Source organism: Cyanistes caeruleus, chromosome Z, assembly GCF_971803275.1.
Source record: "Cyanistes caeruleus chromosome Z, bCyaCae1.hap1.1, whole genome shotgun sequence".
In the NCBI taxonomy this organism is placed as follows: Eukaryota; Metazoa; Chordata; class Aves; order Passeriformes; family Paridae; genus Cyanistes; species Cyanistes caeruleus.
Window position 1 is genome coordinate 77,553,174 of NC_141732.1, and position 72,089 is coordinate 77,625,262.

Consider the following 72,089-nt stretch of genomic DNA (forward strand, 5'->3'; position numbering starts at 1 on the left):
TATTTCAAATAATAAAATCTTTTCAGTTTAATTTTTGAGAATAATTTCTCTAGCCAAAATATACTTTAGCTACATCTCCTTTCATCTCCTCCACAACAAAGGATGTGAATCATTATGCATCACTTCCCATCAAGACATCTGGGTTCTTCTGTTGCCTTTAATTTTATTACAACTAAATATGAAGTGCAAGTGGGAAGCTCAATGACTGCTCAAAGCAGGGAACTCTAATATAATTTTGCGTTATAGGTAAATATAGGTTATCACCTTTACACATCTTACTTTTTCTATTGTAATCCTGATTACCTGTCAGACACCTGGAGAGGGGTGTCACATGAGACAACTTTTATTGCTACTGAGTTTCTGAACGCCTCTCCTTATAAATTTGAAAACCTTCAAGCTCTGCTCTCGCTGCTATTTCATCCAACTTGTGCAACATGGAAGGCTAGAGGTAGACACAGGCCCTGTCCAGGGGAAAAAAAATGTCAGTTATATGAGGGGAACACCTGAACTACATCTTTTCCTTTGTCATCCCAGTTATACTCACACAGAGTATTTATTCATCCCCAGGAGAATGCAGACTGTTCTGTGCCAACATGCTTTTTTAGTTAACAAAAGGCAGACAGATTCACACCTCTCAAATGTTGCTACTACAGTACTCTTTTTTTCCTTTCCAACAAAACCAGAGTTCATAAAAAAGAGATTTTTAACATTTCTTCTCCCAGTCCATGAAGCAATGCCATGAAATTTGGACACAACTGACCTGAAAACTGAAACTGAACTGAAATTGACCTGAAAACTGACCTGGAATCTTGTTTTTTGGCTAGTTCACAGGAAGACATACAAATAGTGATATACATGCCTCTCTGATTACAAGATTAGTTAGCAGTATTTTCATATAGACTTTCTTTATCAGGTGATCCTCAATTTTTTTGTCTTCTAGCATCAGATACCTGATTGTTCCACAATCACACTGCAAGGAAAATCCAGAGGAAATCCAAGCTTCTACTTCATTAATGTCTGTAATGTCTCCTCCCTGCTAAGAGGAAACTGGTTAAGCATGACCTTGTAAAATTTCTCATGATTATTCTATAAAAAACTGAATCTTGATAAAGGTAATCCTTAAAGGGTATCCAGAGCACACACTCATTGAAAGGAAAACAAAAACCTCTAAGGCCCTTCCCTTTATTACACAACATCTTTGATCAAAATATAATTCTATTTGAATATAGGTTTCCAATTAAATTTTAACTCTTTTAATATCAATAATCTATTATATTAATTTTAAGAAGGAAATTATCATTCTATAATATTGTATAATGTTCTTATATTCCATAATACTCCTATATTTGTATCACAAAATATGCTTTGGTTCCTATATTTTCCCTGAATTAACAGTTATTTAGTTTGGGCATCTTTATAGAGAGTTCACTTGACCATGATGATGATAATAACACTTCTGTTCTTTCAGCCATTTCTTCAGTCAGAATACCACTCCAAACAGACTTTGTACTCTACATTACTTATTTATATGGTAGAATTAATTAAACCATTCTTAAAAAACAGTGATGACTTATATCACACAGTTTTATTGCTTTCTTAGTTGTTACTGTTTGTTATTTCCTGATTCTTATTGCTGTCCTTAACTTTCTTTTCAATATATTATACTGGAAATTTAATGTAATATTGGTTTTAGATATTATCAATAGTTATTTTTTTAAAGTCAGGAAGAAGTTGTTTTCTATTTAATTAGGACCATCAAGTGTTATTTTTTCATACTGAAGAACAACCATTGCATATTATCTGTATAGCAAATGAGAAAGAAGTTTAACCCATGGTGTAAAAGTGACCAGATTTTATCTTTTCCAATTCATTAAATGAATAAATAAGTACCTTGACTATTCTATCTGATGCTGGAGACAGGGTTTTAGCCAAATTCCTTCTCTGAGATGGGGGGGAAAGAATGAATGAGTCTGTAAAGAGAACTTTGTTTGTACATAGGTACTGGCTTAGTCCTTCATGGCTACTGGGAGCACTCAGAAAGTAGATAGTCCAATAAATTCAGGAAGAAAACCAGGAGAAGAAGTTGAGAAGTTTGAAAGTTCATTTTAATAGTGTATTTGTACTTTAGTAATAATGAGCTAAGAGACTAAGTATTATGAACTTTTTTTTGAAGTTCATAAAAATAAGAGGTTTCCTACACTATTTCTCTCTAATATACAATAGCTTTCAGGTTAATGAATTATTATTTCTGAGGATCTGTTGTGATCACAGTAAGGGAGAACAGTGTCCATTTATTTATGGTAAACTTCACTGATGTTGCCTTTTAATAAATAAAGCCTTATAAAGTTTAAAATTTTCAGGAAGAATGCTCAGGAATGAACATTGATTACATTGCTTAGCTTGTTCTGCAGAGCATTTCCTTTCTTCTATTCATCTCACATTATTAAATCATTGAGCATGGCCATCAAGAGTCCTTATATTTTCCCATTGTATAAAGTTTGGAATATTGTATCAAAATGAAAAACATTGATGCAGCAATCAGGGAATCCAGTTTTATCAGAAATAGCAGCTTAACCCCGTGTACACAGTGTTTCTCCCTGGCAACTGGTGATAATGCACACTACATTGTTAAAGCACAATTCTGAGAAAATGAACCACAGACCTTCATTTTGGACTCAGAAATGTAGAACACTCCTGAAAATCCAAAAGCATCAACTGGAAAGTTTGCAGTTATTTTTTTGGATACCCATCTGGTATAGCTCTGCTAGCTTCTAATCATCTCTTTCATGTTACATTATTGGAAATGGAGATGTATCATAGCTCTATTATATTGAGGAAAGTTGTGTAACAATTTCATGTTAATTCTTGTCTTGAAACCCCTGAGGCTCAGAGTCCTATTTCATCACTGGGCTGAACAGGAGAACAGAGTAAATCACTGTTAAACCATTGGACTTCAAACAGAGAAGAGCTTGTGTTCAGGCAACCCTGAACAGGAATGCATCATGTCTCAATCCCTTTTCTGTTTAAATAGACGCACAGTTAAGTTCCTTAACCAAGTGGCAAAGCTCGACTTCAAGGACACAACTAAATAGCAGAAGTTCATCTCTGAACCCAGCAAGACTTCTCTGTGTGCCCCTAGGAAACACACCCATTACAAGAGTGGTCTGTGAAGGATAGGGCTGCAACTACCTTAAATAACTTGAATTTACTCACAAATTCTCTACTCCTGTTTCCACTACATACAGTACATCAGAAAAAAGGCTTCAGTTTGGATGGTGTTTTGTTCTCCCCTACAACGCAGTAGAATGCATTAACATGAGAAAAAATGTTCCTGGAAAAGCCCTGGAAACTAAAAGGTTCCTTCAGGCTTGTTCATTCCTGCAGTTTGCAGTTAATCTGTCTCACTTTAAGTGTGTTAAATTTGCAGAACGAAATTCCTGGCAACAAAGTTATTCAGAAAACATAACTTCAGTTTTAGAGGAAAAACACTATTTCAAAACTGTTAAAATTTGAAACTAGAAAACCATCCAGATTTTCAAATCTTTGCATTTTGTATCATTGTCAAGAAAAATACATAGGGATTTTATTCAGAATCTCTGAACCAATGTTGTTATAATGACAATGTGTAAAGCTTTATTTCCTGCTTACTCTAGTATGCAAATGCAAAATTGAAAACGGTGTAAAACTTTAATAAATTAATCAAAGCAACAAAGCTGTAGTCAACCACCAATACTGCCTCAGACAATCCTCATTTTTGACAAGTAAAATAGTTTCAATGACAAAAAAAAAAAATCCACTTTTGAAAATGTCTTCAAAGTAGAATGAATTGTCCCTTAAAAACTATTTATTTTTCCTTGTCACCTGTCAGAATCTCACTACTATTTGTTTTGACTAGCTCCATAGATGGATTCTGGCGTAATTCAGCTTTTCAAGCAGAACCCATGTAGGGTGTTCCAGCTCCCACTCTCTCATACAGCACAATACTGACATTGTTCAGAGCTGCTCAGCACTCTGAGAAGAAATCCCCTCCATCTCACTGCAGGCAGCTGTCTTGGAGGTGCATGCAAACACCTGCATGCAGGAAACAAACAAACTAATTTGCAAGAAAAACCAATGGCCAAAACTAGTGAACAACAGAGATGAGCACTCCACAATCATATTCCAGTGACACGTAACAGGATATGGGTTTCCTGCACTGGTCAGAGATGTTGCTGATACACAGAGAGGAGTGATGGCCCAAAGATGCACACACACACTGTTAAATAGAATCAATTGTGTTGGAAAAGGCTTCCAAGATCATCAAGTCCAACCTTTGACTGATCATCACCACCCTGTCAACTAAACCATAGCACTTAAGTACAGCATTCAGTCCTCTCTTAAACTCTTCCCAGGATGGTGATTCCACCAGCTCCCCGGATAGACTGTTCCAATGCTTGACCACCCTCCAGTAGAGAAATTATTCCTTGTGTACAACATGAGCCTCCCTTGGCCCAGCCTGAGGCTGTTCCCTCTCCTCCTGCCCCTGTTCCCTGGCAGCACAGCCCGACCCCCCTGGCTGTCCCCTCCTGCCAGGGACTTGTGCAGAGCCACAAGGGCCCCCTGAGCCTCCTTTTCTCCAGGCTGAGCCCCTTCCCCTGCTCCCTCAGCCACTCCTCATCAGACCTGTGCTCCAGTGCTTTCACCAGCTGACCGTGTGGTCTGGCTGAGCTTGACTCTTTTTACATTTGTTCAGGAAATGACCAGCACCACCTGTCCTGGACGCTGGTTGTAACGGAAAAATTTAACTTCCTCATTCACAGACTGACATCTACATGGCTGCTTTAGAGGGAGTTGCCTTTCCCCAAATTTTCTTGGGTTCAGAGCAATTCCTGTACCCTGAAGCCATCAGGAATTAGGAAAACAGGCTGATTAATGTAGTTCCAGAAGAGGTTGTGAAAGATAATTTTTTTAGATGTTTTTAATCAGAAGTGAGGAAAAAAAATTACAAGTGTGAGGCACAATTGGGGTAATATAACTTGAAGATTGCTGGAGAACATGTCTGTTTTCAGCTCAGATAGAGAACACCACTTCAGATAATGTATATTTCATTTAAATTTATTGCAGAGAATAAAAGTGAGATGATTGCTGTATACCGTATCATAACTCTCTCTCATTCATTCACCATTACAGGACAGTTCTGGCATTTAACACAAAAGTATGAGGGGAAAAAAATAGGAAATTAATATTATAGACCTAAATAACTTACTGTAAATATTTTAGTTGCATTGACTTTGTTCCTGTTTTGTATCAGTTTTATGCACCATATTTCAGAGAGGATTCATATCAAACATTGCCTGCTTTATATAGGTACTATATATCGTAGATTTATGCAAAGGGCAAATTCAGTTAAGTGTCTGTGTGAATGCTATTTTGCAGTGCCATGTATATATAACAAAGTTATTGTCAAGGGGATTCTAGGACAGGCATTATTATTGCATCAGATTTTAATCATAATAATTGGTGTTGGTTGACAGTATAATCTTTTTGCAGATATTTCTTAGCTCTGGGTATCATAACTCTCTTATATTTCTGAGTTGCAAATTATCATTGAGAGGGCGAAAAACGCCAGGCAAGCACAAGCTCCAACTTGATCACTTTCACAACAATTCTTAGCGATACTCATCTACATAAGGTTTGCAAATGTACTTTCACAGAGATTTAAAATCACCCTGATAAAATATAAAGCATTAACACTTCCTTCCTATTGAGAGCAGATTGACCCATCATCCCTCAGGAAAACAGCCAGTTATGGTCAGAATAAAATAAAAATCATCAGATGCATGCACTCTCCCCACATGTGAGTGCTGTGGATAAGTCCCCACCATTTATTTGTGCTCTTTTCCCCAAGGATGAAGCATACTCCCAAAGGTAACCAAGCATAAAATACTACATATTTTCGGTGAGTAGAATTCTTGACCCAGGAGATGTGTCATCTGTTAATTTACACGTTACATAGCACATTTATAACAGCCCCTTTATGCTATCTCTTCCTTCAAAAGATCAGATATTCAACTTTCTAAAGAAGCTCCAAAGCGCAGTGATGCTTTTGTTGCTCTGATTTCTAAAGAGTGTAGTGACAATCTTGAACATAACCTGATTTTACTCTCCATTCTGAACTAAGAAAGTTGCTTGAGTGTTTTGTGTTGTGGGGCTATTTCTTTTTTCTGTGTTTTGGTTTTTTTTTGATTTTGTTTTTTTTTGGGATTTTTTCATAGGTTCTGTAGGACTTACTTGTTTAGGGGGGGTTGTTTGTTTGTTTATTTGTTTATAGCAGTTTTCTGGTTTGATTTGGTTTGGTTTGGTTTGGTTTGGTTTGGTTTGGTTTGGTTGGGTTGGATTGGGTTTGGTTTGGCTTGGCTTGGCTTGGCTTGGCTTGGCTTGGCTTGGTTTGGTTTGGTTTGGTTTGGTTTGGTTTGGGTTTTTTTGTTACTTGCTGTGAATTAACTATTTTCTTAACTCGCAGATACAATTTCTTTCCTTCAGCAGAACATTCATTTCAGAATCATAGAACCATTTAGCTTGGAAAAGGCCTTTAAGATCACCAGGTCCAACCATTACCCCAGGACTGCCAAGTCCATAACTAAAAATTCTCACTAAGAGTAATATCTATGCCTGCTTCTAATTCTTATTAATTATTATTAGGCTTTAAAAGGGAGTGATGGAAAGAGATGCCTGTCTATGCACCCAGAGATCTCAGAGGTAGAATATTTACCTGGCAAGGTATTTACCAAGGTAAAGTAAGCCTTTCTGGGCAAAATAATAACTCAAAGCCATCATTCTTCAAGTCATAAATGCATTAATAATTCAATTAATGTAATAGACACTGAAATACTAACTTTCCAGCTTCAATTTATATCTAAATAACTATCTGTTACATGTCATGAAAGGTCTGTGAAAACTCTTTCTTTTCCAAAATCTTTACTGACCTTCTAAACATGAAGAAAAGACCAAACACAGTAAAATTTCTGTAGCTAAGATATATTTTCTGAGCTACATATAGTTTTGGTAATAATTTCCACTCAGCAGATATTTTCTGAGCTCCATGTGGTTTTGGTAACAATTTCCATTCAGAAGGTTGCCTCCAGTATAATGCTGTGTGAAGCTTGCCCTCATGGACAAAGTACACAACCTCTCAGGAGAGAGACAGGTCCAGCAGGAAGGCATAATGTGAGACAAGATCCTTCCATCCTGTGTCAACTTGAATAATGAAAATATATCAATTGAAACATTAAGTTCATAACAAAACTGATGGGCAAGCTATGCCACTCCATGGAGAACAGTCTTATGTTATTATTCAGGGGTCACTTCAAGCTGCCTTACACTGACATTTGGCACAAATTTACTTTCAACTTAGCTGTATGTTTTTACTTTTTATCAGAGATGGATAAACTTTCAGTTTATGAAACCTCAGAGATGACCCAGCTGTATGCATCAGGAATTTCCACTGAGTATTGAAGCATCATTTCTATCTTGATCTCTGGCTTTGTAATGTTGGCTGTAGGGGGAGAGGGAGAAAATAGAATTTTTCTGTTGACTGTATTACAGTAAGGAATGTCATTTTTTCAGCATCTGTGCATTAACTGTGGGAAAGCAGAGTTCATCCAAATTAGCAATAAAGGAACACACATGATTCAACAAGGAAAGGCTTAAGAAAAATTAGAAACAGGCATCATTTGACCAGCCTAAATGAATTGCTAAGACGTATCATAGTGTTCCACACTTTAATGATTAAAGCCAGAGCTAAAATATCATCCAATGGTAAAAAGGCAAAAAAAAAATAAAATTAACTACTTTTTAAACAAATATAGACTAGACATCGACAATCCAAGCCTAGTTCTTGAAGCTTAATTTCTATTCCATGAAAGCACAGGAACACATGAGAACATGTGGCAGTTAATATTAGACCACAAACAAATAACTAGGGACTAGGCATCAGCCTGAGGTTTAGCCAGCTTAACAAGAAAACTACTAAACCTGATGTAAGAAATTGCTCAGTGTGACCAATTGTAATGTAAGGAGATGCAAAAAAGTCCCAGAAAGCATTATGGGGAGGGCTGGATATCACAAATGATTAAGGAACAGTCAAATCCAGAAAAGGCATACTTTCACAGAGAAGCACTGGAGACTTTTGTGGGAGTGAAGTTTGGAAGAGCCAGCCATGTCCAAGAAAAGGTCTCAGTGAAAGGTTGTGAGGATGTGGTTACCTAGGTAACTGTATCAGAAATTCAGAATTTGGCTATGGATGTAGCAGAACCATTACAGGCAGAAATGGGTGCAGGGGGAGTAACACACGTAGGCTGTCTGTTTGGGTGAATAGCAGGATATGTGGGTTGGAAGAGACTTGAACATTTCCAGGGATGGGGCAGCCACATCTTCTCTGGGCAACCTGTGCAAGTGCATCTCCACCCTCACAGTAAAGAGTGTTTTCCTAATATCTAATCTAAACCTGCTCTGTTTCAGTTTAAAAACATTCTCTTCTTCTTTCACTACATTACTCTAAATTGTCTCCAACTTTCTTTTAGGCTCCCTTCTGGTACTGAAAGGCTGCAATTAGGTCACCCCAAAGCCTTTTTTCTTCTTGTGTGAACAAGCCCATTTTTCTCAGCCTTTCTTCATAGTAAAAATGCTCAATTTCTCTTCTCATCCTGATGGTTTTTCTCTGGACTCAATCCAACAGGTCTTTTTTGTGCTGAGAGCCCTGTGGCTGGAGGCAGCATTCAAGGTGGGGTCTCATGGAAGCAGAGAGACAAAATCATCTCAGTTTACCTCTTGCCCAGGATGCTCTGGACACAATGTGGGATATGATTTTCTGTGATGTGAGTGCACATGGCCAGGGCAGGTCCAGCCTCTCATCCACCAGCACCCCAAGTCCTTCTTGGCAGGGCTGCTCTTGATCATCACACACCTATGAAAAGGACATATAAGGGCAGCATAACTAAGGTAGTTTTAGTAGCTACTGAAAAAAGTATAAAGTAATGCAGTGATTAAAAAAGCCTGGAGCAGAGCAGTAAACCAAATCTTTTGTTCTGAACATACATTTCCCTCTTTGGGTCTCCTAATGAGGAATGAAAGCAAAAGGCTTTTCCTGGGATACTAGAGGAACACCTGGGACAAGAGCTTCCTGATCACTGTATTAGCTCAGACCTGACAGCATCAGCCTCGGCCCAGCACTTTCCAACAGTGAAACCTTGACAGTCCCTTAGGCAATTTTTGTACAAATAAAGACGTGCAATACTCATACCTTGCAGCCTTTGTTCAAAGGAAAGGCAACACCATCGCACACAGTGTGCATCAAAGCAGGCTAAAATAAGAGTATGCCGCTTTTACTGTGTGAATAAGTGAAAAACAACACAAATCACAGAATCACAGAATCACAGAATCACAGAATCACAGAATCACTAAGGTTGGAAAAGATCTCCAAGACCATCGTGTCCAACCTGTGACTGATCCCCACCTTGTCACCCTGACCAGAGCACTGAGTGCCACTTCCAGTTAGTTCTTGAAGACCTCCAAGGGTCTGCCTGGGCAGCCCCTTCCAATGCCTAACAAACTCTTCTGTGAGGAAATTCCTCCTGAAGTCCAGCCTGGACTTCTCCTGGTACAGTTTGAGGTCATTTTCTCTCCTCCTGTCCCTGTTCCCTGGCAGCATAGCTCGACCCCCCCAGCTGTCCCCTCCTGGCAGGGACTTGTGCAGAGCCACAAGGTCCCCCTGAGCCTCCTTTTCTCCAGGCTGAGCCCCTTTCCCAGCTCCCTCAGCCGCTCCTCACAGGACTTAGAAATGTGTATCTGGGCCAACTGCACCTTGGTTTTGCTTGTTCTGTGAAAGTATCAGACTTCTACCTCCTTTTCTCTGCTGACAGCATTTTATTCATATGCATTTCAAGCTGATTTATTTATCTATCTTTTATTTTTGTTTAATATAACTTCTGATTTTAGCCTGGGATAATTCTCTATTGTTCATTTAAATTTACTGCACAGAATAAAAGTGGCGTGATTGCTGTATACCATATCATAACTCTCATTCATTCACGATTACAGGACAGTTTTGGCATTTAACACAGAAGTATGAGGAAAAAAATAGGAAATTAATATTATAGACCTAAATAACTTACTGTAAATATTTTAGTTCCATTGACTTTGTTCCTGTTTTGTATCAGTTTTATCCACCTTTTTGTGATTCACATCTACTTTCTTCTCCATATCTATTGCAGCATACAGCTCTGAGTGATTTATCTCAATAAATAGAAAATGCAGTCCCTAGACCTGCATTACAACCCTGAAGAGCAACAAAAATAATAATTCATAACAAAATTCATGAAGTTAGTATCTGCTATTGATGTTATTAAGCTTTATCCCATGATATTGAAAGGAAAATTGAGGCTAGAATACTGTTTATTTGCCCCACAAATCAGTGTACAGAGGCACTTCAGACACAGGCATGCAGAGGTTTCCCTCTTCAAGCAGAAACTTTCACTCACACAATCCTAAAGGCTATTTCATTAAGAGGGTATTATGGAGATGGAATCAATATGGCAAGTGATACTGTGAAATGCTTCTTACTTGTTTCCATAAAAACAGTTGTGTTTTCTGAGCCATGTAGAATATTTACAGCATCTGTCAGAGAAAATTCATGGTTATCCCTGGGGTTGTCTTCAAGACTAAATTAAATATCACAGTCACCATACAGCACCCTTATCTGTAACAGCCATGATGCTATTTCACAATGATATTTTTTCACCTGCAATTTCTAAAGAAAACAGTCTTAATGTGCATTTTGCATCTTGGATTTTGTGCTTCTTTGGGTTTTTGGGTTTTTTTTTTCCTTTTTGGGGTTTTTTGGGGTTTTTTTTTGGAACTAAGAGCCTTTCATAACACAGTATATCTTACGTGGAAAAAAGACTTTTTGCAACATTAACTTATATTGCGAACAATCTATTCTGGTTTAAGTCACAACCCAAAAAGCTGTGACTCAGAACTCCTGCACGTGACTGCTACCTCAGCCCTGTGTGTGAGCACGGCCCCAGCAAAGCTGTTTTCAGTGCACAGCACTTACCTGTCACCCAGTGGGACCCGATTTTCCTGCATGTTTCACTTAAACCCAAATCCCATGCTTTACAAAAATGCAAAACCTCATGCCCTCTTACAGCTGAGTCACCTATAAAAGCCTGCAGTCCAAAGAGCAAGAACGAGATTCAGTAATGAGTGAAATTTCCTTCACTAGGATGAGAGGAGGCTGAGCACTTTCCAGTCAGACCCAGCCTGTTCTTTACTGACCTAAGAGCAGGTTTCTGCCAGAAAGATTCACAGCGAGAAATCCTGCAGGATATGCAGGGCGAGTGACATGCTGTTTTTTTAAAGAGAAGCAGTTACACTATTACAGAAACTTTAAAATATGTGGGAGTTACATGGCTGGGGCTGCTGAAGCTTCAGGAGGAGTGAAGAGTGAGGGTGGGCTGTGGCACATGCCAGAAGCTGGTGAGATTTCCAGTGTCCAGGGATGGAACACAGGAGCAAGCCTCATCCTGGAGCCACAGGTTGTGTGTGTTCACAGAGGAGAAAAGGAGGGTGAGAGATACTGGAACAGCATCCACATGGGGAGGCATTCCCAATCTGCCAACCTGCCCTGGTGATATCTTGGTGTTTGCAGGACCCAGGTTGTTGCCGATGGTTTTCCAGCCTTTTGAAATTGCAGCTCTTCCATCTGGACATGAACAGTACTGCCAGAGTTTATTCAGAGCATGTCAGGGGTGACTGCAGAGCATTGGGAGTAGGGTAAGGTGTGGAGGCATAAGTGGTGTCTCCTGATGCAGCTGAGACTGAAGGGCTCAAACACAAGTTGACAGACCTCTCAGGACAACACCTGGTTTTGCTGCTGGTGGTGAAATCAGAGCATTCACACTTGTGACTGCAGGATGTTCTCTGTTTGTGTAAAGAAACTCACAATGACAAAACTGGCGTAAAAATGAAGGCATAGCAAAAACATAGTAAAGCATTTAACTTCTTTCATTTCCCTTCTTATTGAGTTTTATCCTTTTATTCTACCTAACTATGAAATTCTTCCATGCTGCAACTGTACTACAGTGCTGCTTCCAGACTGAAGTTGTGTTGCAACAGTTGTTCAGTTGGGGAGGGTTAAAAATATGGAGAAAGCCTGTGAGAACTGGGTAGGATGTTTTGAGTTAATGGCTCAGGAGTCACCATCAGCAAAGAAAATAAGTGTCAGTGCCAGATATAGCAGCCACAAGAGTGCTGTGAGCTGCTCAGCACCTCCATGAGACATCATGAAGTAGGGAGCAGATGAAAAGGTAGCAGTTTACATAGACTATATTTGAATCTTGTTTTAGGAAAAAAAAAGTGTTGTGTATGACCATCTGTGGTTGCATATTTTTACCACATGTTAAGCATGTTTTTATCCATGATGCCATAAAATACAACAGACTTAGAGAACAGTGTTAGACCTTGGGGATTTGTCCTATAAAGAGAAGGATATCTACAAGGCCTCTCTCTCTCAGTGGTCTGTTGTAGCAATTTGAGGTATAAATAGAAATCAGAACACTAGCTTTGAGGCTCACCTGCATTGTATGTGGAAAACACAAAGACATTCTGGATCAGAACATAAAGATTTTCTTGATCTCCATCCTGGACAAGTGGGTCTGAAATGTGAACCATGTGAATCACCATTTTTTGAGGAGAACTGTACAATGCAATGTACCTGGGTGTGATGGAGAAGAGCAGTCTAACACTTGTTATCTGTCTCCTGGGAACAGGAGATTTGTCAGAGAGAATATATCAGCTTATAACTGTGGAAGATGCTCTATTTTATACATCTGGCTAGTGAATCCCGTAATTGATTTCTGTGACAAGGATCAGGGATCCCTTTTGGGTGTTGGAGCTCACAACGGAAGTCATTAAATGACAGAGTATACCCCAGCTGCAGCTGCCTTCTTCCTTCTCTGGCTTCTGTTTCTGTGCTAGTAAATACTCCAATAATCTTAGAGAGCACCGCAGCAAAGTTTGTATTTGTGTATAGCACTTGAATGAATGTTTTCTCTGCATCAGCTTCCAAACTCACCTGACAAGCTGGAGCCTGACACGACTTGCTTGTCTACAAGGAAGTGGTACAGCACTACTGGCCAGGGTAAATATTTTGCTTCTGGAAAACAACTAGAATGACAGTAGGATAATTTGACTTTAATTTTGCTTTTTCTACCTAATATATTAGAAAACATTCTTGTTTGCATCTGTATATCTGTCCTTATAAGACCCATGTCTTCTGTCTTGGGCCGTGTTCCAGCCTGAGTGCAGGCTGGAATTCAGGACTCATATTCAGCAAGCAGCTGGGAATAAAGAACATGTGATGTGCCTGGGTAGTATTTGGCAGAACAAATTTAATCCACCTCTATGGGAAGAGGAAGATTTTGCAAGTCAAATGCCTTCTATTAGAGGCATGAGAGAGCAGACTATGAACACAAACAATAGCAGAAATCTTTGGGGGAAAAAAAAGATACATAGGTGGGATAATTATTTTGGGATGGAATGAACAAAAGCAGCAGTTTATTCTTGTCTTACACACATGGCACAACATACAGAACCAGCACAAATAACTTACAAAATCTCATACACCATGCTTCCTCTTGAATAGCTTCTATTAAGTTACAACACCATAACGAATCAGGTATTTAGTTACGACAGATCTCCAGACATGGATAGTCTCCCATTCAAGGAGTTATTATTTTTGTAAGCTACTTAGACAAACATCTTTTTTTTTTTACATGTTGAATACAGTACAGTATCCTTAACAGAGTTCAAGATATTCACAATGAGAATTGAATACTTTATAAAACAGCAGAATTTCTCACCTCAGTACAGGCCAACATTCGCTCTCCTGCCTCTTTCTGGTTTAAAATGTGTTACAAGTCGTCTTTACTCAACTTTCCCAACTAAGAATTGCTTTAAATGAAAAAAACAAAAAACAACCAACAACATCTATTTACAGAGTTTTTTTAGATTTAATAAAAATGTCTTTGCTTCCCTTTCCCATTCAACCCCCATACCCCCAACAAAAACTGACATTTAGCTAGTAGAAATATTGACCCTCAAGCTGCTATAAAAATTAAACAAAAATAAATAAATTGGTGACGACTTGCTGGATACAAAATGAAAGATGATCATCACAGCCCAGCATTAATTCAAAAAGATGAGTTGTTATCCCCTAATGTCATATTTTATGTTCATTGGAGACAGATGATGCCTGTCATCTGAATTCTAGAGATAATGAACTACTTACGGGCCAGCATACAAAAACCTCCATATTTTTTAACTGCAAGATGCCCCACTCTCTTTGATGCAATCATTTCCAGCTTAGTTATTTTCTTTTCAGAGGTTGTAACAGTTCTGATTGTGTTGTACTGACCTAAACTCTCCCAGTCTCCATTGGATAAAACAAAGTTTCCCCATATCCATGGTCCCAGTGACATTTCTGGGTTGACTCAGAAGAGTTTTGCTCTGTGATTGCGCCTCAAACCCCACTGAAGCCTGTGGGCATCTTTCCTTTCATTTGGTGGCTTTGGATTAGCTCTGCTTGAATGTGGCTGGCAAACTCTAGCCCTTAAGCAGTTAATCAGCTTTCTAAAGAAATAATCAAAAAAGATTCCTCTCCTTTATACATACAATACGCAATATTTTTACATTTAGCATTATCATAAAAAGCATGTTTATGTTATTTTGAAAATGTATTTTTACAGAAATCTATAAACACTGTTGTATCAAACACATTCTCAAAAACTGGAGAAAATACTGACACAAAACCTGGAAGAGCCTCAATGGAATTCTTCCAGTACTATTTGTCTACTTGCATATTTCATATTTCAGTGTCCTTTCCTGCAAACATAATTTGGCCATATGAGAACAGGTAAAGTAGACAACAAATCCCCAACAGTTTTAAGTAGGACCTAGGTCTGTTGTTTAATGAAAGTAGATTGACATTCAATGTATGTTTGGTTTGTTCTAACCTGGCATGCCCATTTTGCTACCTTTACTCACAATGAGCAGTACCTTAGTTCCCAAGTAGTCTCATTTGCTTCAATGGGATTACATGTGACAAATGATGTATGCAAAAATACTGAAATCGTTTTCCACTTTTTTAACCCTTCTTATGTCAACAACTAACATCACTATCTTCTTCTTTATATATATTGTACTTGAAAATGAAGTAGGACTAATACTTGCAAACAATTCTGTATCAGAAGTTAGTGCACAAACCTTAGGAAATAATCTGCTTATAGTTGTGCTATAGTTCTGACAGCCTAAAAACCTATCTGGTATGACCAAGACTAAATTTCACAGGTCTAAATGCTTTATTTGTACCCTTGTTATTATTACACATGATATTTCCTCAGCCTGACACAATTTAAGTTTAAATAGACACGTGTCACACTGACATGAAGTCAGGATGTTGTTTTCCCTTACCACCACCATTGTCAGTACAGTCAGTAATGTACATTAATTCATATATCGTCAAAGTACTTTCCAAGTACTTTTTCTATGTAATATTGGAGAAATTTTAAAGTGAATTTGGTTTTCTCTCCTGCAATATTTTAAAAATACACTGAAGTTTGGATATTGGTACTGACTGTAATGGCATTTGTTACAGTCCAGGAGGTTAAACACAGAAAGTTAAACAGCAGAATAAGGTTTTCTTCTTTATCTCACTTTTTTGTTTATTTTTTAATGAAACTACAAAAAGAAAACAAAAAAAGGATCAATTTTTTTTAGTACCAGTGAATCGTTAAAATATAATTGGTGAAAAGTAATTGATTGTAATATCCTGTATGTTACCTCATCTCAACAGAAATTCTTTTGCATGGCTTGAAATGTTTAAAGTGTAATCTTACCAAGAGGAAAAAAAACCAAGCCATATCTAACTCCAAATTTTAGCTATACTGTAACACGTACAGTCACCCGTAAAGGAGCCCTTTTAACAAAAAAAGGTATGCTAACTTGATCATTAGTTTGAAGTATCTATTTTGGTCACTGCAATAAAAAAAGTTATATATATAAACTTACTAAAAAATGCAAGTGTAAGAAATTATATAATAGTTCTACACTTAAAAATAATAGTTTTACCCAACATGATATGTAAAACCAAATGTTGAAAAAAATGTTCATTCTTTGGGATGATCAAAGTATAAGTAACCAAAACTTACAAATATTAATTAAATTTTCATAAAAGAAGGTTTTTGGTGGAGGGGCAGAAAGAATTCCCCCCCTACTCACCCTCAATCCCCATGGCTTTTATAGATCCATCCCCTTCCCTAATAAGCCACAGGTGGGATATTTTTTTTGGATATATTGTAATAAGGTTTTCTTCTTCTATATATGAGTCACTAATAAGTGACTTTTTCAAAACAAAGTTTCTCCTTCTTGAGGTTTACAGTGCTTTAGATTTTACAGGCCACTTAAACTCTAGAAGAATATTAATCTGAACTTATTATGTTAAAGTTTAATGAAATAGAAATTCTGTTATTTAATGTGAAAATTAAGTTACCTTCTGTTCTGATAATTCAATCCAATTTTATTTCAAATCCCCTGCCCCTCTTGAAAAAAAAAAAAAGTTTTGTAGTTAAAAGCTTGTAATTGTACATAGCAAATTAAAAAAAAAAAACAACAAACTGCTCCTTGCCAATGGAAATATATATAGTTTTTAAGATCAACCCCTCTCTAAGCTGCTAACCATCACATAACATATGCCATTTGGCAATTTGTCTCCTAGGATATTCACAAATTTCTTTCCAGTGCTCTCCACCTGTTCCTTCTGCTGAAGATCCCAAGGTTAACCGGCCAATGACCTCATTCCTTGACCCCCTATCTGAATCTAAAACAAGAAATTCAATGCTGATATCATCAAGGCCCTCACAAGGAATGTCAAAAACAAACAATTCATTGAACACTGCATTGGGAGTGCACTTCTTCACATGGGTTTTCTTTTTAGAAATTCTCTTCTTGGCATGGTACAGGTTCACTTTGACATAAGGGTCTGCAATAAAAAGAAAAAGCACAGATCAGCTATTGAACAGTGTTTAGAAATTCCTTGGTCCAGTTGTTGGTAAATTCTGCAATTTACTTTAACATATAATATATGTTAAAGTAACATATAATATACATATATTATATATATGTATATATATTATATTATATCTATAAAATATATATTATATATATTTATATATATAATATATTAAAAATCATTATATCACAATGAATATTTATTTAAAGTTATTAAACATTATTCATCTAATATATTTTTAAATTTTTTTATTTACATCAGAATTAACCTCATTAGTTTCCCTTTATGGGCACCAAAATTGTGTTCAAGGCAGGCACTGAACTTTAGACTTCAATCAAATGCAGGTGTTTCCTTCAAGAGATAAATCTTGTCTTGCAGTCCATTAAAAAAAGAACACCTCTACCAATTCAAAGATGGTCTGAAAGTATATAAAATTCTCAAGGTGTCTAAAAATATGTATCATTGCTTATTTTTGTTTAATTTGCTTTTCATAGATTCTACTGGGTGTAATCAGGAGCACTAATCAAACTCATAAATAGAAAATCTTCAGAAAGGAGTGGATATACTCAGGCTGAGAAAATGGATGTGATATTTCTGTTGGGGTTTTACTGACGTCAATTAACCTGATTAAATTGAGGCCACCAATTGCTATTGAATAAATTTGACACTAAACTTTAAATGTGAGGATATATTTGCTGTTGGAATGTGTATCTCTCTTTACACCTGTGCTGTTGATTTTGAGAAGGGAAAATGTCCATATTTTTTGCTGCCAACCAACTTTGAGTGTTTGCATTCCTCATAATTATTTAATTGTTGTGAGGTTTCCTTACTATGATCTTCTATAATGGCCATATTTGTTCTTTCAGAGGTGACATTTTAAAAATCAACCCTTTCAATTACCTTGGCATTTATTCAGTGAAATTGTGGGCCTGTTTCCAGGTTCTCGTGGTGCAGTGATGTAGTACAAAGTCTTATTTACTGAACCCAGTCAAAGATGATAGTTTATGCAAATAATCAGCCAAATTGATCATCAAGAATGCCTGAATACTTTTTTTAAAAAAATAATACTAAAACCAAACAGTCTAATGCATTTTATGTCACAGTTATCAGAGTGAAATTGTTGGGTAAGTAAAAGTTGTTTTTGTTTGAACTGATAATAGTCTACCAGATTTCACCTTCTCCAAGACTGTTGTTGGGATGAGGGGAAAGACACAGAGGAAATTGTGGCTGTCCTGAGTGCAGTATGCTACTGACACCCAAATGTCCATTTCACCTGGCCTTATTGATGGATAGAAAATAGTGAAAAACTTTTTAAATGAAGTAGGTGTCCAGGTGCAACATGGCTGCTTGCAGAAATACTGCATTCTCATAGTTTAGCAAGGCTCTCTAAGGCAATGTAGGAAAAGCAAATACATTTTATAGCTTTGCTTGTAAGAGGTGCAGTAAAAAATGGATGTTCCATAGGGTTCAGGTAGATTGTATGACTCAGAGAGCTTTTTTTTACTGAGTTATTTTCCCACTTGGGTAAACTTCAGGCAGGTCTGTTGATATCAGCTAGCTGTCATGCTGTCTTCATGAAACCACCACTATCTCCTGTGACTTTGGGGTTGATTTTTAAGAGTACATATCCTCTCTTTTAGTCAAGTAAATTTTTGGGCTTCAGATACATTCCTTCTCCTTCTGATATGTGAACAAAATTTAGATCAAAAGGAAGATTTAAATGGAACTTGATGAGAGTTACCTATAGCTTTGTTGCATTGGATTCAGGATGGGCTAACTTTCCAGGTAAATTGCAGTATGAGAAATAGAAAAACTGAATTATTGGCTGCAGTGATATTATTATTAATTCAGTGACACTGAATTATTCAGTGTTTCCCAAAACTACTTCCTCTTCTGCATCTTTCATAATATTGAGTGAAATGAAAGATTACAAGTCCTATAAAGAAGCAGCAGGAGGTGTGGTACTACAGCCCTTTTTTGTGTACTGTTTTTCTGTGTGGCAGTCTTATAAATATTGAATTTTATATTGTTATTATGTTATATAGTCTTTGTATGTCTTCTATGTTCTATTCTAGAATTGTCTTCTGAGGAGGTTCCATTGAATGAGAAATGGCAGCAGACAGGGAGAAGAGAGGATAAAATCTGATCCTTCTTAGTGCACTGCAAGTTTGGCTCACAATAAAGCAAGAGTGTCATGCTGCAGCCTCCTCCCAGCAGTGGCACAGCTCACCTTTTCACATTGCCAAAAAAATGTTGGTGCTCAGTGGGCCAAATTCAACACAGAGTAAGAGGCTTCTATTCTTCATAAATCATATGATGATCTCACTCAATACTGATCTTCTACAAATAAACTCATTTTTTTTTCATAAATAAAAGCTTTTGGTATCTGCAAACAACATCCCACGCTTATGGCAGATGGGTTCTGTTCAAGACAATCATAAAACTCATTGGTTTCCACTGCTAACAGATGTCACCTTTTTTTGATGAGATTGAAGAACAAATTTGTAAGATACATATCCTAGAAATAAAGCACTGACCTAGATATGAATAAAATGAATACGCTGTAAATAATAAAAACACCTGCATTTATGGAATATTTTTAGTCTCTGAAATGCCACATTTCAGCTGTCTTTTTGTCATTCTCCTTTATATTCCTCAGGCATATTCATTATTAAAACCATTACCTGATAATCCTGACACATCAGATTTAGGCAGATGCCTGGCTTTTAGAACAACGACAGTGAGTGTGTTTGTTGTAGATTGATAACAGAGAGAGACCAGTAATTCTCCACGACCAGATGATTTCTGAGGAAATTAAAGGACAAAAAAAATAAAAAATGGAATAAAACTATTTATAAGCAATTATATTGACCAAGTTTTAAAACAGAGTTGAAAAGGTTTATAAAATGTCTGAAACTGTGTAAAAGGACATAACATATGGAGCTATTCTGATTTACATAGTGAGTATGATTCCTCTCTATATTAGTTATATAAATTTTCCTGTAATTGGTTATCAGCCTTAGAAAAAATAAAAAATAAATAGACAATATAAGTTGATATGAAATTACTGTCTTTGGAGAGTAGAAATTAAATCCTGAAAGGAAAAAAAAAATCATTTAAAAAAGAAAATTATCTTAAGCAAAGCAAAATTTCATAAAGATATATTGGGAGAAAAAATCTAGTACAAGAAAAACTATTCGGTAAAGTATTTTAAACAGGAAAGATTCAAACTGTCAGTGAAATCTTATCCCCTGACACTCTCTAAAGCAGTATAATACATATAAAATAAAGCTGAGATCAAAGATTTCCTTTATGATTATTTGATTTGAATTTGCAGGAGTAGTTTATTTCAAAGGGAGAAAGAAGGCAAGGGAAACAAGAGAAGCTAGTACCTTATATACCAGAAAATCCAATAAGTTATCAACAAAAACCAGTAACATATTTGTTGCCATATAGTGCTAGAAGTGCAAAATAACAGTATTAGCTATCGGTATGTTGCCTAATTGACTTTTATTTTATTTGGCAGTATGCTCGTCATTTCAAACCAATCATGTTGAACATCAATACACATTCCCCTTCCTTAGCAGAGATTTAAGAGATGTGTGTGTGTGATGCCTGTGCATTTCTGTGGTTCAGCTGGGGTGGGTATAAATGACCCTTACGCTCTGAACTGAGACAACACAGCATGAAATATTTTTTTGTCCCAGTGAAGTCAGGAAGTTCTCTTGGTAACTCCAGCAAGTCTATGGCTTCACCCTTACTACCTTTAGTAAAGCTGCAGCCTGTATCATAATTCATGAGAGACAAGGTGGTGGCAGCACCAGCATGCAAGTACATGCTACGACATCAGCAATGTGGTCTTTAGCAGGTCCCACTTCCCTAACTAAAGACTACTACATTCCTAAAGAATGTGCTACACAGCCCATGCAGTTGATATTTCCATTGACTTCAGTAAGATTTAAGAAAGAATGGTGCAAAACATAAAAGGGGATGGAGGATAAAGGGAATAATACATAAATACTTTTATTCTTTCATTGAAAAGCAATTAAAAGTGAATCAGTGGGAGTTGAGTCTGCTTGAGTTAACTGGAGTGGGTCCACTCAAACCTTCTGGACCAGGTGAACAAGAAATTAGATCTTAGGGCATTAAAAACTTATTTCAACATGCTGTTTGTAATGTTTTTGGATTTTTTTTTTTTATTGCACTTGTGAAATGGCTTCCTCACACTGCCATTAGCAAAGCATCTCAGGAATTGTATGGTGAGTTTTTTGGCTTTTCTTTCCAAGATGGCAGCAGCATTACACAAGAATCATAGCTAACCCTATCACAGCATTGTCAAACTTTTAATAAAAAAGATGTTACCCTAACATTTCTTTTGATGATCTCTCTGTCCATTAGTAGCCTTCCTTCCGAGAGTTCAATTCCAGCAAGAGGGATGAGGACTTCTCCAATGACATCATCTCTGGAAAATCTGTCGAAGCTCAAGACCATGAAGTGAAGTGTTAAGTCTTGAATTTGGCTGTAGGGGATCCCATAAAATGTGAAAGTCTCATCAAAAGCTGGATCTAAGGTTTTTCTCAGCACTCTGGTTTTCACCTTGTGCTTTTTCTCAGGCAGGATTGTCATTTTGATGTAGGGATCAGAAGTCATTGACTGTTCATCCATTGCTGGCAGCCCACGAGCTTCTTTGATGTTCACTACAAATGCTTTTCTCTCAAAGTTGTACTCTAAGGAGAAAAAAAGAGTTCCTAGCTTGTCTTGTTTATCTTCAGATGAGAGGGAAGCAATGGATTTAATGCTATCAGGGGATACTGAATCTTTCTTCCTTTCTGCAAAATGCTTAGGAGATGAATTTTCAAGATCTGGAAAGCCCTGCATTTTTGTGGTTGTTTTGGGGAAATTGCCATTTAGATCTCTCTTCTCCAGGTCAAGATGGAGAGAATTCTTTGGCATTGCTGATTTGTTCTTTGCTTCATTTTTATCATCTGCTCCAAACTTCTTCTTGCTGTTGAGATTCTCAGGGTAAATATCAACCCCCTTCAGAACATGGACAAACTTGTATGGAGGGGTCTTATTGGACTTGGACGATTTGCGTTGGCAGCAGATCCAAGCAAAGAGGGAGACAGAGAAGATAAGGCCAAATGCACTAAAGATCCCAACCACTGTAGGAATTTCATCTGCAAATCAAATAAATAGCAACAAGCACATAAGCAGCAATACCTTAAATTCTGCATGATATTTAATAGTGCAATAATTCAGTAAAACAAGCTGATACGAGATGGTGATATCAGCAGGATTGAAAGACTGGAAATGCTCTGCATTGTACACATTGCTCGCCACCTGCAGGCACCAGTGTGCAGTCCCACTCTAAGACATGCTTTTTATGCTAGTATTTTTCCATATGTGGAAAGTCAGGAAGGAAAATACTATTCCCATCCTAATAATAATAATTACTGTTCATAATTTTTCTACTATCTCAGTAGTTTCTGAGCTTATATGTCTGTGAATAATACCATCTCTCAGCTGTTTTCAGCTTTGGGTTTATGGAGGTTTGTTGATTTGCTAGGAAAAACTCTGAAATATACATTATTTACATCTGCTCTCCATAATGTTTCATAGAATACTTTGTACATTCAATTAGTTGTTTTTTAATGGTCTGGTCCCATAATTGCCTGGAGGTATCTCTTGGAAGAAGTGAGTTTAATTGGAGGTTATAGCACTCAAGAGTTTCACTGTGATTTTTCAATACATTACAGGAGGAAGTCTATCAATAAAATTAAGAATAATTATATAGCAAGTGTCTTTTCCAGATGGATGTGACATTATGCAGCACATGTGAATTCAAAGCTGAAATAAATCATGTTAAGTTTATCTTTGATAGTTACTAAGCTTTGCATTTAAGACACTGAAGTACATCTTATGGGGAGTTTACAGAAAGGGTCAGTACTTCTTAGAAATATATAAGAGAAAACGTTAAAACATAGTTCTCTACAGTTTTAATATGAATCCTATACTTACATTGAATAAAGAGAAACTTGAACAAGTGTTACAACCTCCATTGCCATGTGGATATATTATTTACATATGGAGTATCATTAGCCTTCAAAGCATGCATCAAAGGTAAATGAGCACAACTAATTAGAAATCCAATTTTGCCCATAAGTAACATTACTAAGTGAGTTTAAACCTACCACAATGTAACAATCAGAGCTTAATCTTTATTCCCTGAAACCCTGGATGTCCAGTAGAATATTAATGTCATGACATTGTTTATGCATAAAGGCAATTATGTAACAGTTCTGTTTCTCTCTGGTCATTCTGGATGAGTAAAGGAAAACTATCCCTCTGTATTAGTAAATCAGCTTAATCCAAGTAAAAGCTGGGCAGATAAATGTGTTGCCAATACACCTTTGCTTTTTAGTGTGATGATTCAGAAAAAAAAAAAAAAAAAAAAATCCACAACAATACTATCAGAGCAAAGTAGGACATAATGTTCCAGCACAGAAAGGATCAGGCCTGGCTATTAATTTTTTATGACAACACTTTTCTGACGCTTCCAAGCTGTATTAGTCTGCACACTTAATTGCAAGAACTTAACAAAATGACTGAATATGATACACATAACCAAAAAGTATTTTTCCTAACTTAAGCACGTGGGTTTGAGTTTCAAAAATTCCCTGGGCTGCAAAAATTGAAATATACATGATAAAAAAATAGAAAGCTAAAAGCAATTGAAAACTAATCAGAATATTTTAGAATCTTTTAAGAATGGTTTGTGCACTACAATACTTTCTCATGAGATAATAGACTTTTCATAGTAATGGTTGTTATGTTCTACTTTAATTCTACAACTACTGAAAGTAGGGGTAGAATCAATTTGATGTTTAAAATATTAATTATCTTTCTTAAATAAGTAATTAGACAAGCATGATGTCACAAGTGTGGTTAGAAACCTCAAGTGGGTGGAATAGGAAAGAAGATGAAATGGTAACAAAAATGGTTTTATATTTACAACTAATTGTGTCACAATGTGAATTTCTTGCTTTTGTCATAATCAATTGGCTAATATTCAAGGCAGTGCATTAGTAGGAAACATCACCTACTGATTCTGGGAGAAGTTATTTTTCCAGTTATGTGATATAAATCTGGAGTCTCTTCACTAAGTCAGTGGAGTGATCCTTGAATCAAACCACGGCTAAAGCAAGAGTAATATAGGCTAGAGTCAATATTTGTAAAGCAGAGTTCAGAAATGTTCCCTTTTACTGCTTTTCTGACTAAAGCAACTTACTTATGCATTTTATAAGTGCACATACATGACTATTTCTGAAACTTCTGGTAACACACTACATGCAGTGAATTGAAAGAGCCAAACTGAAAAGTTCATTGTCATCTTTGTTATTCTCAATGAGTCCGGGTTGGTTAAGATGCAGCTGTTCAGCTAAAAACACTGAAATTTGTATTTTCATCTTCCTAGCAATGTCCTTTCACTTTAACTTGACCTACAATAATAATAAAAGGAATGGCAACTATTCCAAGAATGACTTAAAGAAAGATTTTTCTCTGTGGCACAAGATGCATTATTATCATCTAACTCTTGATGCATGTTACTTTAACACAGACACAGAAAACAACCCCAAACCTCTCTTCTCCAAAACCGCACCTACCAAAATCTCTTTATCTCTTCCGGTACTTTACCAGGGAGGAGGAACGGGGAGGGAGGAAGGGAGATTAGGGAAAGAAAGCAAATTCACTCAACTTCTGAGACCTGAAGAGAAGTGGGGGAAAACCAGATCTACCTCAACAAGCTGCATACTGGGAGGTACCAGGAGGCTCAGCAGATGCTGCTCCGATCCCTGGGAGGGGAGCATCGCCCGGCCCCGGGTGCGGGGAGCCGGGACGCGCTTACCGAACTGCTGGCGGCTGTCCGCTATCGGAGCCATGTTGGTGGCGAGCGATGTCCGCGGTGCTGAGCCGCTGTCCGCGGTGCTGAGCCGCTGTCCGCGGTGCTGAGCCGCTGTCCGCGGTGCTGGAGCCGCTGTCCGCGGTGCTGGAGCCGCTGTCCGCGGTGCTGGAGCCGCTGTCCGGGATGCGGGATCCGCCTCTCCGGATGCCAAGCGACCCGCCCGGGGCACCAAGCGCGCTGCGCTGCTGTCCCCTGGCTATCCGCTCTCACGGCGCTGGGGTAAACGTCTTTGCCAGTGCAGTTAAAAAGAAAAAAAAAAAAAAAAATTAGAAAGAGAGGAAAAAAGGAAACAACAACAAAAAACCAACCAAAACCTGAAGACACGAGCAGTGGGGACAGTGGAGGAGGAGGAGGCTGCGAGGGGACTGGGGGAAAGGGGGGAGGGGAACCTTCGGTCCTCCCCTTTGCACACTGATTTGCAACCCCCTTCCTGTTTTGGCTGTTCTGAGTAGCTCCGCTCTGAGACTGAGTACGTGGTTGAAACCCAAATTGACGCAATCCTGACGCTACAGGGCTGAAATCAGCACCTTTCCCGCCTCCCTCCCCCTCTCCCTAGCCACCACACCCTCCCTCCCTTCCTCTCTGTCTCTCTCTCTCCCTTCCTACACCCTCCTCCTTCCCCCCTCCCCGTCCCTGTCTTGGGATTGAACACGCACTCATCGATTATTTTAACTGCCTTGCTGCAGGTTATGAGCTCCCCCACACACCCCTTCACCGGACACAGACGGTGAAATGGCAACGTCTGTGATTCAGTGCACCCTCTGAAAGACATGGGTGTGCCTCTTTTGCCAGGGTAAGATCTATTCATTTACTTAATTAACTATCAGCTGTACAGGTTACAAAAACGTGAAAGAGTTGCCAACCAGAGACAGTCCAGACACCTCAGCTCCAGCTGCAGGGCACATGTTTTTCCTATGACTGATGTGATACATTTACTGAATTTGAGTCACGAAAACTCCAGATGTGACTTGTCCCTGTGCCTCCTTCCTGCTTCCTGCCAACATCTACCCCCACATAAACATTCAGCCCCCAGTTTGGAAATCCTCTTGATCTTCCTGCAGGTCTGGGAAAGACATGACTTTACCTAGATACTTCTAGATTTTACTGGTTTAGATGTCTTGTCTCCCAGTGTGAACTGAGAATGTGGCAGGGAGACAGGGAGACTCTGGCAAACAGGAGGAATGGGGGGGGAACAGGACAAGAAAGTGGGGCTGCCTGTAACTAGAACATCTACAGTGTATAATAAATCAAACTAACTCCTTGAAACAGAGCTGCAAAAGCCAGCACCTGGCATCTGACTCCTCCTGGATTCAAATGGAAGTATAGCAGCCTGGTTTGGAGCTAATTCTTCTGTGTAAATGGGAAACAGGTGTTGTTTCTCTAAATAACAAAATCCAGATGCAGACATAGTCTGGCATGACCTTACTCCATGGTCAGCCACTTGGAAGCTAGTATGTCTTTCCCCATTTAAAAGCACAATCTTCCTTCTCAGTGAAATCAGTGAAGCCCCTGGGATTTTAGAAAAATTAAAGCACAAAAATCATGGAATCATAGAATATCTTGAGTTTGAAGGGACCTGTAAGGATCATCAAAGCCCAACTCCTGGCCCTGAGCAGAACACACCAAGGATCCCACTGTGTGCCTGAGAGCATTGTCAAAATGCTTTGTGAACTCTGTCAGGTTCGGTTCTGTGTCCACTGCCCTGAGGAGCCTGTTACAGTGCCCAAATACTATTTGGGGGAAAAGCCTTTTCTGAACATCCAGCTTAAACCTCCATGACTGAGCTTCAGGTCTTTCCTTCATGTCCTGTCACTGATCACCACAGAGAAGAGACCAGTGCCTGCCCCTCTGCTGTTTCTCATGAGAAATATACAGAATATATATACAGTTATGTACAGTGATGATAACCCCCCTCAGCCTCCTCCAGCTCAAAAGACAAAGTGCCCTCAACCACTTCTCATACTGTTTCACCTCTGGATGGCTCATCATGCTCATAGTCCTCCTTTGGACACACTTCATCTCTTTCCTATACTGTGGCACACTCAAATCTGCTCACAATATTAAAGGTGGGGCCGCCCCAGCCCAGAGCAGAGCGGGACAATCCCCTCCCTTGCCCAGCTGGCCATGCTGGGCCTGCTGCCCCCAGGACAGGGATGTCCCTCCTGGCTGCCAGGGCACTGCTGACCCAAGTTCAACTTGCCACTGAGCAGGAGCCCCAGGTTCCTTTCCATGGCCCTGCTGTCCAGCACCTCATTCCAAATCTCTCCATCGTTCCCACTACCTTAATCATCATTACATCCCATTCCTTTTAATATAGTGCAGAGTATAGCTTGTCACTACTGTTCCTCTTACAAACATCTGGAGTACAATGAATTTGAGTGTAAGAAGACTGAAGAAATTGTTGTTGAACTCTTTTTTGGTCTGTTTTGGCAGCACAATTTGAATTGGAATATTTAGATTCACATGTTGGCACAAATACAAACAAACCTGGCTCAATGTCTTTATTCTTTCTGGCAATCATCATTCCCCTGGCCCTGCTACCCATTTCTCTTTCTCTGTCCAAAATCCAGCCTTGTTCAAAATGTGCAGACATTGAAAGTAATCACATTTGATTTTAGACTTCATTCCAGGTATATGAACCTTCAGAAATTACTGAAATAAACAAAATCCTAAAAAAATAAATAAAAATTGGAGTTAAGCTTGTATAATAGCATAATTGGATTATTTTAAATTACTATGTCTGGACTTTAAAAACAAAGGACTGAGAATCAATATATGATATATCTGGGTAGTGCATTTATCCTACTTGAACTGGGATAGGGTAAGTATATATATTATGTTAACACTTGAATTATTTTAAATAATTTTTGAATACTTTTTAATTTTTTTTTTGGTTAAACCCCACGACTTCCTTTGTCAAAATAGACATCATTTAGAGACCACATGGAATTATAAAAATGATTGATTCTTGTTTTCTCCTGTTCAGCTTCTCATAGGTTCCAGGGATATATAAAAAGATTTTACTCAATATGTTCTTCATTTTTAAAATTCACAAGGATCATTTCTTTCAGCATTTAATGTTATCTTTTTATTTTCTTTTTCTTTTCTGGAACAATGCTGATGAAATGGGGAAGATAGGTGTCCTTTTATTTCTTTTTTTTCTTCCTTTTCAGAAAGTTGTGATAGTTCATGGTAGGTTTTAGATAGTGATGTTGTGTGCTGTATAAACAAAGAGAGCCCTTCTTTTAATTTCAATTCTGTGCACATGTATCACTTTAATAAGGGTAACATAAAAGAGGTTTTACAACAGCAAGTCTCTGTCTTTAGAAACTTTGAGCTGCCAACTCTTTGTATATACAGAAGCATGTGAAAACATATCTATAGATATGAAAATTAGTCATTTAATCTCTTTATTGCTTTGGTCAGTGAAATAGCAAATAAACATTTTTTACATCACACATGAATCTTCTGTATTTAATACAGGACTCCACATAATGGAACAGAGTGCTCATCACAGAAAATACTTGAGGAGGAGGTGGAGCACTGAGCTGCTGACACATCTCGAGACAGACACACGTTTGCTGCCTGCGTTGTGCAAGCACCATCTAGTGTACATCTCAGACCCATCAGCACTGGATGACGAACGTGCACCCCTGCAGGCACTGGATGTATAACCAACTCACTGCTGATTCATTGCACTTCTGACAAGTGTCCAGAGAGAAAATTGTGTGAACCCTGTGTGTTTCTTAACCAATTAAATGATGGTCTTTTTGCCCTGCAAAACAGTAATGACTCTTCATTTCTGTGGCTGTAAGTTCTTCACATTTCCCTCTGCTCTAAGGCAGCATTGTGTATACTTCCCTTCACACAATCTGCAACAGGATCTTCAATACAAACTCTGTCTAGAAACTCACTGCCGAGGTAATATTCCCTTCTTTTCTTCCAGCAAACAATGATCTCAAACACTTTCAGCTCAGAAACAGAACATTAAAAGGAGCTGGTTGAGATTTTGCCTGCACTGAATCAAAATGAATTGATCATCTGGAAAATATCACAGTATGTGATCTGGCTGACTGTATCACAACAAGACCTTCTGTGGTCTGAAAACCAGATTACTGGTGCACATGCATGTGCAGAGCATCCCCCTGCTACTCCAAGAAGAGGGAGAGTGGTTGCTAAGTGACAGAGACTGTACACTTCCCATAGCAGATAGTCCCCAAATACACATATAGGGCTGGAAAATGTGCCCCAACCTGCAAATGAATTGTCACTGTTTTTCAGATCCTCAGGCCTATGTGTGAAGAAAACATAATCCTTTCTGATTATGAAAGAAAAAAAGCCCGAAGTTATTTTAAACAAGTGTCCCCCCAGTCCTCTCCCCAGACCCCTCAAAGTCAGCCAACACTTAAAATGAAATTCAGAGATTTATATGTATTAGGGGAAGCTGGGAAAGTAGCCCCTTTCCATCTCTGTAGCATGTGTCCCTGGAGCTTAAAGACAGTTTCACATTTTCAAAAATAGCATATCACTTTGAGTTCTGCAGTTGCCAGGTGCCAAACTACAGACATTAATTAATACTATTCAGCACCTATGAAAATCAAGCCCTCCAGCCATGCTTACAAAATAAAACCTCAGCAAGAACACTGATATCAGTCCCTGGTTTTGGGAAGTGAAGAACATTCAGCATTCTGAAAATCAAACAACTTCAAAGGAATCTCCAAAGGATTTAGGTAGTTATACTTTGGTTAATTTCCACTTCAGTTAGCTCCACAATTAGACAGTAGTAAGGGGCCAGCATCCCTCTCTGTCTCATCTCTCAGACTTTGACACTTCTTAAATGCTTAAAGGCAAATTCTTGCATGCCACAAATAGCCCTGGACTTATCACCTTGCTGCCTATTTAGCCTTATGACGTATTTCCCTAGGTTGCTACTGAATTAATATTCAAGCATTTCAGTGTTCAGTGCTGCAGTGAAATACTCCATCATGGCTTCCAGTTTCTGCTGCAGAATGGTGTACATTTTCTGGACTGTATTTACACCAGATACCACAGAGCTTCTGAAATGGCACAAGAGGTACAGATTTTGGTAACTGAATCATCCTCCAGAACATTCACAGAATTTCAGGCCTACAAATCTAGAGATTAACTTTTCCTTCTCTGGGACTTGGTTGAATTGCTTATGAACATGTGTCCAAAGTCACAAAAGCCCTAAACTTTCACTAGTGAATACAAGGATGAACAGGACACCTGCACAGACCTGGAATAGCAGCAGAGGGTGGTTTGGTGGGCTGCTACAATGGTTGGTCTAGGCAACCTGCATCGAATTTCATTATACTATGTCATTAAAGCAGCTGAGGAAATCCCCTAGCTTACCTACAGGTGTGGAGAGGTGTATATTAGTGTTTGCAACACGAAATTCAATCATGCTCCAGTGATCACTGTAATGAGTTTCCCAGAGAAGCTGTGGATACACCAAAGCTGGAAGTCTTCAAAGCCAGGTTGGGTGAAGTTTGACATGGTAGTTTTAGGTCTGACCTTCATTCCTAAAGCTACATGAGGAGTCAGTTGCTGTTGCATTTTCTCATTAGAAAAAAACGATCCACGTATTTCTCATCTCTATGATGGCACTGCATAGACAAGTGTCTTGATAGGAGATAGGATTATAAGACTGAATGAAGGATATAATTTCAATCATTTAGCAGTGATTTTTATATTGAAGAATCAAGATTGGTTGCCTGATTGGTGACAAGGTTCTTCCAAGGATATTTCCATATTTTTTTTTATTTTTTTTTTTTAAGTTTTTAAGTTTTTAGCATAAGTTTTTAAGATTTTTTTTCCAGGCAATATATCATGTCATTTGACAGTTTTAGTTTGTTAACAGCTAGATTGTGCTGGTTTAATGTGTTAAGGTTCATGTGTGAGCTGATAAAATTACTGTGCTTGTATCTATTTTATAGTCTCTGCAGTCTAGGTGAGTCAGAACAACTCTCACACTTTCAGCCAGATCTATAAATACCTCAGGAGATGGAATACTCTTTCATATTAGTAACCTCTGCCTGTAGAGGAAAAGAGATTTTAATTTCCTCTTCAAGTAAAGGTTGTGATAGCAACAATGCTGAAAACAGGAAGAAGAATCAGAAACTTATTTTTGTAATGGATCTCTTTTGCCTGTTACTTAGCAGTTGAAGTATGAGTCAAATAACAAAATAAAAGTTTCATTAGAGGAGGATAGGCTGAGATTTTGAAGTATTATGGTATTAGAAGGCTCAAATTAATTTTAAGTTCTTACCAAATTTATTCAGATTTATTTAGAAATTAAATCTTTAATTAACAAACAGGTCTTTTATGGTTTATTTAATTAATATAGATAAACGCTGAAAACCATGCAAACCCAGGTGTTTAAGGCTTAATCTCATCTAACTCCAGTTTTATGAACTTTAATATAAAATTTAAACCTTCAAGTCCCTGATGGACTTATGTTTAAGACTGTGAACCTCTTGAGGAACCTTATAACAATAAGAAGGACTTCCTCTAAGATGTTTTCTTTTCTGGCCATGGTCAAGAATGCTTGCCCTGGTATGTGAAGAATTGAGGTCATTAGTTCCTTTCTTAGCACCTCTTTTTTTCTGTTTCTCAGACATGACTGATGGAGCAGGCACCAGAAAAAAGCATCTAGAGAGCCATATTTCCTTCTTGGACACCAGAGACTAGAGCATTCCACCAGGAAGTTCATAGCCAGGTTCAAATCTTTCCTGTGCTCCTATTTCTTGTAGAAATATTCTAAACAAAATTCTTTAAAATTAGAAATGTATCTAATGATAATTTTCCAATGTAATAATGTACATAATATAATATTGTACATTATGTAATAATAATGGGTGAGAAAATAAATGTGCAAGATGAACACAGGGCTTAGATCAAACCTCTAAGGATGCAGATGCATTTTCTCAACTCCAGTCCAAGCAGTTCTCTCCCATAGTACCAATGGAAGCTGAATATTACATGTGCAAATACTTTTCTCTGGCAGGAGGTTCAATGTTTAAAGGCTCAAACGTTGGAGAAATTCTCTGAAACTCAGACTAAAGGCTCTGCACTACAGAGGGGATTTAGCAAGGGTAACTAATGCAATATATACCACTTTAGTTCTTAAGACTGCTCTTTGTCTCGACTTCAAGGATTACATGGTACAATTCAACAAAGGTATTACTGTGAACATTTACAGAGTTTAATTGTGGAAATGCTGCAGCACTTACTATTCTGCACAGATGAAACACTCATAAGACAGAGGAAACCGGAGTCACAGTAAAAAAGAGAGGAAGGGAAGTATAAAGAGGGTTTTTAAAGATAAAAACCCTTTAAAATTCTGTATCTACAAATAAATATTTGATCCTAAATATTCTGCACTTAATGTGTGTCTTCATCAGATGTGAGAGCTCTGACTGAAGTTCTTAAGGCTAACATACCTCAATTTAAGCATACAAATTAATATTACAATGTGTGGAGCTTCGTTTTTAAAGACCCAGTACTCCCAAAATTCATTGAAAGTCTGATACCGTACTGTTACATATTTCTTTCTATTTCACATGATGCTTCCCTGACTCAGTCTGTGCTCTTTGGGGAGGAGAAACACATCAAGTAAAAACTGAAAAACAGTGTCAGTAAAATCTAAATTTTTTAAGGTGGGGTGGAGCTTCTGGAGCTACTACAGGAATAAATGGAAATTGTAGATGAAAACCAAGTGCACCATCCAGATGAAAACATTTATGAGAAGTGCTTTCATTTAACTAAAGATAGCATTAGGATTTCTGAGCCAAATTATTTCTACATCAGTGCTATGAAGATTGAAGTATATGAGCTTAAGTGATCATCTTGGAGCTCTTTGTTTTTTAATCTACATAAATCTGCCAAATTGTGAGGGGTTCAGTTCTTCATTGCTGGAAGAAAGTGGGTGCCTTCCTCTCTAATGCCTCTGTTTCTTCCCACTAAACATCTTGTATGCTGTTGGGTTCAAATCGTTCACATATTAACCAGTTACAGATAGAAATGAAGATTTATTCTTCAATACATCAGTAGAATTCTCTAAAATATGATTGTCATAAAATCTGAAGCCTGAATGGGACAAATTGGACAAATTTGGCTGCAAAATAATTCAAAAGCAAAACACAAGGAGGGAGGGAGAAGGAAAGAATGGAGTAAAACAGGTTGTTCAGCTCTGTAGGACAGCAAGGATGAAAAAAAAATTAATAATGTAGTGATGCAAGCGGCTGACAATCCAAGAGAGGAATCTACGACTACAATTCTGCTCCACTGAATTTCTGCTTAACATGGTATGCATCACATCTTGAGAGCTGCTTTTGTTAGGGATTCTTGAGAACATGAAAAGTGCTTGATATAACTTTCACGTCATGCAGATAAGTTTAAAGCAACCAACTGCTGTAATATTAATAAAAAAAAGAAAAAAAAAAGAAAAAATAGGAAAACAACACTCCACACATTTTATGTTGAAATCTAGACAGTGTTTGAATTGCTGAAAATGATAATCAAAGTTTTCTTTTCATATTTTCTCACAAGATTTTGGGTTAAGAAGGTATTTATCTCAGATGTAAAGACATATTTTTAGAAAAAAGAACAATACATTTCATTTAGTTTAATAAGAAGTAGCAGAAAATATGTATGCATTTTTTGTTGTTTTTCATTTCCATAGGCAGCAGATAGAAAATATCTTCCACTGTGATGCTTTCAAATGATGCCCAGTGCTTCAGTGGGTGATCTGCTTTACATTTCTCACAGTTACTAACATCCTGAATAGAGAGATTTAAATTCTCCTAAATTTCTCAGTATTAAATATAACTAATCAAATAATATTTTTTAATTTTCTCATTAGATTGTAAGAATTGGAAATATTCATATGCTTACCCAGGTTCCCTGTATTCTTTCCAATGGGATTCTTACAGGGAAATTCCATATTAAAGGAATTTGGTGAGGAAAATTCTTAATACTTGTCTTGCAATTTAAGTAGTAGGTACACAAAAGTCTCTTGCTCATTACCGTACTCAATATTCAGGCATTTTGGAGTCTGGGTTATCTGTGTAGTGGATTTTGTTGTTTTGTGCATATTTATATCCTTCAAAATACTTTATGAGATTACATCCACCCACAGGAACTTCAGCTCATTCTGATGGGTATTGCAAGATGTCCCACAGATTGAAACTTTAAGAGGAGACCAATATTTCAGTGGAATGACATATCTGAAAAAACTCTATAAACATTTTTATTATCGGCACAAAATCTAATGATGCACAACACAACAATCAAAATCTGTAATTATTGGGGATAATCCACATATTGGAGATTACACATTAGCACAGATCAACCTTGGCCCTCCAGCCTCGTCTTGCTTCCTTGGCTCTTTAATAGAAAGCTTCACTTTCCAATTAAAGTAATGGAAGCATGTTCTCTGTCTAATTGGCCATATGTACATGAATTTAGCTTGGCATGCTTTCCCTAAGGAAATTCCACAGAAACTGGGTTGTCTCTATCTTTCTGGAAAACAATGTGACACAAAAAATGTACTTCCCGTTGCTCATAATGGAAGACTTTCCCTCAGCAATCTCCTCTTTCCAATGGCAATTAAGTTAAATAAATGAAAAATGACAGAACAATTGTCTAATCTAAAATTTGTTTTCAGAGATGGATGTGACAGCAGCATGTAGGGTTTGAGCATCCACAGGAAACTTGAAACAAAAAATATTCTTAGAATAATTTAGATACAAACAGATGGCCATGGTTTGTTGTTCCTAGATGATATAAATACAGGACAGAATTAACTTTATGGAGGTCATGGGAGTGAAAATCATGACAGGGAGTATGAGGAAGACAGAGGAGTGAGGCTGTGCTTGGAATTTGGCTGTAGGATGTAGTAAGAACAGAAAGGATATTGTTGTGAGTTTTACACCAGCAGATAGTCACAACCTCCAGCTGGTACCATTGTGGTTGACTGTGATGCTACTGACACCATTTTCATCCCACCACCAAATTATGGGATGGTTTTCTTTGAGGACCAGTTGAGTACTTGATTTTGTTAATTAAATTTGGAAATTAAAAAGCAAAACACATGATCAGAATCTGCTAATTCTTAATATCTTACTAAGGACCCTCATTTCACCAAGGTAGCAAGTAGTTAAAAGTAAACATGTTTTTTCAGAACTGTCTTCCTACACCTCTGCTTCTGAATTTCACCCAAATGTCACTTTAAGATCCCAAATATTTTCTTAAATGCCTGAAAGAAAAATTCAGACCATAAGTCTGCCCTAATTCAGTGTCCCACACTAGTCCCAGAGGGCTCATGTTTTCAGAGTTCTTAGTACTGTATTGTAGTTTATGTATTTTTAAAGCACAAGCCCTAGTTATGTCAGCCTGGTTACCAGAGAACAGGTCCACTGCATTTTGTGTTTGAAATCATACTTAGATGATTGAAGTGACGAGTCCACCATCATATGAGAAAGCTGTGGCAGATTCAGTGAGGAAATTCTCTGGGGCAGCAATCAAATTTCTTAATACTAAAAGTGTCCAACATTTTAGTCTGATTTCCTAAGGGGGTGAACCTGATGTGATAGCAGCACTTCTGTCTCTGTGACTGATTCTTTCTGTCGGTCCTCTTTCTCAAAATAACTCTGGATCCCTCTGGCTAATATCAGACAGACAAGTAGAAATCTTAAATATATTAAAGTACTCACAACTGAGATGTACAAAATTCAGCCTAAGGATTACATGTGCCTGCTGAACAATGTCACATTCTGCTGGACCAGCTCAGCAGTTGAGAGGCAAATGACCAATCACCCCATTCACTGCACTACCTGTAGTGCCTCTTGTCCAACAGACAGGCCAGAAAGAAACAGGATCGTGCAAAATTCTAGGAAAGAGTTTGGGAAGGAAGTAGGTGGTCTTTGGCAAGTAGGATACATAGGGAAGAAATGACCAGGTTTTGTGAAAGAATAGACAAAAATTCTGCCTTGTTTTCTGAAGGAGAAATCTTTATTAGCTTGGTATATCTTTTAATTCATGAGAATGGAGCTCTAGAATGAGTGGCCAGAGAGAGGTAATAGGACAGGCAGAGGATCTCAGTGAGGAAAATACTGGATGATAAGCATACTCATTTTCAGAAATCACAAAATTCACCTGTCTGCTGTCACTAGAGAGGTCCTAAGCACAGGAGGAGGAAGGGTAAAGATTTTATGCTTCATTGCACATTAGGAAAAGAATTTGTCCCCAAGTGTATTTTTGACTGCTAAGAATATTTCCAATATGCATTAAATCTGTTCATCAAAGCTTTCATGGTATCTCTTCCTACTGTTTTTCTGTAGGTCTACAAATGTGTGAGTTCTCTTTGCAAACAGGATTTCATTAAGCTATCAGGTTATATTTTTTTCCTTCCCAGTCTACAACTTTGTTTACTATCCACCTTTCAGCATTTGAGCTGGAATCCTACTAAGAGCAGTCTGCATTATTCCATGAGCCCAATCCCTAGTATACATCAGTTTTCTTGGAACTGATAGGGAACCCACATACATAATATGATCATTAAGTAATTCCCAGGGAGGGACTGAATTAAAGTGGCTCAGTTGGTTTACTAAGGCCACATCCTTGCCAAATGCACAGCCTGCATTACAACTCACAGCTGTGAAAAGAAAATGATTGCATTATTATGGTTTTAACTGTGAGTTTTCTGGGAACAAAACTGAATATTGTTTCTCTAGCTTGCTTATAATAGGAGCTATTTGAGCTGTTTTGGCTAAAAAATTTCAATAATATTTTGTTTGGTCTAGTTATGTGTACAGTCCATGCACAAAGAACCATATGTACGTAAACTTTTTTAGTCCACAGAATTATGTGCTTGTAAAATTGTGAGCAGCTGTAAACAAGGTCTTAAAATAAGTAATGCCAATTGAACTTTTTAGCAGGCTACTAAGCTGTTCTGGACAATATCAGCTTATTGGAAAACGTGGCAATTAATTTGGAAAATTTCTTCTGGCAAAATTTTTTGTTTATATGTTTTTTTTGTAGAGTAAAGCTATTGCAAAGCAATAGAAAAAATCAAGCTAATAGCAAACAACAGCTAATTGAAGATTTCTAGTTTTGTTGACTATGTGATGATACATGCCACACTTTGGGCACTTTCCTTTTCCAAGCATTTATGAACATTAACCCTTGGGGGACTTTACAAGCAACAAGATAAGTATGTGTCAATGACTCAGCTTGCTTCAACACAAATGTAATTTTCAGCATCCTAGAAATCTGAGAAATGCACAGCACTTACAAGAGACCTATGCTTTTTTGGAGTGAAGCTGGAGGCATAGGTACATAAACCCCTAATACATCTAAAATGACAAATGACAATTTGACAATTATGTTTAAGTACCCATATTGTGTCAAGCAATAAAGTTAAATTATCTAGTATCCTGAGCAACAGCAGCTCCTTTCAGAAATGCAGTTGGCTGTAGAAACAACTGCTTATTTGCACTGGTCATCTTAGGAGCTGAACTGATTTTTCTAAAGATGAAATTTTCTGTTCTAATAACAAAACCTGTGGAAGGGAGCCTAAGTGATTTGAAATGTGAGCTGAGTAAGAGAACTTTAAATCATGTAATTTTTATAATGATTTTTTACCAATGTCTCAGACTGGAAGTCACCTTCTGATTTTCACAGTGTGCAGTGGTGAAGCCACTATGAAATGTTATGACACACACTGTTTTTTCCAAATACTTGCCTAGAGCTAACACTTCTGGGACTCTATTAGCAACAGATAAACTAGTTTTAAGAGCTGTATTGCAAACAAAATGGGGCCATTCAAAGTCTATTGAAACTCATTGTCTTTCAGTAACCTCTGTCCAACAAGACTCTCTTCCCAATTTGTGCCTTCTCAGAAATATTCAGTGGCAGCTTATCAAAGCAAACAAAGTAAGTAAATGTAAATTTTAAAACAACTCACTTCTGGATGCAGATTTCAAAAGACAACCTAGCTTGGACTTGCAAATGAAATAAACTCTAGCCAAAGGATATTTGAGTGATTTGAAATAGTCTCATGCTGACTGGCAGTCACACAAAGAAGCTCATGGGATTCTGGAATCAGAGGAAAACAGTCCCAAAGGTCTGGAACAAGCAGATGAAAATGTTTGAACACAGGCATCAGAGGAACTGCACTTTGAAAATGTGGTGTTTGTGGTCACACTACAGTGACCTCAGTGGCTGGAGTGGAAAAAGTGAATCACCAGAGATGGCTCATCATCATCATCATCATCACCATAACTCTGTTTGAGAGTATGCCAGACCTCTGTGCAGGACGATAGCATGACTAATAGTAATCACAGGAAAGTATGTCATCACCTTGTACAGCCTGCCAAAGGGTAAACACAGCTTCAAAGAGCACTTTTTTTTTTCTCCAGACTAACTGAAGACTGTATTCTATTTAAAGAGAGTGAGAATGACCTTGGGGACACAGTTTTGGAAAAGATCGTGCCTGCCACAGACCGATTAACAAGTGTAAGCTTCACTTGCATTAAAACTTGGATTTTCAAGTGGCTCTCACACAAACTTGGGTATACCCCATTGTTTTCATTTGTCATTTTCCAAATGGATGGAAATTACTTTGTGTTTTCTGCAGGTCAGCTCGGAGATGCCATCTTTTGCTCAATGTGCAACATAATATATCATTTATAAATGAATATAAACTACTTTCTGTTGGTCATCTGAAATGAAAATATTCCTTCTATTTACTAGGAATCTTATTTGTTCTGGCTATCTGTTGATATTTATAGAATCAATATGCAATTTGGTATCAGTATATTTAATCATAATCAGCCTGAGTGCAGTGTTAAGCTGAATATATAAAATGTACTATAATGACTTTAAAATGTTTAATTTAAGAATCTCTGCCTCTGTGCATATGAATCAGAGACCTGTGTTTAATTATTGATAGCAATTAGAGCACAGAAGCAGACAAACAGCATCTGGTGACAGGAATAATTTCACAGCCTAGGCCATATCCAGAGTCTCATTTGGAACCAAAGTAAATGCATCAGATATTGATTCCTTGCAATCTATGAATTCATACTGTGGTTTCTAAACTACGCTTCAGAAAGTGTCTCTCGTTTCAGAAGTCCTGATAGGTTTATATATCTATGTGTGGAATAGATGTGGCTCAGGGGTACGGTTGGTCAGGTTTCTTAATGTAATCATAATCAGAAAATTATACCTAACTACTTCTCTGTTTTCACTCATGCTGTCTTGTGAATGCTAAAACTTTAATTATGTATAGGAATTTGAGTCTCAGATTTAGGGAATTAAAGCACAAATGCTTTCTGGTAAATGCTAAATGTGAAATTTTAAGAGCAAATTGCCAAATACTGCAAACTAAGTTAAATACTATTTTAAGTGAAAAGATTTTGATTCTGTATGCACTGAAACCTAAGGAAACCTCTTAAATAAAGAACTTGCATCATAGCTAAATTGCCTATGATGCACAGGGTTACATTGCCTGTCAACTATGAATTAACAGAAAAAATGCCACGCTTTTAAAAAATGTCATGTAACCAGGAAGATTTAAATCATTAAATACAGATGTAATTAATCTATATTGACTAGAACCTGATAAATTAAAGAAGTGACCATCAAATTTTTATGAAGGTTTGTCAATCCTCAAATATTCTCAGGGAGGCACAGACTCCTTCAGAATGAACAAAAAGTTGTCTGTTCTTTCCATCTTTTGAGCAGCTCTGAGAAAATTACCTTGAGTACTCATGGACAACAGGCCAAGAAACCCCACTAGAACCAAGAAAATAAATCAAGTTTTACCACTAGTGCTAAGAAGCTGCTTTTGGTCAGTCTGAGATGAAGTTAATTTTCGCCACAGCAGCCCTCCCACTGCTGGAAATGTGTTGCTTTGGCTTCTCTGACAAGTGTTGGCACAGCCCCAGTGATATCCCTCCAATATTCCCCCTCTACCTCTAGCTTGTAGGTGGTCCTGGAAGAAGACAGCCAGGAATGTTTACCAAACAGACTTTCTGGTGTCAGCTCAGCAATACAAGCTTCTTCTCTTAAGAGAGAATAAGAATGCTTCCCTTTTTAGAGCATTTGTCTTCTGGACCAGCTTCCACGCATGCTGAATCCTGGGAAATGGCTGGACATTCCCTGCTGATGGGAAGTAGAGAACAAATATTTTGTCCTCCTTTGGTTTCACATGTAGCTTCTGTTTTATTAAACTGCCTTTATCTTGACTCATATTTTTTTTTTCCCAAAGTATTTTCTTCTCTCTGTCCAGACGAGGAATGGAGTGATGGAGTGGTTGGTTGGGCACCTGTGGCCATCCAGGGTCAACCCACCAGAGAAATAACCTGATAAAAATCTTCCGTGTCTTCCAAGGAGAATCTAGCTCCTCACCATAATGAGTCTGCATTATACAGAAACACTCATCATGTAAGAATTTTCATTACACAGGAGTTATCTTGAGAGTCTAGGCAAGGTTTTGAAGTGGTTGTTAAAATTCATTAAAACCCAGGATTAGGGCTTATACCAAAGTGTTTCTTCTCCCTCATACACTGAGACATACTGTCACCTGTGCTGGTTTTACTAATCATTTTGCTTAATCTCCCTGAAAATTGGTACAGAGGTCAGGCTTTGAGAAGCTGTTGTTTTATATTACTCTCCTTTGTAGGCAAGTAGGTAGAAAGAAAAAAGAGACACTTACTACTACTTTCAATAAGAGTACATGGAAAGCAAGAACAGCACAGACTTCTTTTTTCAAGTAATCAAGATGGAAAGAGGTAGAGGATCATGACTCACGAACAGACACCGGCTTCCAGTCAGAGCTAAGAAAAATTATTAGTCTGATTAAAAAACTGTAAATATTAGTGTGACGTCAAAAAGGTGATCAGAAAGCTGGATCAGATCTCTTATTAAGAAAGGCTGAGAGGGTTGGGGTTGTTGAGCCAGAAGAAGAGGATGTTCCAGGAAAAGCTTCTGGTGGTCTTCCAGTACCCAAAAAAGCTATAAAAAAGATATGGGGGGACTTTTTGGAAGGGTATGTATTGATAGAATAAGGGGTAATAACTTTAAACTGGCAAAGACTGTTGAGGTTAAATACTAAGAAGAAATTCCTCCCTGTGAGAGGGTGAGGCCCTGGCACAGGGTACCTGGAGAAGCTGAGGCTGCCCTATTCCTAGAAATGTCCAAGACCAGGTTGGATGGGGTTTGGAGCAACCTTGGATAGTGGAAGGTGTCCCTGCCCACAGAAGGAGGTGGAGCTGGGTGATCCATGTGGTGCCTTTTAACCCCAGCCATTTTATGATTTTATAAAATATGTGTTGTTCCTGTTGAAATCGAGATTGTTCTACCTTACCAGAGAAATATAAATACTCTCAATCTGAAAGTACTGGTTTTCACTCTTATGGGGAGGGGAATAGAGAGAGAAGATGAAGTTTTTCTTACATCATTAGAAGAAAAGTCACAGAATCTGAAGCACCTATTTATGTGGTGGCAACCACATCAGCAGTGGGGCTCTTCTCCCTAGAAGGGAGATGTACTAGTTTGAAATTAAACTAGTGAGAGATCGCAAGTCAGAATTATAATTTAATAGGAAAATGATAAAAAGAATAAATGCAATAATATCAAAAACACTGACAGAGTCAGAATACAGCCTGGAACTCTGTTAGGGTGATGGTAGTCGTCTAGATGAGGTGGTCTTGTTGAAGCGTGATCTTCTGGAAGAAAGGGGGTCTGGTCTTCAGCTGAAAGTCCAGCAGTAGCTCTTGTCTTCTGGAAGTCTCGTAGGTAAGGGTTGCTGTGGTGTTCGAATTCTCAGCTTATATCCAGTATGGAATGCTTGGCTCCTCCCTCGGGGAGGAGCATCTCACAATGGGATGGTGAGTCATGAGATAAGGCCTTGATGAGCCATTAACAGAAAACAGTCTAGGAGGAAGTTATCTCTGAGTCATGCAGCAAGGCAGTGGTGGGCCCATTAACAGGGGACAATACAGGGGGAAGTTATCTATGAGTCATGGGGCAGGGCATTGATGGGCCCATTAACAGAAGGTAGCCCGGGGGGGGGGGGGGAGGCAGGGAGCACTGCTTCACCTGGTTTCAACAGTACATGAGGATGGTGATAGAATATACTGCAACTCAGGACATAATCTACTCTTTATTCTATTACTATCTACATAATTCTAAATCAGTACCTTCCTTAAACTCCACACACACACACACACATATATATATATATACAATGGAACCTTACACACAGTTCTCACTTAAAATGAGGTCTCTTTGTGGCACACATCGGGTTTCTCCATCTTTCCGCATTACTCACTAAGTGCAACCAGGTCTTTGAGCGAAGACAATCTCACGGATAGGTTTGCTCTTGCCTGAGGTGGGATTAATCTAAACAGTCTTTCTTAACATACTTCTCATGTGTACTACAGGGACTTTATCTCCATCCACCGTGTGTAGGGGTTCAGACTGGGCAGGACTAGCTCGATTGATGGATCTTCTGGTGTTAACTATCTAGGTGGCCTTTGCTAAGTTCACTTCCCAATTTTTGAAGGTTCTTCCACCAAGTGCTTTTAGGGTAGTCTTGAGTAGTCTATTGCACTGTTCAACTTTTTCAGCAGCTGGTGCATGATAAGGGATATGATAGATCTATTCAATTTCATGTTCTCTGGTCCAAGTACTTATGAGGCTGTTCTTGAAATGCGTCTCATTGTCTGACTCGATTCTCTCAGGGGTGCTATGTCTCCAAAGGACTTGCTTTTCTAGGCCCAAGATGGTGTTCCGGGCAGTAGCATGAGGCACAGGGTATGTCTCTAGTCATCCAGTGGTTGCTTTCACCATGGTCAACACGTAGCGCTTGCTTTGGCGGGTTTGGGGAAGGGTGATGTAGTCAATTTGCCAGGCTTCTTCATACTTGTACTTGGACTATCTTCTACCGTACCACAGAGGCTTCACCCGCTTGGCCTGTTTGATTGCAGTGCAGGTCTCGCAGTTGTGGATAACCTGTGAGATGCTGTCTATAGTAAGGTCCACTCTTCGCTCACGAGCCCATCGGTACGTTGCATCTCGTCCCTGATGACTAGAGGCATCATGGGCCTAACGAGCTAAAAATAATTCTCTCTTGTGCTGCCAGTTCAGATCCACCTGTGATATTTTCACCTTGGCAGCTCGATTTACCTGCTCATTGTTACGGTGCTCTTCATTAGTCCGACTTTTGGGTACATGAGCATCTACGTGTCGAACTTTCACGATCAGTTTCTCCACCCGAGCGGCGATGTCCTGCCAAATTTCAGCGGCTCAGATGGGTTTCTCTTTGCGCTGCTAGTTGGTTTTTCTCTAGCGATCCAGCTATCTCCACAGAGCATTAGCTACTATCTAGGAGTCAGTGTAGAGATAGAGCTTCGGCCACTTCTCTCTTTCAGCAATATCTAAAGCTAGCTGGACAGCTTTAAGTTCTGCGACCTGACTCGATCTACTTTCTCTCTCGGTAGCTTGTGCAACTCGTCGTGTGGGGCTCCATACAGCAGCTTTCTATTTCTGGTTAGTGCTTACAATTCGGCAGGAACTATCGGTGAAGAGGGCATATCGTCTTTCACTCTCCGGTAGTTCATTATATGGTGGGGCTTCTTCAGCACGTGTCACTTGCTCTTCTTCTTCAGAAGATAATCTAAAAGTCTCACTTTCAGGCCAGTTTGTTATAATTTCCAGAATCTCAGGGCGGTTCAGGTTTCTAATACGGGCACGCTGTGTAATGAGGGCAATCCATTTGCTCTAAGTAGCATCGGTGGCATGATGCGTGGAAGGAATCTTTCCTTTGAACATCCACCCCAGCACCGGCAGTCGGGGTGCCAGAAGCAGCTGCGCTTCAGTACTAATGACCTCTGAGGCAGCTTGGACTTCTTCATAGGCGGCCAAAATTTTCTTCTCTGTTGGGGTGTAGTTGGCCTCGGATCTTCTGTAGCTTCGGCTCTAGAATCTCAGTGGTCGACTTCGAGTCTCACCAGGCACCTTCTGCTAAAGGCTCCAGGACAGACCATTGTTCTCGGCTGCAGAGTAGAGCACGTTTTTCACTTCTGGCCCCGTTCTGACTGGACCAAGGGCTACCGCATGAGCGATTTCTTGCTTGATCTGGGCGAAAGCTTGTTGCTGTTCAGGGCCCCAATAGAAATTGTTCTTCTTGCGGGTAACTAGGTAGAGAGGGCTCACAATCTGGCTATATTCAGGAATGTGCATTCTCTAAAAGCCTATGGCACCTAGGAAAGCTTGTGTTTCTTTCTTGTTGGTCGGTGGAGACATCGCAGTGATCTTATTGATGACTTTAGTGGGAATCTGACGCCGTCTATCTTGCCACTTTACCCCCAGGAACTGGATCTCTCGGGCAGGTCTCTTGACTTTGCTCCTCTTGATGGCAAAACCAGCTTTCAGGAGAATCTGGATGATCTTCTGTCCCTTCTCAAATACTTCTGCTGCCGTGTTCTCTCACACAATGATGTCATCAATGTACTGCAGGTGTTCTGGAGCCTCACCTTTTTCTAGCACAGTCTGGATCAGTCCATGGCAGATAGTAGGACTGTGCTTCCACCCCTGGGGCAATCGGTTCCAGGTATACTGCACACCCCTCCAGGTGAAGGCAAACTGAGGCCTGCACTCTGCTGCCAGAGGAATGGAGAAAAACGCATTTGCAATATCAATGGTCGCGTACTACTTTGCTGCTTTGGATTTCAGCTCATACTGAAGCTCTAGTATGTCTGGTACGGCTGCACTCAGTGGTGGCGTGACTTCATTCAGTTCACGGTAATCCACCGTCAGTCTCCATTCTCCACTGGACTTACGCACTGGCCATATGGGGCTGTTAAAGGGTGAACGAGCCTTGCTGACTACTCTTTGGCTCTCCAGCTCACGAATCATCGTATGGATGGGGACTACAGAGTCTTTGTCGGTGCGGTATTGCCGACGGTGCACTGTTGCTCTGGCAATTGGTACCTGTTGTTCTTCAACTTTCAGTAGTCCCACAGCAGAAGGGTTGTCTGAGAGACCAGGCAAGGTACTCAGTTGTCTGATGCCTTCTGTCTCTAGAGCAGCTATCTTAAAAGCCCAGCGATAACCTTTTGGGTCTTTGAAGTACCCGTTCTTGAGGTAATCTATGCCGAGGATGCATGGGGCCTCTGGACCAGTCACGATGGGGTGTTTCTGCTACTCATTCTCAGTTAAACTCACTTCAGTTTCCAGTACCGTGAGCTCTTGGGATCCCCCTGTCACCCCAGAAATAGAAATGGGTTCTGCTCTCACATACCTTGATGGCATTAGAGTGCATTGAGCGCCGGTATCAACCAAAGCCGTATATCTTTGTGGGTCAGATGTGCCAGGCCATCGGATCCACACTGTCTAATAGATCCGGTTGTCCCTCTCCTCTACCTGGCTAGAGGCAGGGACCCTCTAATCCTGGTCATGGTGCACGTTGCTCTCCTCCGGTGAATATGCTCTTGATGTCTCTTCAAGAGGATCACTCATATCATCATTTCTATACCTTCTGATGTTCTGGCCACGAGAGACCGGAGCGGCGCTGGCTCTAGATGAGCTCCTTGTGGTAGTTGTCCTTCTTTTTAGTTCACGTACCTGGGCTGCTAAGGAGGAGGTGGGTTTTCTATCCCACTTCTTCATGTCTTCTCCATGCTCTTGGAGAAAAAACCAGAGGTTACCTCGTGGAGTGTATCCTTTCTCCCTGGCTGGGGAATGCCTACTCCTAATAGCAGAGACTCTTGTTGGTTCTGGGGAGACGTGGTAAATTTCTTCCTTAAGTTCTTTTTTTAGTTTCTGATGGCCCTCTTCAATCAAGCTCCGGACTTGCTCAGCCAGTCTTGTTTCCACAGATGAGACATGGGTGCGAAACGGGGCAGTGACAGTGTCCTCGTAGATTCTTAGTTTATTGGCCAGGACACCCACCCTGTCCTCACCTTCCCTCCATTGCAGTGTTGCCAGGTAACGGGAGTACATCTCTGGTCCAAGCCGTGCAAATCTCAGCCACATCTGTGACGTGCACTGGACACCATCTGGGCTCTTAGGAAATCTCTCATCTTCTGCAAAAATGATCTCCAGCACAGCCAACTCCCTCAGGCATCGGATACCCTGTTCCATTGTGCTCCATTTTCCCTGGTGCACCTGGAGGTCTTCTTTGCAGAGGTATCTGTCCCTTACACTTGTCAGCAGTCGCCTCCAGAGGCTGAGAGTTTCTTGGGTTCTCCCAATCCCCTGGTCAATGACCACATCCCGGGACAGCGATCCCAGTTGCCTGGCCTCACTTCCATCCAGGATGGTGTCGTTTGCTGCAGCGTCCCAGATGCGGAGCAGCCAGGTTAGGATGGACTCGTTCGTCTGGCGGGTGAATTCCCTCCGCAGGTCACGCAGCTCACCTAGGGATAGAGAGCGAGTGATAATCTCTGGTTCTGTCTCCTCCGCTGCGTGTGAAGGTCCTGCCTCACCCTCATCAGTCACTATGCGGACTGATTTGCTTTTTGATTTCTTTTTCTGAATGGGGGCAACTTCTACCGGTTTAGGCTGCTCTGGTTCGGTGACTGTTTGTGTGGAGGTGCTCATGGCCCTTTTGGTTCCTTTCTCCTCTGTGGTAGTCTGCGTAGACATGGACGCTGTTGTTTTGCTCTTGGTTCCTTTCTCCTCTGTGGCAGTCTGAGTGGACACGGATGCTGTTGCTTTGCTCTTGGTTTCTTTCTCCTCTGTGGCAGTCTGCGTAGACACGGACGCTGTGGCTTTGCTCTTGGTTCCTTTCTCCTCTGTGGCAGTCTGTGTGGTCATGGATGCTGTTGCTCTGCTCTTGGTTCTTTTCTCTTCCTCCTCAAGAAGACGCTGTACCACACCAAACAGTGCTTTGTTTCTAAGCATGGTGTACATGGTGCAGGCCATGCAGAGAAAACAAAACAGCAAGACTAGGCTGTCCTTGGCATCCAGAGAGAACTCAATATTTTTAAAAACTGCTGTGCCTGACCTGAAAGGCTGGAAGAAACTACTCTCCACTCTTCCCACCAAGGGCAGGGTGCGATTGTTGAGAAGGTCCCAGATGTAGCAGCCCAGACTAGGACAAGCAAACAAAATTGAGTATATATTCCGAATGGTATTCATTGCCTCACAGGTTATCATGCCATAAGCATAATAAACCAATAAAGCAATTCTCATACCATTCCCTGGTCTCAACAGGAGCAATACAACAGGCAAGTAGTTCCCCATGTGAGGGAAAATATAGAGAGCAAGATACAGTACCCATATAGACAAGCCAACCACCATGGTGGATAGGTTTCTGTTAATATGAAATTGCAATTCTGACTTTCTCTCAGGTTAATGCCCCACGTTGGGCGCCAAAATATGTACTAGTTTGAAATTAAACCAGTGAGAGATCGCAAGTCAGAATTATAATTTAATAGGAAAATGATAAAAAGAATAAATGCAATAATATCAAAAACACTGACAGAGTCAGAATACAGCCTGGAACCCTGTTAGGGTGATGGTAGTCGTCCAGATGAGGTGGTCTTGTTGAAGCGTGATCTTCTGGAAGAAAGGGGGTCTGGTCTTCAGCTGAAAGTCCAGCAGTAGCTCCTGTCTTCTGGAAGTCCCGTAGGTAAGGGTTGCTGTGGTGTTCGAATTCTCAGCTTATATCCAGTATGGAATGCTTGGCTCCTCCCTCGGGGAGGAGCATCTCACAATGGGATGGTGAGTCATGAGATAAGGCCTTGATGAGCCATTAACAGAAAACAGTCTAGGAGGAAGTTATCTCTGAGTCATGCAGCAAGGCAGTGGTGGGCCCATTAACAGGGGACAATACAGGGGGAAGTTATCTATGAGTCATGGGGCAGGGCATTGATGGGCCCATTAACAGAAGGTAGCCCGGGGGGGGGGGGGAGGCAGGGAGCACTGCCTCACCTGGTTTCAACAGTACATGAGGATGGTGATAGAATATACTGCAACCCAGGACAGGAGACAATTCTCAGTGTCCCTGTGCATTGAGTCACCACCACAAAACTGAAGTGTCAAAGCCTCTGCATAGGGTTTGTCAAAAAATTGTCAAATATTTTAATGATTCGCAGGAAAAGAAGAGAAAGGAAAAGAACATTCTTCCATCAAGACAAAGGAGATACAACTTTGTTGATTTGGGTGGTAAGCAGGGCTGTGACAGATAGAGATGTAGTTCAGATAAGTGGATGCATGAGTATATTTGGAAAGAAATGATAGAAATTGTAGACACTGATTTGAGAAAACACCCTTTTTTTCAGCAGCAAAAACCTGCATGCCCTAAACTTATATCTACTAAACAATGCTGCACTAAAATGTTAGACAATTCCCTCACTGAACAATCCTGTGCTTTACACTTCTCTCTCTCTCTGTGATGACTGAGGTGGGCAAAGATTGGTTATTTCTTATAATAGCTTAAGGATAGATGTGGTGGAAAAAAAGCTGATCTTTCTGTGTTGAGACGAGAAAAAGAAAAAAGTTACTGTGTCCACATAAGAAAGCTTGAGAAATGCACCCTAGGAAATCAACATGTAGTACAAGTGATTTCCAGTATTCTGCACATTTTAGAGATTATGCCATTTTTAAAGAAATTAATCAAAGAATGACAAACACTTTAATAAAAAAAAAAAACAAACAAGCAAAACTTAACTTTAACATATTAGTAGAATTTCAAGTTACTTCTTGCAGTATATCATTCTCATATTGTGCTATTTCCTGGAGTAGAATAAATGTGCTATTGGGTCTCCTACATCTTTTATGTACATTCCATGAAAAACACTTACTTATTTTTTTAAGCAATTAAATAAAAATTTAATACACACTCATGTTGCTTCCACATACAAAGATTTTCCTTGAATTCTTTATATTAAAATAGATGCTTTCTGAATGCTGCTAAATGCTATGGTTTGAAAGATTCACCTTTCAGAAATAGCTGACAATAAAATGATTTACATACTTACTACAAGAGACTTTTTTTTTAATTGTTACTTTATTTAATACTCTTTCTGGCTTTTGTTAAAATGTCACTGTGGAAAATTTACATTGCTCTGAGTAATCAAAACCAGTTCATTCAGATATTCAATTATAAGCAAATCTTCAGTTAAAAAAATCCCAGCCAACCAGCATCCATGTCTTCAGGCCTGGCTTTTTATCTCGAGCTGTGACACAGAAGATATTCAGCTGGTTCACCAAAATATTTTTGCTTTGCTTTTTAGTTCATGAAAAATATATTTCCTCTACCTTTCTGCTCAACAGATGCATTTCCTGGGATCTTCAACCCCACTTGAAAGTCTCTCTTGGCCCAAGTTCTGGGTCTCGACTGATAGGAGATATAAAGTTGTGTGAAACACCTTTGGACTTTCGGAATTTCCTTGTGAAGTTCTAGAAGTTCTCCTCACCTAGCTGTACTTCCTCTTTACACTGCTGGAGATCCTAAAAAGTGAAAGGGAAGTGCTGCTGAGAAGCTTCCCTCATGTTCTAAAATTCATAACAGGTCTATTATCTCTCTTCCAAGACTAACTTGTCCCAACCTATTCCACTTTCTCCCACTTGGCACTTTTACGTTTTCTCTTCCTTCATATCCATTTCTGCTTAGTGTTATTCCTGTAAACAACAAAAACACTAGTGTAACCTTGCTTCCTTCTCTTCCACCTTGTCAAATCTATCCTTTCCACACTTTTTTCTACACAATTTTTCACATTTTGTTTTCTTTCCTATATTTTTGCCTTCTTGCATTTTCCAGGAATAAAATCTAGAATGGATTTTAGCAATGCACCAACAGTTTTTCTCTGATAATGTTTGTTCTCTTTCTTTAAAGACATGTGGAATGTGCAGAGCTGGCACATGTGCTGCCTGCCTGCAGTAAACAGCAAACCATGTGTCTTACTACACTACATGGAACACAGCAAAATACTCTCTAATTAGAACTTCATCCCACTCAAAGTAAAATTAGAGTATATATCTCTGACTTTTGGGAGGACTTTGCTTCAGAAATCTTTACCCTAAAATCTTAGCTTTTCTTGCATTTTGATTGTTTAACAATCCTGCCCTTCACCCAGACTGTAAAATACTTCCAAATACTTCCAAAGATCTTGTAAGACAGAAATTCTTCAGCCTAACTTTAGGAAGTCTATTATCCACTGAACTATGATATAAAATTAATCACAAAACACTGTTTTTTTTCATAGTGACATTGCCAGTATTGAAAAAGGAACTTTTAAAAAGAAGGATGAAAGCAAAGGGCTCTCCACATCCATCTGTAGTTTAGGAGGTTCACAGAAGTGTGAAGTGACCAATTCGTCTCCATGAAATGTTCCCAGCTGAATGAGAAAACAGCATGGAGATGAATCTAGTCTGAAGCAGCAGCTTTTAAATGTTTGAACCGCTTCAGTCACCAGAGCTGGTTCTATTATTGCTGCCACAGAAGAATCAATGCTCCTGTTCCAAGGATGTGCACCTTGCATTTGTCCTCCTGCCTCTGCCCCAGTCTGAATTTGGGACTCTTCATGGAGTAAGTTTCAGTCCAAAGAAGTGAGTTTTCTCCTCTGGGAAAGAGCAGGAAGAATCAGAGCCTTTTCAGAGGGGAAAGCTTCCCCAAAGCCATTTGGAATTTGGTACTGTGGGGCAGTGCAGAAAATAGGGAAATTAGACATCTTCAGAAACAGAAGAATTCCCAAACTCATGTAAATTTCATGCAAGAGCTAAAACTATCAAGGGTTGTGCATACAATGACAGATTCATATTGATGCCTAAGATGCCTAATTTAAATCTCACCATCAAAGTTTTTCTCATTTTCCTTTTCCTATCCCTTCTCCTTCCTCCAATCTGAGACTACAGATTCTTTCTTTTCTCCCAAATACTTTATTCTCTTATTCTCCCACTTTCCCAGCACACTTCCATAGCAGTATGCTGAATTTCTGAAGAGCAAACTGCAGTACTCCTAATATATTCTCATCACACACACATACTATCCAGAATCAGCCACAAACAAGTTATTCTTCTAACATTTATGTTGGAGGTAGACAATGAAATAATCACCTATGACCCTACAGGAATAACACTTGTCTCTTCATTCTGGAAATCTCAAATTTGAACTGACTATTAGCCAGAAATTCTACTTTGACGAACTTCATTTTGTACAGTATATTGAATATCTGAGACAAACATATCAAAGAGCCATCAGATTTTCTTCTGAACAGTATTTTCAAGATTCCCTCCATAAATGAATAATTGTTTCTTCACTTTGACTTGGTTAAAAGTTGAGTATGGAAAACAATCAGATCATTGTTTCAAACTCCACGGTAATTATAGAAAAACTTAAAATTTTCTAAAATAAGAAATACAATATTCATAAAGGGAAGAAACTATCTCAGGAACTTCTTGCACAAGTAACAGGAAATCTGAAGCTGAAGTCATCCTTTACAAACTTTTAGAAGTGTATGGGCAGTATTTTCAATTCTGAAGATGAGAGAAGAGACAGCCTTTAAAAACAGCTTTTCAGCTTCACCCCAGACAGGGTTAATGCACTTCAGCATCATCTCTCTTGTGGAGATATCCAAGACTGGGAACAAACCAGGGAACTTAAGAAGGCAAGGCAAGTACATTCCTTTTGTGCCCCTGAATTTCTAACTAAATTTCGAACAGCTAAAAGGAATCAAGAGGAAAGCAAGAAAAAATTCAGAAAACATTTGCTAGGAGATTGAACAGCTTGCAAATGCTTTGCTGGGGGAGTAACAGCAGAGAGAGCTGGTAGCAATTTTCAACTACATAAACTCCTGCAAAAATGAAAGAAATTATTTAATCACAATGTCAGAGTTAATATAAGGCAATATTTTTGAAATCTTGGCAAAGATTAGCTCAGAGTGAGAGATACCTTCCTGACTCTGACAAACCTCTGGAAATAGATTGCACAGAAAGAAACAGGACATATAATCTTGCTTGTGTAAAATTGATGAACCTGATTATAAATTAAGATTTATTCCTTCTGTTCTTTAAGTTCATACAGAAAAGATGGAAAAGAAAACATTGCGATAAAGGGAAAGGCTTCATAAAAGCAGAAAGGAAATGGATTCACTAAATGTGTCCAGTTTATACATTTCACAATTTAAAGCTACAAGGTAGGAGAAAGAATAGAGTCATTACTCAAAAATGTGGTGAGAGGGTAAATTTGGGAATTGCTGCTGCACACAGTGCTGCTGATGTCCTGGAAAAAGTGAAAAAAGAATGTTCTACATGCAGCTACCAGAAATGTGAAGGAATGATAGCTGAGTTTTTCCATTTGACAGAGAAAGAGCCAGAATATCCTCAACAACAGAGAGAAGAAAGAAGTATTTCCGGCCCTTTTTAGCATTCAAACAGCACAGAACATGCTTCATGAAGATTGGCCTCTAGAGAGGAAGCTGAATGTAGGAGTGGACTTGAAAACAAAGCTAATGAGAGGCAGCTACAATAAACAATAAACTGCAGTGGTTCTGTTCACCTTGTGATTAGATGGTGGATTCAGTCGCCTCGTCAGTACTTGAGCCAGCCATAACTTTGACATTGGTCTGGAAATAGAGAGCTAAAATAGTCTCAGTGTATTCAGTGAAGAATTTACTGAATGTCAGGAGGAAAAGGGCAATTGCAAAGGAATAAAGCAGCAACTAAACTAAGAACCAACATTAGCACAAAAAGGAACTCAGAATGCAGATGTACTCTATCCATAAGAAAAAAAGTATTCTAGGAGAGGTGTATCTGTCTCTCAGACAGAAATCAGTAGAGTTTTTATTGTGGATTTGAGAACCATTCTTCTTCTAATAATAGCATTCTTTCCTGTGCTCCTTGTGAAAACCTTTTGCTTGAAAATATTTGGTTGTGAGCTGTCTGCAAGCTCTGTACTGCACATTATACATACAGAGAACAGACTCAAAACTTTATTAAATGAATACTGAGCTATGCAGTTAACTAGTATGGAAGCATGGTAAGAATTTTCAGAAGCAGTAAAAGGCCAGAGGACAAACCAAGAACTAGATATAATGAAAAAGTTTCTGACTGAGAGGAATGAGATTGAGAGAGCTGATTTGAAAAGCAATCTTTTTGTTAGTTACAGGTGGTTTTGTATTTGGATGTTGGTACCTTTTGATCAAGAAAGGCCCTAAAGTACAAAAAAAGTCACTGGAGTTAATGGATCATTTCACCTAACTCTGAAATCTAAAATTAATGTAAGCTTTCTGTGTTTATGCTAAGAAACTCTTCTGGAAGGTGTATCATACTTTTGGTCACAGACCCTTGAAAGGAGCTATTTGCCCTCTCTAAGAGAATAATTTTATCTCTCTATTGTACCAGAAACTCCAGTAATGGCTAATTTACAGTAAACATCTCCTCTAACAGATAAAATTAAATCAACCACACATAAACAACATTGTTATTACCAGGAAAAAATTCTGTGTGCAACCAGCAATCAACATTTGAAGTTCCGATGGTCCCTGAGTTTCGTCACCAAGAATAAACAAAAAAAAATTGTTAGTCAAGATGTTTCATCATAAACTTTCTTATTTATTTGATATTTATTTAATCACAGATCATAAAGGATTTTTTGTATCCCAAACCCCTACCAAAAAAAAGATTATTTGATTTCTCTCTGATAATTTCAAAGACAGAGTTGATATAAACTTCCCAATAACCATTGCAGTTGTGTTCAATAGCTTAAGGGACTGATGGCTGAGGAGCATTGGCAGAGTACCCTTAGGTACTCTGGGATTTCAACCAAATGTGAGTTTAATAAGGTAATTTTTATATTTAGACACTTAAAATGTACTTTAAATATTAACTCCTTTGTAGATGTACTTCTGTAGTCTAATCAGGCAATAAACATACATGAATTTTTGATATAATATTGTATCTATTGAATAAGAAAATTTTATGCATCCTATTTCCAGAAAAGACTTGTTACTTTGGGTGATTGAACAGACACTAAGTGCCTAAGAGAAGTATTTGAATGAGTGTCACTTATGACATACCTTGGGTTTGAAAAGTCTGAGTCCTATACCACAGATATAAATAAAAGTGAAATTACTGAAGTCATCTTCTCTGAAAGGAAGGGAACAAAACACCATGGAGCTCCTAAATTATAAAAGACCCCATCCCTGCTTGCATACCTGGTGCAAGCACACCTTAATATATATGTGCCCCTTAAAATATACAGACATTTAGAAAAATCTCAGTCAGTCCAAGCCACTGGGTGGTAAATCAGTCAGCTTTGCAAGCAGACTATGCAGGGGTAGTAGAAATAAATCCTATATAAGGGACACTGACTATCACCTTTTGCAATACTGGCATTACCATTTAAATGGTCTTTGACAAGGATCTTATTTTGTTCCATTTTACATTCATGCTTTGCAAACAAATGCTGAACATTCATTAAGCAAACCTGCTATAACAAACGAAAAAGTGACTTCAGAAATGTTATCACACTCTGTGTTCTGAGTGTGATAAATAATTAAAAACCTGCTGGCACACTGGTGTGTGTTTTTATGTTTTATGTATGTATAAGACTCCATATCTGCAGCAGGCTGGGAAACTGTCTTTTCCTATAAATATCTATCATTCCTGTATTTAGAAACCAAAGACTGAAGCCTTTTTAACAGTTTTAATCAGAATTGTTCTAATATAACCAGTGGAAACTCTTCCGATTTCAATAGGACAATGTTTATTTAGATTTGTTTTAGATGTGTACATCTAAAATAAATGTTCACAACAATTCAATTCCAAAATAAATTGTCTGATTTTTAATTGAACTATTTCTTTTTTTTTAATAATTGGGCACTAGGAGAAAATAAAAGGTACAATAAGATTCAAACCAGAAAACTGTGTTACCTTTTCATTAGATAAAATTAAAATGGCATTTGTGTTAATGTTTATGGTTCACATAAGTAGTGTGAAAAGGAAATAAAAGACACAGAAGAGAACTTTCTCAATCAAAAGCCAATTTGTCCCTGGTCCACAGTCAGAAAAAAAATTTAAATGTACAAAGCCAAATATACACTATAAGAAAGTTATTGGAAAAGCTAACCTGATAATAAGAGAGATTTTTTTTTTATTCTGAGTTACTTTCATAATAATAAAGTATTTTGAGCTGAAAAAAGCCTACTGTTTCCCATTAGAAATAGCAGTAGAGAAATATTCATTCCTTCCTTCTTTTATCATTTAGGAAATTAGCTGAAATTGTCTTGAATCCACAAATTGCTTTGGTTAATCTGAATATACAGATTAGAACATGTTTTAACAGATAAATGACATACAACTTTACTTACAAGTTAAATCTTATTTAAAACCTATTGCAGCTTTAACTCCTCAGTTTTTTGTGTTCTTGTGAAACTTGTTTCCTGTCAAGGAAATAACATGTTTTTATTTTTATTATGGACTGAAGATAAGATTTCTCCAGCACTGTTAACAACTTACTCTCAGGGACTGTGTGGTGTACAGGCTTTTGCACAGGCTTCCTCTGCCTTTCATTTGAAGAAGAAATGATAAATGACAAATCATACAGAAATTATTAGAAGAATTATTATAAGTTTAAGGGGAGGTTCACAGTGGAACAGACTAGGGAGGACTAGTCAGATTTGTTGTTCACTTTGTTTTTTTCTTTCCTCTTACTCATAACATGAAACACACCGAGGGGCTGGAGCGTGTCCAGGGCAGGGAACGGAGCTGGGGAAGGGGCTGGAGCCCCAGGAGCGGCTGAGGGAGCTGGGAAAGGGGCTCAGCCTGGAGAAAAGGAGGCTCAGGGGGCCCTTGTGGCTCTGCACAAGTCCCTGCCAGGAGGGGACAGCCGGGGGGGTCGGGCTGTGCTGCCGGAGAACAGGGACAGGAGGAGAGGGAATGGCCTCAGGCTGGGGGTCAGGCTGGATATTACGGAAAATTTCTTCATGGAAAAGATTGTAAAGCATTGGAACAGGCTGTCCAGGGAAGTGGTGTAGCCACCAACTCTGGAAGTGTTGAAAACACATTTGAATATGACACGTGGGGACAGGATTTAGTTATGAAAATGGTGACAGGTTGATGGTTGGATTTGATTAACTGAATTGTCTTTTCCAACCATAATAATTATTTTATTTCATTTCATGATTCTTTGATTCAGTAAAAGGTTGTATGGCAGTTCTTTCTTTGTCTGTCTAAATTGTTACCTTTTGCTTTTAAATCATTTCATTGAAGAGCTAAGTTTTTCTTCTGTCTAAAAATTATAAGGTAAATTCTCTTGCATTTAAAAAGCATTGCATTTGAAATCCATATGTATTATTCAAGTGTGTGTGCAGTTAACACAGCTATATGTATCTTTAAATAAGGAACTTCTCTGTTTGCTTTTTCAGTTAAATAACTAGGAAATGTAGGTCTGGCCTGGAGGTACTTAACTTTAAACTGAACTATTCACTAAATTCACTTCTCTGTATCAAGGGAATACAATTTTCAAGAGCTATTTCTTAACATCACTGCTCACCCAGTTGCTCTCTCTGTTATGGGGGTAAAAGATGAGGAGACTGTGTCCCTTTTCCAGATTAAATAAAGTTAGCCAGTCCAGCTGTGTCAGAATCACTAAGTTACAAAAGAAGTGAATCATTCTGACAGCGCCCCTCAAAACCAAACCAGATTTTGCCCAACCATCCAGATTCATTGGCAAAACATCTTCTTATAAAGGCAAAGGGACAGCTTACCACTTACCATCACTGACATAAATGACTCTACTTGGGGAAAATATACCAATCTTTTTTTACGTCCTAGAAAAGCCCTTATTGCTTCATACTTTATTGCCAATTAAAAGAGATTTAGGTAAGGAGAAAGCTCAACTTCCAGCAGAGGTCAATCCTGCAACCTCTCACTTTCAAAACCTAACACAGACACACATCTTATAGCCACTTAAAAAAAATAGGCAAGAAACACTGAGAGGACACAGACTGTTGTATTATGCAGTCACCAGAAGGTACAAACCATTACAGTTAGTCTGACAGACTGCTGAACTATATGAATAGGCAGCTAGATCTGGAATAAATGTCTGTTTGCTGTGTAATTCTTTTTCAGATGAAATGAGTATTACCAGAAAACCGTGTTCTGTCCAAGTCTCACTTTGACAGAATCATTTATTACACACAAAGCTGCTGCATGCAGGTTAATATGCATGCAAAGCAAATAAAATAATTGCCTATTGTCAAATCATGGCAATATGAAAGGATATGGAAATGTAAAAGCAGGCTAAGAAAAATGGATAAGTAACTAAAACTATGGGATTTGATGGAGTTCAGGTGCTTAGGAAAACAGGAAAACATGAACTCTCCACAACCCTGAAGGTATTTAAGACATTTTTCAAATTATCTTTCAAGGATGCTCAAATTAAGCAGGGAGAGAGAAAAGTACCCTCTACATAAGATAAAGGACATTTAAATGTGTAAATCTCAGAATTAATACTGTTAAGAGTGGGGAAAAGGGGTTGAGGGGCTCACCCATGTCTAATTAACATCGCTTGAAAATGCTAAGCAACTTAAAAAATCATGGAGCCCACTGATACCAAGTAAGGTCAAAGACCCTGGCTGGGACTTGACTGACAGATTAAATAACTGCTAATTTTTCCAGCAAAATCACACTAAAAATAACATTTTTTCCAAAGTAATTGTTCTTTACCCGTGGATCTACATGTGAAGATCTTTGTGTTTATGCTTCAGGGATATAAGCTAAAAATTGCCACCACACCAGCATGGTTTTAATCTGTGCTTGTTTGTACTTGTGCAGCCAGTGCTGAAGCAGTTTATGAAATAAAAAGGGGCATAGATTTTCCCCAGAAGTTATACTTGTTGATTATTTTGTTTTTGGGGATAGGGCAGTTGGATAGGGAGTTTAACCACATAAATGCAATCAGTGTCCCTTCATAATGTCCTTTGGTCTTTTTTCCCCCCCAGTACTGACAAAGTTAATGAGCAAAGACACCAAAACAAGGGCCAATACCAGCAGAAAGGATTGTGGGGAGCAATCTTACCCATTTCTCCTTAACTTTACTTTAAAGCCTTAACTTTAAACAGAACTGACAACTGGCACAGCTGAGAAACATAGACATGTTTATGTGTAAGATACTACAATTCCAGTAAGAGCTGAGCAATTAATCATTTATAGCAGCCTGAAATCAGTGATTAGAGGGAAGTTTACCATGCTGATTGTAAACACTCTGCAGCATTAGAATACTATGTGAGATTTAGTTTGTGATCTAATCCATATTATAGCAACCTCAGAATTTTTAAAAATATCAGGTAAGTTTTCTCCTTTTTCCCTGTGCTGAGATAATTCCAGGCCTCAATATGTGTGGTTGTAACATGACTAGTAATCTTAGGTAAATATAGCTTCCATCCATAACTGCAGTGGAAACTCAGAACAATTTTCTACCAAAAACATCAAAATCAAAATGCTTGTTTGAGTTTTTTGTAGAAAGGGGAAATGAGTATGAATAATAGTCCAGATGCCAAGATTTTATCCTCCCCTCGAATGAGTGTTTAAAAATGTTGACAGACTACTTGTCCTTGCCCAGATCTGATTCACACTTTGAATCCTTATACTGCCCATGATTCATACTTCAAGGAGCAATCCTCATTATTACTGTTGACTATTACTGCTATGTGTATATTTCCTATCGTTTGGGGAAAGTGAAACTAAAAATAACGATTTGGTTTGCAAACAAAGAGTATGTAGGCAAAGATTGTCTGAGTATGTGAGTTTATTTTCAAGCCAGACAGGAGAAGGTTTGTGAGTTACATCTCAGCTGTATCACTTGTTTGTGACAATTCACCTCTGTCAGAGGAAGAGGATTACTGTTTTGGGGAGCTGTACTATGAGCACACCAGGAAATCAGCACAACTGAAGTGTTAAAACAGAGAAATAATGTATATAATTTCTGAGAGAGGGGTGGGAGAATGAACAGCAGAAAATGAGAGGGTGGACTGTGAAGTGACAAACTGTGTCAGAGGGGAAGGAGCTCCATAGTGTGGGGGTGAAGAATAAATACAAAGAAGTGAGAAACAAGATTGGGCCCTGGGAATGGCATTTGGGTGTGCATGACAGACTGAGTGAAAACAAAATTTGGCAGGGCTTTCTGGACAACATTTTTTCCTCTGCTCAGAGTGCTTGGATCAAGAGTGAATGGCACTGCTCCCTACAATGTCTCACTTACTGTATCAACTACCCTGCTGACCTAAGATCCTTTTGAAATAATAAGACTAAAATTTTCCCCCTTATATTCACAAAACTCAACAGCTTAAATCAAATCTTCAAAAGTAAGAGATTCCAAAAATATCTGTCTGGGTAGAGAAGATGAAACCATGTTAAAATAAATGAAATAAATGTTCCCATGCTTACCTCTCATTCCCACCTTAGGTTGCCTCAGAAGAAGCCTTGTCTCAAAGACTTGTCTCCCCTGCCTCTGGACCCACTCCAGGTATCAGATGCAGATGCTGAGCCTGATTTGCCATCTCACAAACCTGGGATGCATCTAGGACAGGGTGACATAGGAAAAGAATGACCAGAGCTTCTACTCCTTAAAATGCAAGTGCCTGATATTTAGGATATTTTGTGGTGAAGATTGTCAAGCTCCTCTGTTGAAAGCCTTTTCCTTTCCAGGAGAACTCTGCAGTAGACAGTGTTCCTTTCTCTTGCACAGACTGCCAAGACTCAGGGTGATGGAAAAGGAGGTCCAGGAGAAAGGAAGTCTGAGAGGGGAAAATGAAGATAGCAGCAACATGGAGACAGTGAAGAACAAGGGTGTGGCCAGAAAGGTCTGGGAAAAACAAAGCCCTACAGCCCAGCTGTGCAGGTGAGGAAGAAGCACAGGGCACTTGTGAGTGGTCTGTGCAGAAAAATAAAGCTAATGGTATAGGAGTGTGACAAACCAGCTGTCAAACACAGTGGTGAGCACTCTGGATTCTGACCTGGTGAGAGATTCTTGGTATGGAAAAGGGCAGATGGTGAGGCAGGAATATCTCTCTGCAGGAAGCACTGAAGGAGAGTGGAGAAAAAGTCTCAAACTTACTTCCTTTCAAATGCAGGTACAGTGTCCCTGCATAGCCCCATGCATGGTCTGGGAAAACACACATTCTGGGCATCTGAAAATTCAGTCATAATCTCCAGTCTGCTGTAACAAAAGATGACTATTAAGCACCTTGCTAGGGTAAATCAGGGTATAAAATTATGATGCAGTTGTTGTTATAGTAACTGCATACTTATGCAGTGTTTCCATTTAACAAACATGAGATAAATTATTCTTCTTTCAAGAAAAGGAGGAGACAATTACGAGAGCTTTCAGAGATGAACTGTGCATTTACACTGAGATCAGATGAGATCTAATGTGAAGACGTTTTACATCTGTATTTCCTCACAATTTAGACAAATTCTCTGAATAAAATTATACAGAATTGGGCAGCACAGTTGCAAGTACTGTGGCATGGCCTTTCTCCATCTAATGTCACCAGGATGCTTACTTCTATTTCCTAATTCATCCTATGAATAGCTTTTCTCCCCTTGAAGACTAATGATGAAATTAAAAATATTGGCTCCAAGATGATCACAGAAATATCAGTTTGCAGATTATCATTTGCAGCACTTGGCAAGAATATCTAGAATTCAGAATGTTCCACCCAACAACCAAAATTTTATCTCTATTACCTTATGTAACATTGAATGGACATACACACAAACATAAAGTGGAGGATTGCATATGAAATTGATGACAAGAAAAAGTATAGAAAGAAAAATATTTCTTAAAATGATATTTAGGAAATGTGAAGTTCCCTATGAAGAAAAATGTTAACACTCATTTACAGAGCCATCTTGTTTTAATGATGGCGGATACAGAATTCAAAGCCATGAAATAAAAATAATAAATAAAAATAAACAACCAAAAATTTTTTCTCAGCTTCATCACTGAAGAGAATGACATATCTGTGCCATGAAAGCCTGATTACTGTTTTCATAATCTATCCAAAATAAAAATATATAAACTCTGAATAGTAAGATGAATTGCATTCAGGAACATATGAGTGGACCACTAAAATAAAAACAAATAAATAAATAGGTCTCTCTTCAGAAAAAAATATTAGTTTTAGGTAAATCTGGATTTCTTAAAATGTGTCACTGCACTACTGATATTCAAAAAGAATCAGCTAAAAAGTCCTAGTAATTATAGGCCAGTTACCCAAACATCAAACTCAGACAATATAATGAAAAAGTCAATATGATTTTCCATTAATAGAGAATCAGAGAGAGGGACTCTAATTCACACTAGTCAATGTGGTTTTATGTAAAATAGGTTTTGTCAAATAGTTTAGATTTCATTATTTGATAAGACTACAAATTTAGTTGATAAAGGTAGCTCCTTATATATAATACATGTACATTTTAGTGTGGTATTTGACTTGCATCAGAGGAAGAGATGATTTAAAAAAAAAAATTACATGCATCTATAGGCTTCATATTAAATAGTTTCTGAATTTTCTAATGAAAAGCTTTTAAACATTTGCTAATGGAAAATAATCACTGGATACACTAACAATCAATATACCTATTTTCTGTTCACTGTTTCAAAAAGGAATTGCTACAGGAGAAAGAAAAACTCCTAGGAAAGATGGTATGGCACATGAAGAGGGAAGACCTTGTTCTCCACAACTCTCTGATAGGAGGTTGCAGTGAGGTGGGGTTGTGTTCCTTCTTCCAGATATCAAAGAAAAGAATGAGGGGAAATGGCCTCAAATTGTGTGAGGGAGGGGGTAGATTGCATAATAGAGCAAATTTCGCTACCTGTGGAGTATCTAGGAATTGAAACTGGCTGCCCAGAGCAGTGGTGGAGTTACCATGCATGGAAATATTTAAAAGACATGTAAATCTGATACCTAGGGGTGTGGTTTAGGGGTGGAGTTATCAGAGCTGGTTTATTGGTTGAACTATATGATCTTAAATTTCTTCTCAAAACTAAAAATTCTATAATTCTATGATTCTATGGTAAGGGTCAGGTTATCTACCAGAGCATTCAGAGTTGGTTAATTAGCGAGCTGCACTTGCACCAGGTACTGAGAGGAACAGACAAAAGGAAAAATTCTGTCTCTCATTTTATTTGTTAGCTTGTGGCAAAAATTTCTGACAATAATGAGGGGGAGAAGTAAGTAGATAAGTGGGATTTTTAGGACTGGGTGTGGAAGTATTGGAACAGGAAATAGAATATTGCATGGATCTCACGTGTTTGTCCCTTATAGAGGAGCCTGGAAACTGGTGATAAAACAAATAAGGAACTGACTGCTTTAGCATCCACCAAATACACCTTAGAGTGGAAATTGTAAGTGTCTAGGTGAATTGTTTTATTAATATAAGGTTTATTGTGACATCTACATTTTGTAAGTCTGTCCAGAGACAATGGTGCAAAACAGGCATTTTTTTCTTCTTTGTCAGAGTCATAACAAGAAATACTGTTTAAGGGAAAAAAAAGGGTGAATTTCACTCTAAAAACTGAGACTAATCTCCATCTTGAAGGGAAAAAATGATCAGTGATCATTAGTGATCAGTGATGAAGGACAACATGGTTGACATAGAATGAATAGGTCAGAGATAAACAGAAAGTCAGATGAAATGATCCATAGCTGCATACTGAGGTGCTTACTTAATTTGAACTAGAATTTGTCATAACATTCCTTTATTTAAACATCACAAAACAGCATAAGCCATGAGAAACTCAATATACATCTTACAATCATCTTCCTGCCTGCAGCTGCATATTATTTGTAATTCTATTTTCTGACTCATACAACAAGAAATCGTACTTCCCGTTGTACTTTGCATACAGCTGTTTGTCTCATGTTAAATAATATCCATAAATCCCCTTGCAAGATTTATCAAACATGACATAAAAGGAAAAAATGTAGAATCAAAGGTTAATTTAATGTTACAGAGATTTTTCATGGTGATTTAGTATTAATGATGGCAGTTTATGAACCATGTTTAATTAAATGAATATGGGAGATAAAAATCACCCTTGTGTTTAGCTTTAGTTAAAATTATAGCCTCTGAAGCTCAAAAGACGTTGTGAATAAACTTTGTTCTGATCTCTAGCGAGGGATGTATTTAGATAATGAGGGTACATTCTGTAGAGTTTATAATCAGATTAAATTTGAGCTTAAAAGAGGTGTGACTTTTCTGAAATGTCTTTTATTGAAAGAACTACAGAGAATGGTGTCAGCTGCATATCTGGTGTGTTTGTTTCTGTGTGGGGATTGGCAAACAGGTAACCTTTACTGACCTGTGACACACGTTGCACACAAAAATGATGCTCAGGCCCTTGGAACAGCAAAGTCCCTTGGCCCCCTGAGAGGAAATGCTAAAATCACTTCTGAGATTGTGTCTCCTGCTGCTCCAGTTAACACTGGAGTGGTTGCTTCATAGCTGTGTTTGGAAATTGGTCTTAGAGGGACAGTGATTTAAATAATGGGTTTTAGCGCTCCATGACACATCTTTGTAGAGTTGCATCATTTCGGGATTACTGTACAGAAAACCACTGCAATAAGTATAGAGTGGTAAATAACCAAAATAAAAAAGGCTGAACTGAGGAGAAAGACTAAGGATATGCTTTATTTGTCTTTTACCTAGCTGGTCAGCTGGGAAGGAGTCACCATTAAGAGATGCATTCTGTGAATATTCATCCCCATTTTGTACTTCATAGAATCAGAGATTATCCTGAGTTGGAAGGGACCCATACAGATCACCAAGTCCAGCTCCTGGCCCTGCACAGACACCCCAACAACCCCACCCTGGGCATCCCTGGAGCTCTGTCCAAACCCTTCTGGAGCTCTGGCAGCCTCAGGGCTATGCTCATTCCCTGGGGAGCCTGGGCAGTGCCAGCATCCCTTGGGGGAAGAACCTTTCCCTGATCTCCAGCCTAACCTTGCCCTAACCCAGCTCCATCCATTCCCTCACACATATAGGAAAGGTATCCATCTGTTACCATGGAGCTGTGCTGCTGTTTGTCTGCTCCTAACAAATCTGATATCACAATCTCTCTGTTTTGATCAATTCTGTTTCAACTGCAGCTGCACTGTAAGGAATACAAACAGCATGTATAGAAAGAGGTCTACTTAATGATATCAGAAACCTGGTCTGCTCTGATCCCTAGACTCCCATTTGTTCCTGAGCTCCATCCTGTACCATTTTGTACTTCTGTTTGCAGTACATAATCTATTTCCATATGGCTACTTCCCTATCACCTTCTTTTCAGAACTCATTTTAAGCATGGCAGAGAATTCAAACAGACAATGAAGTATCAAAAATAACTTGAATTGTTAGAAACAGACATTGTAGTCAGAATTAGAAGACTAACTTCTACAATGAGATTATTGCTGTTTAGTTCTGCAACAAGCAGCTTGGAGCCTTCACTCCAGAGAGTTAGTCCAAAATTGTAATTCCTTTTTTTAAACTTTTCATTTTATATTCATAAAAATAAGTAAATATAAGGATTTTAAAATAAATTATCTATAATATGTAACTTTATCTTCATACATTTATAGGATGCTACAGTCTAGTGTAATTACTCCTGGTAATTTATTGAAAGATTTTACATCTTGGAGGTGGCAGAATTCTACTGACACCATGATTAGATAACTTTTGTTTCAGAATACTTATGCTTCAGAATAAGAAGTTGTTGCTGTGACAAGTAACAATTATTAATTTAATAAGGGTTTATTTAATTTGCTTGAAGTCCTTGGACAATTCATATGAAGGCTTTGCTTTTTCTTACTTTCTGACAAAATTGATGTGACTGATACTTCCCTGAACAACAGAGGTGGTGTGTTCTTGTATTTATGCTTTGAGAGTCTAGTGCAGAAAGAATCAAGTATAATTTAAGTACCTGACGGGGAAAATTACCAACAAAGAAACAAAAGGAATACTGCAGTACAGAGATTAAAGCACAAAATATATGAACTAATCACAATAGAGTTGTTTTAGTTATTTAAATTCAATTACTGTATATTGATTTTTTTATTTTTAAGCTACTGAGAATTCTGTTTCCATCTCTTCTGCCTGCTATGCTTTCTCCAAAGACAGATAAATAAAGAAGAGGGATTTTGTTGGTGTTCTATTTAATGGTGTAAATATGTAATCTGGGAGACAACATACCTTCTGGAAATAAAGCTTGTTCACCTAAAGAACACAGGTGATTTGAAGCCCCTCATAACTGATTCCCATCCTGCCTGCCCTGCAGTGCACGTGGCACCATGGACAGTTTCTCTCCCAGCAAAACATTCCCAAGAACCCCATCTCCAAGGTAACATCCATCTGTCCTGTCAGATTGGGGATGTCACTGCCCAACGAGGCCGAAAGGAGAAGAGAAGAAGCCAGAGCTCAAGGGGAGTAGCCACCCTACAGTTCCACAGGTCTCAGTGCCATTCCTGCTAATTTTGGTGGGGGTATTTCCAGGGAATGATTTGAGGATGAGAGGGGGCAGGCTTGGTTGCCCAGCACCAGAAAGAGTGATGCTTCCTGTCACTCCACCCCCGAGGATTCCATGGACTCTGCTGGCTCCATTTGGCCATATTTCATACAATCATAGCTGTATCTGTGTGGGGAAGGATGTCTAAGATCACTGAGCCAGGACACCACATAAACTGTTCTGCTTTCCCCTTCAACAGAAATTGTGCTGTCTTTGATTTTCAAATACACACACACACACATACACACACACACATATATATATATATATATACATATATACACACATATAAATACAGTGGGAAGTGATCAGCTCTTCAAATCTGGTATGTTTCCATCACAAAAACAGAGAAATGAGAGGAAAAGCTTAATGAGAGGAAATAATAGATTACAATTTCACCACACTATGAACACAGTCCCTCCTGTACCTGATGGGAGCCTAAGAGGATGGAGAGAAACTATTTAAAAGGCATGCAGAGACAGGAGAAGGGGGAATGGCTTCAAACTGAAAGAGAAGGGTTTAGACTGGATATTAGGAAAAAAATGTTCTCAGTGAGGATGGTGAGGGCCTGGCACAGGGTGCCCAGAGCAGCTGTGGTTGCTCAACCCTTGGAAGTGTCCAAGGCCAGGTTGGATGGGGATCTGAGCATCCTGGGGGAGTGGAAGGTGCCACTGACCACAGCAGAGGAGTTGGAATTGTATGATATTTGAGGTCAGTTACATGATTTGATGAAACTTTAGCTCTCAACACAGTCATCAGTCCAGCTGCTGCTATCCTCTATGGGTGTTTCCAGAAATACAGTTTCTATAAAATAAAGTGCTAGTGGAGAGATTCATAAGGTTCTTATTAAAAGAGGAAGATTATAATTTTTATATCTGTGATGATTTCTTGACACAGTTCTGTTTCTCATAACCACATTCAACCTTCCAGAGATGATCAAACTGGTTATATTATTGGGGCATACCGAACCAGCAATCTGAATAAATGGGAAGTTGGTATTGCTTGTATCACCCTTTGGGTTATTAACTGACTAAAGTCTGTACATTCTGACTCAGACACTTACCAATATCATGACATATTGAAAGTAAATTTTATTATGAGTCACACTGCTGCCACCTTTTCCAGTATTGGCTATGCTCTACATAAGAGTTTGTATAAGCTTAAAACCCTTAAATGTCACTTCTGAGTTTAGCCTGGAGTGACTGTATCCTCAGACAAAGATGGTAATTTAAGATGGTGAGTGAAGAATTAACTAAAAATAGATTATGAGACTTATGATGATGTAATTTCTGTTTCCTCTTCTTACTTATTTTACAATTTTCTCCCATGGATACTTCATAAATATTTCTCTGTCTATGAAATTTTTATGAGAGGTGAATATAACCAGAGACAAGTTTTCATGGGAAGAACTCAGTGTCATTCTATTGATTTGGTCAATAGCCTTTGGTGAACTGGAATATAAACCAGTAGTGTTGATGTAAAGAGTCTGGACAAACTTCAGCAAAAATACACAACTTCATGATTTTTTTTTGCTTTGAAAAGCAAAAGCTTTGAAAATATTTAAGGAGAGACCAGAAACTGAGTGTGCATAGCTGTTCTTCTCATAGTTTTTAAATCCAATGGAATTCAGTCTGCTGTGGCCACTAAAGTAGCAGAGGGGAGGCTGCCCCAGTGCTGAGCTGCTCTCTCCAGAAACAAAAGAAGCAGAGATATATCCCTCAGGGATCAAAAATGTTCTTTCTGCCTCTTCCCTCACTCCAGCTCTTCTCTGCATTAAACTGCTTCTCATTTCCAGTACTGTAAATCTGACAAATTTCATGAGTGTTAGGTCCACTTACCTGTAATAAAAATCACAATTGTTAGAAAATATAGAAAAATGGAAACATTCTGAAGCTATGCTGTACCTCAAAATCAACTGGAGTGTTTCAAACACTCTATCTTTACTTCAGATTCTGTATTTATCAGATAAATAATAAATGTGCTTGTGTTACACCTTTTGATGGAACTGGGGAATTTTTTTGTAAGGTATTTGCCTACTACTAGACATGATGCTGATCTCTGAAAGGAAGTTCCTTCACATTCTGTTGGATATAAGGGACAGTGTGGTGGTATAGATTGTTAATAACCCCTAGAAACTATTTCAGCCTGCAACCCACACTGCCACAAACCCACAAAAAATCTCCTTTATATGAGAACGCTGCTCCAATATAATCCAGGTGTAATCTGGGGTGAGGATGGTGAGGCACTGACAGAAATTGTCCAGAGGAGCTGTGGCTGCCCCGTGCCTGGAAGAATTCAAGGCCAGGTTGGATGGGGCTCTGAACAACCAGGGATAGTGGAAGATGTCCCTGCCCATGGCAGCTGAAATGAGGGGGGCTGAAATGAGATGGTCTTTGAGGTCCCTTGCAACCCAAATGAGTTTATGATTCAATGATTCTACAAACAAATGAAATTGTATTGATTCGAACTTTTCAATTTGTTTGGCAGAACTAGGTTTTTATTTGTTTCCCTCTTCGAATTAGAAAGAAATTAGCAAAATAAATTACTTTTAAATTAAATGACAGGACTGAACATGGGTTACTGCCAATTTAATAGTACTAATATAAAAATTAACTTAAAGTATTTGATTTCTGCATGTCTTTTCACAATCTCCAGGTCTATTGAGGTTAAATCATTCTGCTCTCCTCCTTTATTTATTTAATGAATTTATTAAAAAAGCAAACGAAATTTCATTAATTTAATATTTCTTTGTACAACACTGGAAAACTGATTAAGAATAAATAAAACATTAGTTTAGTGTTCCATTTAACATGATAGTTTTATTTCAATAATTACTTCATTGAAACATTTTTAATTAGCTTGCAAATAAAAAATAATTTGTGTTCTCATTTCCTACTGAGAAAATTATCACTCTATTTTACACATACTTTGTCTAAAAGGTATTTAGCCGTTCAATTTGCTAAGTGTACTGCGAAGAGATGACTGAGGTAAGAACCAAACTTTTGTTCCTAGGTATTTATTTGGCTTTTAGATATACACCTAGGCTTCCTAAAGAGAGAAAAATGCTTCTGCTGGATCAAGCCTGGTGCTCCTCTAAACCATTAAATTCTCTGAGTGTTGTATGCTTGTTGCAATTGCAAATGTGCTTTTCTACTGCACCACTAAAATCCCTTGGGTTCATTTACAGTGGAACCAAGTGGTTTGAAGATGATAAAAACAAGTTTAAAAACATTGACAGACCAGTTCTGAATTATGCTTAAAGATCAGCATTTTTGGTAAACCCTTGTTTTTCTTTTTAAAGACAACATACTCAACACTGCAGTGCAGTGTGTAATACTAACTTTTCTAGTACTATACATCATGATTCCTTTCCTATTAGGAATGTCCTAATGGTGTATACAGACCTTGTAGATGTTTATATTCCATAAAGATTTTGGAATTTAACATCTAATTTTCCCCATTGACATACCATCTTTTTACACAATTCCTGTATTTAACTTTCAGGTTGGGTTTGTTTGTTTGTTTGTTTGTTTGTTTGTTTTATCTCACTCCTTATACAGCTTACCATCTCAGTTTTTTGATTTGTTTTGTTTTCTCACCTTTAAAAATAAGAAAAATGCATTCACATTTAAACAGATGATTTTATCAACGATGCACTGTGAAGACAGAATGTTTATTGGATGGTATCTCTTCATTTATTTTTCTGATGCAAAAATTAATAAGCAAATTTTCTTTCTATTCTACATTATCTTGCCCAATTGTGTGTGTCTGCATCAATGACTATATGACTATATCAGCAATATAATCATTGTCTTTGAATTTTGTCCTTGTTAAATTCATAGGAACATGATTTTGTGAAGAAGAGAAAATAAAAGACTATTTTGTCTGAAATGTTTAGTCATTAGCGTATTTCAGTGATATAAATGCTAACAGAGATTATCATTTTGCCTGTAAAAGGGCTCATTATTTCACCATAAAGGTATGTCTGTTTTATTAATAATTAGACTTTCGGATAATAATTCTGTAAGAGTCTTTGATGCACACATATAAAATGAACATCACACTGTTATTTTGTGACTTGATAATTAGTGATGGCTAAGCTGTACTTTTCACAGAATCACAGAATCATTTATGTTGGAAAAAATCTCCAAGATCATCGAGTCCAACCTGTGACTGATCCCCATCTTGTCACCCACGCCAGAGCACCGAGTGGCTCATCCAGCCATTCCCTGGAAACTTCCAGGGGAGGGCTCCATCACCTCCCTGGGAGGCTTCCCTTGTTTATCAAGCCTTTCTGTGAATAAATTCCTCATTGTGCCCAACCTGAAACTCCCCTGGTGTAATGAGTTTGTGTCCTCTCATCCCTCCCCTTGTTCCCTGCGGGCAGAGCCCAATGTCCCCTGGCTGTGCCCTTTTTCGGGGAGTTGTGGAGAGACAGAAGGTTCCCCCTGGACCTCCTTTACTCCAGATTGAACAACCCTAGCTAGCTCAGCTGCTCCTCACAGGATTTACCCTCTAGAAACTTCACCAGCTTTCTCTGGACTCAACTTTTGTGTCGTCTTTCATCCATAAAGAAAAAGGGTGACCAGGAACCAGTAATACTTATAGTTAAATTGTTAATTTTATCACAGTGTATATTTAGGAATTTCACTGGAAGATGCCTAGCTATTTTTAGTGTGTCTGCCCAAGAATATGTGGGAAATATCTTAAATATATGCTGCACATACATCCAAGGAGTAGTCGCAGTTAATGCCCCCAGAGTTTTGTAATTAATATTGATGAAGCTTTAAGGTTGATTTGCTCTAAACACCAGTTGATTGACAGGAACATCTTGTTCAGAACACACTCAGATTGTAAAAGTTAGAACTGTGAGAATCTGGACTGGCAGCAATATTTTTTGTCATTCAAGGTGGTTTAATGCATGTTAAATTCCCAACCATGTTCAGCACCATGTTTACCAATGTGCATTTTCTGCAAAAATGATTCAGCAGACATTTTTGACTATATGCTATTAAATAGAATGAATCATAATCTTTAGTGTGCCATGAAAACAAGGTAAATACCTGTCTTACATCCATGGCTAGACTCTCTTAGCTTCTTCCTGCAGCACAGAGTGGCCTAGTCCATACTCTCTTGAGTGACATCAGTAAAGGAATTAAGCACTCTACACAGAGGAAGCTGGTCTAGGAATATTCCAGTGATAATTTCCAGCCTTAAGGAGGCAGGAATTTGAGATCAAAATCACAGTATTGTCCTTTAAGGACTCAGTATCAATGAGAGAGAGAAAAGTTATGCATTCCAGAGTCACAACCAACATGTACAGGAACCTGCAGACAGCCAAGAAGCAATTATAGAGACAGTCGAACCAAACCCTTCTCTTTTGGGAAAGATGGCAAAACAACATCTAACAGCATTAAAGTATGGCTTAATATGCTCAAGATGAACATGTGGAAAATTTTCCTGACTAGCAGTAGGTAGTGTGTCACTGAAATATATTTTTCAGAGAACTTGTTGAATGCTTGTGCTGATTCAGGTGGGAGGTTGGGATGACATCAGGAGGGATCATATAAAATCAACATTTCTGTGACTGGCTGATGATATTAAAAATGGCATTACACAGCTCAAAAGTGACAATGAATCTCTAGAAGAATGACTAATAGAGTCAGGAGTTAAATTTCTGTTGTCACTAAAATCCCAGTCTTGCGTCATTGTTCATTCTTGACATTTGTCATTGTCCTCTTTTGCTAGAAGGGCTGTGAATGTTTGTCTTATCCTTCACTGGTGCATTCTGTGGTTGAATACATCTCTTCAAAAGGAGAAAAAAAGTTATTTTTTTCCTAAGACCAGCTGAGATTAGGCAGACAGAAAGTCTTCACATTGGGATCATCTTCTAGAATATGTGGGCTAAAGACAATTCAAAAGGAAGAAGGATCAGTGTCTACAGAACAATACATTGTACAGAAAAACTCAAATTCATGGCAAATCTGCATATCATTGCAAGTAGGTAAACTGAGGATAAAAGGGACAGGAACTGAACTGTCCATCAAAAGGAAGGCTGAAGATTTCTTTATTATTTTTTCCATAAATAAGAATTTTCCTATTTTATCTTTCTGATCTGTCACACCGTAACTTAGATTGAAATGTTCGTAAGCTTTTTGTCATACTCATCTTTAAGAGAGCAGACACTCCAGATCCACTTATTTCCACCATGTCATTAAAGGTACTGCTTTATCTGTGGGTAGCAGATGTCTTTTCCTGAGCTTCATCTATGGAGAGTGACAGACTGCTGAAGCTTTATTGCTAGTGACTGAAGGAGAGCGGGAGCACAAGTGTCCTCTTGCTGAGTGCCATTTGATTAGAAATAGAGAACAATCCATAGTTTCTTTTGTAAGTAAAGGGCAAGAACATACAAATACTTAGTGGAAATAGATTTAAAACATTTGTACCTGAAGTAGAATAGGAGAATAGTAGAATAATAGTAGGAAAGACAA

The 72,089-nt window shown here is 38.5% G+C and overlaps 1 protein-coding gene across 2 annotated transcripts; it reads right to left on the reverse strand.

The window, feature by feature from the left end:
* Positions 1-13,560: 13,560 nt before the first annotated feature.
* On the reverse strand, positions 13,561-25,620 carry SYT4 (synaptotagmin 4). Of its 2 annotated transcripts, none has more exons than XM_023943900.2 (4): positions 25,011-25,620; positions 21,467-22,281; positions 19,789-19,909; positions 13,561-17,074 (listed from the first exon to the last, which is right to left on the reverse strand). In XM_023943900.2, exons 1-4 carry the CDS (start codon positions 25,042-25,044, stop codon positions 16,767-16,769), a joined length of 1,278 nt encoding a protein of 425 aa, XP_023799668.1. In that variant the 5' UTR covers positions 25,045-25,620; the 3' UTR covers positions 13,561-16,766. The 2 variants fall into 2 exon arrangements, with proteins under 2 accessions (XP_023799668.1, XP_023799669.1); XM_023943901.2 differs by having other exon boundaries at positions 21,473-22,281; positions 25,011-25,558.
* Between the last annotated feature and the right edge of the window lie 46,469 nt (positions 25,621-72,089).

Excerpts from the sequence above, each read along its gene's own strand:
- SYT4 (XM_023943900.2), bottom strand. The coding sequence starts at position 25,044 with ATGGCTCCGATAGCGGACAGCCGCCAGCAGTTCG. Across the intron at positions 22,282-25,010 it reads GGACAGCCGCCAGCAGTTCG|ATGAAATTCCTACAGTGGTT; the intron begins GTAAGCGCGTCC and ends TTTGATTTGCAG. Across the intron at positions 19,910-21,466 it reads TCATCAAAAGAAATGTTAGG|AAATCATCTGGTCGTGGAGA; the intron begins GTAACATCTTTT and ends TAATTTCCTCAG.